Below are 68440 nucleotides of genomic sequence, written 5' to 3'. Positions count from 1 at the left end.
CTAACCAAAGAAAGGAAGCTTCCTGAATAAGGCTATGTGTACTTTATACACAGCCCACTGTCCCTTGCTGTTTCAGTACATACTATGTATGGTGTCCAGCTATTTTAGAGATAAAATCAAATTAGTAATTTAGATCAGAATGTCCCTCCCGGATGTGAACTTCGTAAGCATTACTGAGAGACAATGGAAAACTATGGTCTGCTTGGATATAACAAACCAACTCAAAATGCTCTCAAATGTAGAAATTCAGTTTTCTAAATGAAACAAGTTCCATTTAGAGACCCTGCTGGGCCAGCTGCTTACAACACAGCAGCCCTATGAAAGTACAGGTAAGTGTGTCATGACTACCAAGCTGTGCTGCTGTGCTTTCTAACACAGTACCTGGCTTATGGTCTCTCTTGCCCTTCCCATTTGTGGTTCTTCTTCATCAGTGACAAGTGCAGACTCTCTTGGAAGACCCAATGCATGGCTTAGATGCATCAGGCCAGAGAGGAAGTGAAGAGACCTGACCACCAGATGTCTGGGAAACAGAGTTAACATTAGCTTATTCACAGCAATTACAGGTTCCCAGGTGCTGACAGAAAGGTGTGGCTATTTGATGGGTGGCTGTTGGGACATTCTGTGGTTTTTTTGCTAAGTTTAGAGTTTTGGGGTATTTTGGTCAGAGGATAGGAAAGAAAAAAACAACACCCCTGTCCCGGTTGTACTCTCCAGGTGTCTGCTGGTACTTCTCTTTCTTGTGGATGAAATCTGTACTGTATGCCTGGGATTTTATTTTACTTCACTTTTTGCTGACCATGTGTCCACAAGTGCAGCGAGAGGCAGGCAGAATCTGCAGTCTGCTGTGGTGACATTGCCAGAGGGGTAGCAGAGGAAATGTCAGGATAGACTGTAGCCATGGCATTAAACACCTGTCTTTCACCTTTATTTGAGCCTAATAAGGAGCTTTTTTACTTGTGCAATATCTGTTTACCTTGCCTCTTAGTGAGTTTGTGTTCACCTGGTGGCTCTTACTGTAAAGCCTCACGATGCTTTTCCAGGGAATGCAGGTGCTTAAGGCTCAAAGCTGGATTACCCAAGCCTCTGGAGGCTGTGTCTAAACTGCAGCATCTGCCCATGTCAATGTGCCATTAAATGACATTAGCAGCTGCAGCTGAAGGGCAGTGCAGGTGGAGGGAGGAAACTGGATCCCAGGAAGCTCAGTTGGCGGTGCAGTCAGCTCAGCTCTGTTCTGTGGGGTGTCAGCATCAGTGCACAAGGTAATTCCTGTATTGAATAGGTCTCCACAGTGAGTGTTTAAATAGTCCTGCACTTCCTATGCCTGCCGAACCTAGAGCACTAGATATCAGGTAATTGAGCTTTGATTCCACAAACTTTTGTAAAGTCTTGTAATTTTAACTTTTCTTTTCAAATATATAAAACTACCAACCAGGCACAGAGAAACTGTGCCTCTTACCACAGTTGTGAGTGTGCCCAGCTGCCAGCTGTGAGGCCTGGGAAGATGATCTGAGGGTGAACTGAGTGGAGACAGAGTCAGATACAAGCAACACGTTTTAACTTTGATTAGCACTTTATCTTGTCAGTGTGATTTTTCTTAGCACCTTTACTATTTCTACGAATTAGAAGTAACGTAGAGGGAAAATGGGACATTAACGCCCAATTAACCTTGCTGCTCCTCTGAAACTATTCTGTGCTTAGAAGAGCTTGGCATTTCTGACTCTTGTGGGGAAAAAAATACTTTTTTTTGACGGAAAACTTTTGGAAATCTCAAACGGGAAGTGCAGTGGAGTCTCGGGTGGGTGAACTCCAGCCGGTCTCGGGGGAGCGCGGCCCGCAGGGGGCAGCAGAGCGAGGCGGCTCCGGCCCCTTGGCTCGGTGCATCTCCGGCGCCTCCGCCATGGAAATCAGTTCCCTATCGACATAGAAGACAGAAGTGCCAGGTTTACCTTCGGGAAGTAGTCTGTTCAGAAAGTGACATGCTGGTCCACAAAAATCCTTTTCAGTGTAGAACCACAGTCAAAGTAGCATTCAAGGTGTTAAAGTGCAGAAAGTGACTGATGTGAGAAGGAGGATGCTGCTTTCCTGTAAAAATGTTGGTACTGTAAGTACTCAGATACTATTGTATAACTATGTAAGAAGACACAAAATTGAGTGGTTCTGAGTCCGAGGAAATTAATTTATGAAGGACAGAAAAAGCTTAGAATATCTTGTCTTGAGTGTTCAGTGACACTGTAACAAGGTGACAGTCTCCAGAATAGAGCAAGGATAATAACAATTGGTGTTTTTAAAAAAATAGACAACATGATTAGACACACTGGTATTGATGGTGATAATTTATCAAAAACCAGAAGTTCACAGCTGGTAAGAACACCCATTATTCATGAAAATGTGATGGCTGGAGTTATGCCTGACAAAGATCAATCTAACCATACCATCTGTGCATGTGCTTGTGTGCCTTTCCTGCACTGCAGACGTCCAGCCTAGAGATGAGGAAGTTTATGTGAGGTTCCCATTAGGGTCAAAACTTCAGCCAAATATGTTTCAAGTAATTGTTTTTCTAGATGCTTCCTTTGTTGTCAGAAAATCACCTTCAAACTGAAATTATTCTAAATGATGATGAAATTCTGCTTATGGTTACAGCAGATTTATGTGGAAAAGGCACCTTATTAAACAGGAAGATTTGTTTGTATAGGTAGGATGCATAAAGTGTTGTAGTTATAGTCATCTTCCTTTGTAATTTACGCCCACGTTGGGCACTGTCCTTTGCATAAGCCAAGGAGAGGAAAACAATATTCTATTGAGAAATCTACAGAAGTGTTCAGCAGGAATACAATTATGGAGGGCACTTTAACATTTTTTGTCCACTGTTAAATTATATAGGATCTTTTTGTCTGTGTTCTCCTCTCTTGTTAATCCATCAAAATACTAAATTTGTGTGTTAACAGAGGAAAGCCCTATAATTCATAGACACTCTGTAACTCCAGTTATATGAGAAGTGGGAAATGTACCAAAATGTCTTAAGACCTTGCTAACCTATCTGCTGTCAGAATATTTTTGTATACTTTTCATTCTAATACTTTAGCAAAAGTTCACTGTCATAGGACAGTGGATTAAGATTTTGATAGTGAACCTCCTCCAAAAGGTTTACTAAAAGCAAGCTAGAAAATGAACAATCATCAGGTTTTCAAAGTATCCAATGCATGCTATTAATATATTATAACCTCTGTTCTACAGAAGTAGAAATTACTGGGAATTTGGCTATGGATTATAGAAGGAGAAGGATTGGATCTTGTGTTACTATATTAATCATTGGATAAATGTTTCTCTAAAAGGTAGGATTATAGAAATTTCCAGGGGCAGACTGATGGTCTAACATCCTGTTTTCAACAGCTCCAATTCTCAGGGTCCCATGGGAAGGCAGATTCCCTCCTTTCCTTCCCCCCATGTCAATTGTGTCAGAGACTACTGTCAGTCCCTCTCAGGTAAATCTGGCTGATAACTCTGGCTCATTTAATGTCAACCAGCTCACCATTCTGCCTGACCTAAACCTGAGCCTCTAAACCCACCCACAATCACGTGTTTATCAACCTCTTCCTTCAGGGCTTCTTTACTCTGTGACCTGTGGCAGCAATAGATCTCCAGGTTAATTATAATAGGCAATAAGATATTTCCTTTGTGCTACTTTAATCCTATTAACCCACATTAATATCCAGAGCATCTCCATTTACTTCTCAGGTATTATCAAGCAGATGCTAGCAAAAAATGAGAGCACAAGTAGGGCAATTTTCTTGTCATGATTTTTGGTGTCTTTCTGTTCTTATTCTGTACCAGGGAGAATTGGTGTTTCAGACAGGGCTCTTTGAAGAACTTACTGCTATCCATGCCCCTCTTATATCTGTTTTCTCTGCTTACATGCCAACTGTCATGCGTGTGACTGTGCATATGTGAATTTTATAAAGTTTTGCAAGTTCTTCTTATGCAAAGCTGATGGGAAAAGAATATACCTTGCAGAAGCTGCATTTTGAAATAAATACAGCAGCCCTATACTATTTGTTTTCCATGAAAGTTGCAACAGAGAATTCAAACACACTTCTGATATGCCATTTCTGTTTACCCCTGCAAGGTGATACAATTCTGCCCCAGCAAGACATATAGGAAAATGTGCCCTATTAGGCTAACTCAAGGAGGCTTAATAGAATTCCTTGTGTTAGTCAGTCCAGCCACACAGGAAGCTTTTCAGTCCTTCAGTAACTCCTCTAAAAGATTTCCTGAGGTGGGAATGGTGCTCTATTATCCTGTAATAAGTTTCTTAAAGTAGTAACCTGGGTAGGCCAGACCTGCACCAAAATACCTAAGCATAGTGAGGTTATGAGAAAAAGAATAGTGGCTAATTGTTCAGGGAAATGCAATTTTCAAGTTAATGCTAATGACAGAAGTTTTTATCTCTTTCTGGGCTGCAGCATCCTGAAGGATGACACATGGGAAATCTGAGGAGTGGCCATGCAGATTCACAGATACAGTGTATGACCAAATATATAAGTGGTGAGGTGTGTAAATCCATTTCCTTCCTAGGACCAATGTTAGAGGGGAAGTCCCCCAAGTAATATTTAGTCATGCTGGCTCAGCTATTATTAAGTACCTTAACTATTTAGTCCTTCCTATGTTCCTCCTAATAACTTTAGTCCAGTTAGACCCAACCATTATCTTCTGTATTGATTATTACTTTACTTTTTCCTATTATTATGATGACTTACAGTCAGAGGAAATGAAACAGTTCATGGTGACAGGATTAGAAAATTTCACCATGCTGTAGATACAGCGATGTCTGTTAGAATACTTTTAGAGCTGGAGGGACCCAAGTTTCCTGATGAAGGTCCCCTGATTTCACAAGTCAGTATGACCTGATATTTTACGATTAAAATACCTCCTCTTCCTCCTCTTCCACCTTATTTTCTTTTTATATGACTTCTAATAAACTTCTTTTTAGTATGTAGAAAGGAAATAAATAATAGAACAAACAGAAGATCTTTCACTTACACTAAACAACTTTTATGGACAGCTCCCTGTCCCAGCTGTGTGTGTGAACAGGCAATGGGCTGTGAGAGTCCATTAAGGACTGCTAAATTCCCATGTACATCATTCTGACATATGAGAACATGGAGGTCTTAAACCAGATCTGAAACAAGGGAGAAGCCAAACAGCTGAGAACTTCTGTAGCATCTATACAGATGTTCTAGACAAATGCCTGGTTTTCATCATCCTCTGCCCTGAAGCAGGACTGAAGTCAACCACTTGCTATTCTGGTCTTCTATCAGAAGATAGCACTGAAGCAGAATATTCATTTTGCCCTCTTACTCTTCTATGTTTTCTTTCCTGTGGAGAAACAAAATGAAATATCTCATCTTCCCCTTTTAAACTAAAAGAAGTCACTTGTGACTTCTTTTACACATATAGTGATTTCCTGTCTTAATGCTCCCACTCCCTGAAATATGTACATTCCTCACACTTACGGAAGAACTTGCATTCCACAATTTATTTCTGCCTCTAAAATTTCCTTATTTCCTGCCACACTGACAATGCTGGGATCAGAAGAGAGCTATCATTTGCTATTATCTCTAGGGAGTGGAACATGATTTTAAATAAAATGGTACTATAACAGTGGTGCCTGGCAATATAACAGTGGGTGTGCCTGTTTTCTACTCTCCAACCCACCTTAACAGGTTCCATTCCATGGCTGGCCAAGCCACACCCCTGTATGAACTGCTGCTGCTCCTGTGCTGCATTATTTTTATATGACATCTGTGCTGAACTGTCCTGCTTGCATGACTGACTAAACCAAACCTGCTGCTGGAGAATGAGTGACAGGCTTCCAGCATTCCATGTGTACCTCAAGCCACATTGCCATGGGCTGTGACCCAGTTGGGAACTGAATAGGAGACCTACATGGAAAAGGAAATGGTGAAGATGAATCAGGGGGTAGTACTTTTTCTGCTGAATCAGAACTGTATTGATGCCCTATACAGTTCAGCAACATCTCAAGTGATGCTATCTAAATCCCTAAGAATTTGTGACTGAAAAATTAGAGTGCTATCTTTTCATTCAGATACAGACACACATGATAAATGAAACTGTTCTATATTTGCCTCAATACATTTCATATTTCTTAGTTCATTTTAAATTCCAGTATTTTTAAAAATTTAATAAATCAAAAGTCATGACTGTAGAAGTGTACAATTACAAAAAGCCCTCCCAAATAAAGGTAAAAATACCTTTTAATTGAAAAACCTGCCCTTCTAGGGCTTTCCAGACTTCTTTAAAATCTTAATAGTGGTAAATTTTTTTTCTCTATAAACTGCTTTTAACAGTTTGGCTCTACAGATCACAGGTGTAATCTATCAGGTGTAATTTTCATTTTTCCACTGTTCAGGGTACGAACTGTGTGAAATGCACTGACATGGATGCATAAAGGTACACTGCAGAATCCTGCTACTATTGTCAATACCTGATTGGCTTCAATGGACTTGCTCTGTGATCATGCCCAGATACAGCTTTTCCTGTCTAACCCATTCCCTTTTGTCCTTTCTATCTGTTCCTGGGGAAATTACTGTCCATGTGACATTGTATTACTTATTCACCTATCTAGCATTTTTTTTACTTTGTTGCTATATAGTTAAAAAGAATTTTGAGAACTCAACAGGAAGATGGACTTTGAGTAGAAAGCAGGACAACAATTAAAAGCAGAAGATATTAAAAGAGACTCTGAGGCTCTGAGTTTTGCAGTAATCTTCTATTAACCATGTACCAAGTGTGAGAGCAGTTATATCAATAGGTCTGAGAAGTGATTTGATTCTTGTGGCTAAGCCAAGTTGAACATTCAGTTAGCTGTATGTGTTACATCAAATCAAAAGGGTAATAGTAGCTGCAAATGCAGCAAAGATATATTTGCCAGTAAAAGACAAAATACTACTCAAGAGAAAAACTGAACTGTATTATATATCAGTTTGTATACTGCATATAAGAGCACCTGACTTTGGCTACTGACTTTGGAGGCTCAGTTTCTGATATGTGTCAGGCTGTTTTATGACCATTAGCAGGCTAAAATTTTCACGTGAGCTGTAATACTCAAAAAAAGAGGGCCTGATAGTTACATGGTGCTGAGTTAAATGTGTGTTTGTAGAATACAACAGTGAGAGATGGCAGAAAAAAAGAGCGAGCTTTCAAGAAACATCATTGATCAAGCCTCCAGTTCTTACTAAGCCTGGTTCTGAAATGTTTTACATGCATCGGTCCATTTGGTAATCTCTGCTATAATGGGTTTCATGCCTTAGGGATGATGAAGGCAGAATAGATCTTAATCCCCCTGGAAAGTGAAGGCTATTAGAAGTTAATTATAACCTCATTTTTGTAGCAATACAAATGGGACTTCATAACCGTAATGATCACAGGTGTGAGTTCTTATACAATTTGTGACTACAATGTCATAGGATTAATATTCTGCTTGCTAATATGTTACAGGAACAGTTAGCCTGAAGATGGACAGGAAATTTTGATGGGGAAAAAAAAAATCAGCCTTTTAGCATGTCTACATTTAGGCAATTTGTTGTGGGAAGACCAGGCTACCCACTCCTGCTGTTCTAGGAGGGCAGACCTTCTTCCTCCTCCGTGAACTGCATGCTCTAGGTCCATCTTGAAGTCAAGGGCTTTTCATAGAAAGGCCTGTTGATTCTGTACCATCCCATTTAATTTTTCCTGCAGCAAAATGGTCTTTGGGCTCCTGGGAGTAATGCTGGTGATGGGAAATAGGGTAGTTACAAAAAATCAAGGAAGGTGGATACACTTTAAATTTCTTGCTATTTCTATATAATGATATTATTTTTTTCACAATAACTATTGCTTCAGATATTCATACTGTAGTGTAATCATGTAATTAACCTGCTGTGCCTTTGGACCACTGAAGTCAGAAAACACTGGCAGATTTTGAACTGAAAGCTCAGCATCCTGGTTGGATTATTGTCATATTGTATATTGTCTATGAACAGTCCATATAATTATGTGTACCTTTTGAGAAGCCTGTCCTGCTGTAAAAAACAGAAGAATAGGGTTATTTTAGTCAAACTAATTCCCAGGTAGTGATTTACTTTCTATTCCTCCATCTTGTTTTTGTAAACTAGTGCCATGTCCCAAGCAGAGTATGAAGTACTCACCGCAGTGTACAATGACTCTTGCAGGAAAAAAGATCTGTAAACTGTGGCAAACCAACTTCAGATTATCAGAACCAAGGAGGTAAAGTCATGGGGCTTGGCAAACAGGGATAAGCTGAAAAAGCAGAGACTTCTCCCTGACGTGTCAGGGACCGAAAGAGACTGTGGAGAAAGAGGGAGTGACTGTGTTAAACCTCCACAGGGGGTGAGAGAGACTGGCAAGCCTGGAATAATGAGCTGCAGCCATGAATATGTGCAGAGTGTTCCCAAGGCACGCAACAGCTGGGCATGGGAGCATCTTTACAGAGCAGAGGAGACCTGTTGCTTGCTAGAAGTCTGTCACCTCTAGTACTGTTGGTGGGGAGTCAATCCTGCCCAGGAGAAGGGGCAGAGGTCCTTTGACTGTGGACCTATCAACAAAGCAAATCCACATTCCAGAGACCTTCTGAGTTGTAGGCCTGTCTTCATGTTTCATAGCCCTAGTAGCTTGTTTTCCATGAGCTTACCCAGCTAATTTTTGGGAGCATTTAAACTCTTCATGATCAGTGATTCTTCTGACATAATTTCACACAGAAATGTGGTGCCTGGTTTTCTTCAAATCCACTGTTCTCAAGGGTAGGAAATAATGAACAGCTATTCCCTGTTCACTTTTGCATACCAGTCATGATCTCCTATGCCTCTGTCACCCATTCCCTGCCACTGTCTTTTGTCCAAGCCGAAGATCACAAATTTGCTTCTTCTTTCTTTATCCAAAAATAATTCTAGAGTTCTTTTTTTCAGCTCTGCTGTGTATGTCTCATTTTGCTTCAAAAGCTTCTCTTGAGCTTGCTTTCTGCTGCCTGGGGAGTACCAGATGTTCACTCCATACAAGTGGTTGGCTCCATAATCCCTGTAGTGTAGGCAGAGCTGTGGGAATGAAGTTGTTCCAAATGTTGCTTTCATGCAAAGAGGGATCACGCAGGCTACACAAGGGGTGAAAAGACTGAAAATGGTTGCATGGTCAAGTAGCAAGGCAGCAAACAAATTACTCTCATTACTACACTTGTGCATCTTGTTGGCAGGGGAAGGGAAGGTGATTCTGAGAGTATCCAAAACAGGGAGACTACTCACCATGCATGTTGGTTATTTTTTCTTAGAGGATATTAATCTGAGGATTAAATAGGAGATGCTCCTTTTCAAACTTATATTGGTAAATCAAATAAACATGTCTTTCTGCTATTTTCCAAAATATGGGGAGAGCTGCAACTAAAATAGACATAACTGAGAAAATAATATTTTATTGTCTGTCTATTATCCATGGACAAGTCTTTTCCTTATCTGCACTTATAAGATTTCCATCAAAATTATCAATATTCTTAAAGTTGATGCAGACCTTGACAATTTTTCCAGAGATCTGATTATTGTGCCTTAATCTCTTATGTCAATGATTATTGTGCCATACTCTTATCATATAGGAAGGGAGGTCCTTTTCCATAGTGTAGCACAAGTTTAGTCTCTGTGCCTGTTCTTAGAAAAGCAGTTGTGTTTGTGCCTTACAGCGACTGAGCAGCCCCACATACACACCTTCTTCCAAAGGAAAATATAGTCCAGAAAATACAACTTGTAACTAACCAGAGCAATCTCACAGGTCTGTGAATTCCTTCTCAGCTGAAACCACCGAGGTCACTAGCTGTCTGCATACCAGAATTTAAACAGACACACCAGAATGACCAGGAACATGTGCTAAGGGATAACCCCAGGAGCAGACAACATACTCGTGAAGGAACATGTTTCTCTTGATGATGACAAACCTATTATCCACCTGCAAACCTACAAAAGCAGCGTTACAAGCAGGACTTAAGACGAGGTGATTCATAGGGAAATGCAATTGTTTGTAGGAGCAAGACACCCTGCCACAAAAAGAATCGTGTAACACTCAATCTTGCCTTGAGAGAAATACAAATACAAGTGGATGTTCTAATTCATTTGCCTTGGGCTTTATTACCTTCCCTGGGAGGAGAAGAGAATAGTAATTGGGAAAACAACAAAAAAGATGCTGAATACTAAATGCAGAACCTTTATTCATTCCTCTGTGCTGGGCAATGATTTCTTCCTCTCTTGCTCAGATCCTTATCATGTCGATAGCTCAATATCCTGCCCTGGGGACAGAGAGCTGTGAGGCAGAAGTGAACAGAGGTATTGTACACAGAGAGGGTGAGGCACCCATAGTTCAGTGCAGTTTCCATTTTTCCATGCAGACTTCCTCTCTTCAGCTCTCTGGTCGTTAACATCTTAATGGGTAAGGACATTGCATGGCCATAACTGTTTTCTTGTGGTCTTAATTTAATTACGTGGAGACAGGAGATATTTTTTTTTTTTTTTAAATACTGTTTAAGTTTTTTTTTTCTGTCATTTCTTTCAAACGAAAGCATCTCCTTTGCTTGTAACTCCCTTGATTACTCAGGAATGCAGTACTCGACAGATGCCCAAGGCTGTAGATAGAAGATTGTGTGCCTAGGCCGTATAGGGTAGAACAGAGTTATGGCGTTCCCTCAGCCCAGATCCGGAAGAACTGAGCATCTGAAATGCTGAAGTCCACACCTGCAACCTGGCTCGGGGCCAGCCGGCTCGGGCAGACCATACTCACCTTGTTGGACCTTTGGCACTGAGGCCGATGCTGTCATTCATACACTGAGCTGCACCGGCTATGTGCCTGTCAGCCCCGAGGCTGGCTGGCTTCTGCGTGCTTCTGATGAGCCTGGTACCCATTCCTGGAGCACGGACAGACCTGACAGACCTGGGTGGCTCACGAATTACTGTGGGAAGAAGGGGAGGACAGTGTTCAGCTTTCACATAACACTTACAGTGCTCTGAGGTGGGTGCCGGAGAACGGGACTGAGTGGCAGCCAGTGGCTGGTGCGAGCGAGCCCTAACCCCCGTTTCGCAGTGCCGGGAGGTGGCTGTGTGACAGATGGACCTTCCTGGGTCTCCCCTCGAAACTCCTCTCCCCAGGCTGCAGCCCGACCCTCAATATTCCCGTGAGCAGAGGGAATGCCACCCTGAACTGGCACCTCAGCGTCCCGCAGCGACTTTGCCCAGTGTCACGCCACGGGAGGAATGGGGCACTTCGGTGGCCCGAGAGCCGGCGCGGGGCCGCGAGTTCCGCGGGGCGGAGGGGGAAGCGGAGCCCCGCGCAGCCCCGGCCCGCCCCCGCCCGGCCCCTGCGGCCGCCCGCGGCCAAGTGCGCGGGGGCGGAGCGGCGGCGCCGGCCCGAGGAGCCGCAGAGAGCGCTGGCCCGGCGGCTCGCGGGGATGCTGCGCTACAGCTCGGGGCTCACGGTCACCACCACCACCCCCCGGAGGCCGCCCGGCGACGGCGGCCGCTCCCGGCGGAAGGTGCGCGGGGCAGCGCGGGGGGGCGGCGGGGAGCTCCTGCGGGCGGCTGCGCGGGGCGAAGCGGAGGTTCGACATCCCCCCTCGTGTAGTTACCTGCGGAGCGTCTTTCTCTTCCCCCACCCACCTTCCTTCCTTATTTTCGTTGTTTTCAGGTGAATCTTGGGGTGTGAGAGAGCATCTTTTTGTGCGTTGTTTGTAGGTGTGGGAAGAGTTTTTGGAGAGTCCTGCAGGGCTTTTGTAGTTCTAGACCCTGGCCTGTTCTGTAAACCTGCGAGGAAGGTGTACTTGTGTTGGAGACTTCCCTCGCATCATTGAAATGTGCCTGGATATTTACAATGCAAACTCGCCTATCCTATCCTGGGAAAGCTCACTGTAATGGTTTAGACGGCAAAAGTAATTTAACTGTTTAATCAGTTCCTAAAATGCAGATATATAATTTGCTGATTTTAAAAAAATTCATAAATGCACTAAATAATAACCATCTCTTAATTTGTTTGGCTTGTAAAAAGTTGTTAAAACTCAGGCAGATATGATAGGAATGTTTCTACAGCCACTCAGCTTTAAATAGCCCTTTTCTTGCTTCTGCAACTATATGCTATCATTGTAAATGTTGATTCCACATAAGAAGAAAGAAATCAAAGAAAGTGATAATCGTATCTTTACTAAAAATACATTCATGTGACACATTCATGATGTTTCTTGAATTATGCAGTTATTGTTTTGATGCTTCAAAAATATGAATTCATAATCTAAAAAATGAAGAATGTTGTGTTGTTCTGGTTTTACGTGATAGCAAGAAGGCCAGAGGGCTCTTCCTGACAATAAGATCTTAATAAAAAAGGTCTTCATGTAAAGTTAAATTGCTCATGCATAGGAAAAATGACGGTGACTTGAAAATCATAGTTAACTTCTCTATACATCTTCTGTGTGAGTTTCCCTGTTCTAGTATTTCTTAAAGAAGTTACAGTAAGGGAACTTCAGGTGATAAGCTTCTTATTTTAACCCCTTGATAGATTTCTTGGCAATGTTGAACTGCATTTGATACATTCTTTTAAGAAAACTGGTAAGAATTTAATTTGCAACTACAACCCACTGGGAAGCTGTTGTCCCTTTTTTAGTGAAGTGTGGCTCTGTTACCATGAGCTGTTAGAAAAGGGGAGAGAGACAATTAGAATAACTGCTGAATAAAAGGAAGATGTGTGTCACATTCCTGTGTGCCTCTGGCCACAGGAAGGTACCCTTTAATTGTGTGTGGAATCTCACGGGAGAGATTTCATAAATGGAGTAGGCTAATCAACAGATAAATGACCAAAGAAAGTACTTTCTTCTTTGCCTTTTAGGACTGAAATTAAACATGCACTGTTTCTCTGCTTTCACCTTCAAACGTCTAAAGCCAACACTTGACCTTCGGCAAAGGGAAGGATTTTTAGCCTTTGAGATGATAAGGTAGTAGGTAGTTACTCTACAAGCATGTTATCCCCATTTCTTTTGTCAGTATCATCAGTGTTAAATTCTGGTGATGTAGAACTCCAGGGCTGGTTTGAAACTAGATCAATATTGAACCACATATTTTTTCTGTGGAGGTCCTGTAAAATCCTTAGAGACTGATTGCCAGTAGAATAGCCTGTATTTTTCTGTTGCTGTACTAGTAACTTTGGTTATTCTGTAACAACATTCCTCATTAATTTAACAATTTTAATGAAAAAAATCTGTAATTATTTCAGCCCATAGTTAATTCTGATTAATGCCTTTCTGGGTGCTTTGTTTTTTGGCAAATGGGGAGAAGAGGCTGAAGCACATTATTTAAACTGAATCTGTCATCTGTATTTGTTTTAAGTTGCACCCTAGTGATTTGAGTAGGATGGTAAACATACATGTGGATTGTGGATCTGGGCAATGGATTGTCAACATTTTAAACTAAACAAGAAACTAGATTGGTTTTTTTTTCTTTAACTGCCATATTGCAGTAGCTTTCCTCTATGCTGTCCCACTAGCCTCTTAGAAATTCAGTAAAAAAATGTTTTCACCTGCTACTTTTCATTGCACTCAGGAAACTTCTGCAGTCTGGTGTTGCTGTCCAGTCCTTGTTTTCCTGTCTGTATCTTTGTTTCACAAAGGGTGTCAGATGAGCCTTGGAAATGCCACTCATGGGTTGTTGGTGTCAAAAAGCCAGGAGTGAGCATAAAATCTTGGCACAATAAAGATTGTTTATAATGTTGACTTGCCAAAGCTGCAGATGCTGCAAATTAAACAAAAGTCAGACAGTCTTGTAGGGTTATTAGAAAGAAACCTTGTTTTCCTTCTACCCAGTATTTATTTTTAAAACTTATGCTCACAAAGTTGCAATGTTAATGACATGAAGATTAAGGTGGAAGTCGTGTCTGTCCCTGTTTTCTCTCACTCGTTCTTAATGTCAGTAAGCAGATGAGGGAAATTGAATTGCAGATCTTTCCATGTTCTCATTCTCCTCTCCATTTTCTTTTTGCATTACCCAGTTTGTTTCTGGAAATTACTTTTTCATCATCAGTTGCACGTTATCCTGCCACTGTTTGGCACTGAGTTGAGGCTCTTCCTGTTAGGATATCATTTCCATTTTAAGGTATCACTACAGCAGTGTTTGCTGTGGAAGAAGGGCTTGCTGTGATTTCCATGTGAGCCTGCTCATTGATTTGGTCAAGTAAACTCACCGACAAATGGCACAGTGTGTTGTTCCTTCAGGAAGGCCTGCAGAGCAAGAACAGTGAATGTACAGTGTTCAGAACTGTTCTGGGGGCTGGAGGAAGAAGCAGTGCCTGTTTTTTTTTTCCTTTCCAATCTCTGTAGTGTTTCTGAATTTTAGCAGATGGGTCTGTAGTGCTGTCCTTAGGTAGAATGCATAATCTGATGCTCAGGAGAAGCTGGACTGCATAGTTGCTTTATACATTTGCTGCTGTTTCCCCAGGGATGCTGAGGAAGTCCCATTGTTGTAAACAATGGCAGAGTACAGCCTGTGTAACTTTGTTCTAGCAAGGAACTGGGTGGTACTGTGCCACTGCTGTACAAACCTTGCTAGGCACAATTTCAAGGCTGGAATCCTTATGACTGCCAGTTGAGGTGGGGTGGGGTAAGTGATTTGGGGATAATAGATAAGGCAAGGTGAAAAGGGCAAGAAAATACAGCTTAAATGATTACAGCCTTTTGTTGTACAGTGGTTTTAGTCTCAACAAATGGCTGTTAATTTAGATTTCCAGTGCAGTTGTGATGACTTGACTGCTGTCTGTACTGGACTTCTGTGATTTCGTTCACAGTAGCCCTGTGACACCTGTGATGTGAAGGGCAGTCGTGGTTCACTCACTGGTGTACAGGTACAGGGATAATTACTTATTTACAATCACCACACCGTGAATGTGTGTTGGATATAATTAGCCTAGTACTGATTAATAGGCAAGTTATTTGCTTCACAGAATCATACACAACCTCATTCTCCTAACTTTGAATTGCCAGTCATTATCTATTTATAGTTATTTCAGGCATTTTTAATGTTTTATCCTAGCAATATGTTAGTCCTTTTTGTCCAGTTTTCCTTTGTTTGAAATCACTGTAAGAAAAAGGTGGCCTCATCTATCATTTCCTGCACAGCACAAATTCACTTCTATTTCCTATTTATGGCTCTGGGCTTTGTTTGCCTACATGGAGGAATGCCAGTCTACATTTCCCTTCTTGTTGTAAACAGGAATGTTTTAAGAGGAAAGAGCCTTAATAAGTTAATGGGAGGAAAGGGCATGAAGAAATAGATGAGGAAAGGTGAAGTTAATTACCTTATAAATCAATGAGTTCTAAAGATGAGGAATTTATTATTATTATTTGCATAACTAATCTGTAAATAGGAAGTACCATCAGCTTTGGTAGCATCTGGAGACAGTCTGGTGTCTTAGAACAAACATAGCAGCCAATCAGCATCAAAAGCCAATGTACCAAGTTTCATAATTTTTAAATGCATTTCATTGTTTCCATACTCTTTAGCAAATATGAAAGCATAAACTGCTTTTATGTTTTGGGGGCTTTATGTCACTTTGTGGCTTCTTGTTCTAGATTTTCTTGTATATGGATGAATGATGAATTAACAGGGAGGAGGCCACTTCACAAAACACTGCTTTCACAGATATGTCTACAGAAAAGGTTCTATTTCACCATGATCTTCTTACAGACTTCTTCCCCTTCTTATTCTTTATAATACATACACATCTCACATATTTTATAAGAACTTTATCTCAGGACACTGTTTCTTACTGGCCTTGCAGACTTGAAAGACCAAATTGAGAGGAAGATGGAAGGCAGTACCTAATATTTCTAAAATATAGTTGACAACATACCAGTAGTCTAAATGATATTGATTTGTCCTCTCAACAGATTTAAAGAAATGCCAGAAAAATATAGTGATGTTGCAGATAGTTCTTCTAATTGTTTTTACTTGGGAAGAAGAAAATGTTAAAGCCTGTTTGAAAACTTGAAAAAGGTTTTTTGTTTGGAAACAGAAAACAGAGATGTGGTGATGTGATGCTGAATAGTTGTGATGCTGCATGGTGGTCTCTGAGGAAGTTATATTGCAAAGACGCTTGAAAATGCAGTCAGGGCAGCTTAAATTATTTGAAAGACAGTTGGAAGAAATGAACTGTAAAATGATAACATTTGGAGTGTATGGGAAGGGCTTTGCTGCAGTGCTCTGAATGCAATGAGCAGAACGTTATTGCCATTTTCAAGGCAAAAGGAGGTGCTGTAATGACCAAGATGTGAGCTGTTAGCTGGGACAAGTGCAGTGGGAGGGTGGGTGTGAAAGAGAGACACATGTTCAGCATGTCTCCAGGAGAAACTGGAGAGATCCAGATCAATGAGATGCTGGACTGTAGAAGAACAGTGATGTTGGCTCACAGTAATCATGAAAGAGATATTTAAGAGGTTTGGAGGAAGAGCTTTAAGAGCTCTCTTTGTTGCCAGCAGACATCTGGGATTTTACAGGAAGGTATAGTGCAGCTTTGAATTTGGACAGCCAAATTTCTCATTTCATTATTTGCTATGCTCTGCTTAGGATTTAAGAGTTGTTTTCCACAAAAATATCTCACGAATAGGACTAAGACCAAAAGTTTTAACCAAGTTTCTTGTATGAAATCTATTGCTTGAAAAACATCATTAAACCAAAGATGTCTCAGCTGAAAGCAAGGCAAACTGCAGCTGGGTACAGAAAGGTACTATGCCTGCTGGCAAGAGAATGGCTGTTCTAAAATCAGATAGGAAACAACACCTCAACTTTTTTTTTGAAGTGTTTTGAAGCTTTACAAACAATTTGTATGTATGAGATTTCAAGAATGCTCCTATTTCCTAGTTTCTAATTTAATGGAGTTGCAGTACTGAGGTATCCTTGGAACAAATGCTTGGCTATATGCTGACAGAAAAGAAGCATTTACTCTAAAATACACTCTATGTTTCTAAATAATCCCTTTTGAAGAATAAAAGTATGCCAAATCAGCAAACAAAATGCAGAAAGTAGAAAATTATGTTCATTGTTCTGTTATCTCAGCTCTCAGTGTCATTTATGAGTACCTAAGAACAATTTGTTGATTGAAATGGATTTTTTGCTATTTCAGGTATATAATTATGGGAATGCCCTTGAATTATGTTTTGTCAGCTGAATATCCCTATAACTTTTAAAAATAATATTTTGTCAGCTGTGTGGTAGAAAACATAAGATAGTAAGTTCAAAGTTGAATCTCAGTACAGTTCATTCTATAAAGCAAATTGTTAAAATAATTTTTGTAACACCTAAATCTTCTTCTTTCAGATGAATGTGTGTAGGCTACGCTTAACAGTGCCACCTGATGAAGTGTCACAGCCTGAACAGGGACCAAAGGAAACTGAGAGAAAGAAAAGTGTAAGTTTTAAAAATCAAAGTGAAATTCTCTATAAATAAGAAGTAAACATTGCCCTCCATAGATGTTGATATTTGTTGCTTTGGCAGCCCGAAGCTGATTTAAGAGCATGTGGAAGATCATCAAGTTGGGTGAGAGCTTTGAGCCTAAGCCTTGGAGTTAGGGATGGCAAAACTGCACACAAAATAGAACAGTGGTAGAGGAACAACAGAGATTGTAGGTGATTTGTGAGTGAGGTACCTTTAAAACTTGATTATTTCATATTTATGTATCAAAGAGCAGGAAACAGCTACTAGGAATAAAGTCCTGTATTAAACAGGATCTTTGATCAAGATCCTCTTAATCCTAAAAGAGCATTTTCTGTTTCATGTAGGCTCAGATTTCATGTGCAAGATTTGGGCATTAATGTAGTTGGTGTGCTGGGGACCTTGATGTTTGTGTGTGCCAGCTAATTTTGGTTAAGTGTGATGTAAAAATAAGAAATTAAAGAATTCAAGATTGTTCTGATAGGAAAGGGATTTTGAAGGTCATGTGCTTAGAAGGGTTCAGAAGGCCATTTGTTTTGCAGAAGTGAGTAGTGTGCACACAGAAAAAAATTTACAATCTGCCTTGGTGCAGAACTTGCTCTATAAGAGCTGTTCACTGCAAGAGATTATATTTAATTAGTCTTAATTATGAAGATTAAAAAGGGAAGCTGGATGGGCTCTACAACTTCATCACATTTATACTTTGATAAACCAATTGAACAAGTTGATGCAGTTTGCCAGACTCAATGTCTGACAATAGGAAGCATGACAATAGAAAGAAAAACAACAATAGGGTTTACTAGAAATAATTTCTTAGAGATACTTAAAGGCAAAAATAACTACAATTACTGCAAAAGGCACTCTAAGCAATAAAAGTAAATGCAAAGTAAAATTTTCAAGATATCTTTTTTTGTCCTGGAATCTTTTATACACTCAGGTTTTCATACACTGGTCTAGTAGAGTAATTGCTTCTTCAGGATCTAGAAATGTTACTTACAAAATAGTTTAAGTAGACCTTAATGCAAACTAATTTTGGGCCACCATTAAATAATAACAATTCATTTTGTACAGAGGTGTTTGTTTGTAGCACTTGGAGTAGCTTCTCTGTCAGTCTCGTCAGCTTGTATCTGATTGCAGCAACCCACAGACTGACCTAAGAGGAATCTGAGTTTGCTTTTGGGGAGGATAGATATTTACTCATGCCTTACTCACTTTATGGTTCTGAGTAATGTGATAATGAGAAAGAATTTTTAAGGATTAGTGCTGGACAATTTGTAGTGACTTTCTTACGTGACCAGTGTTTTTCTCTGTGGGACCTTGTATTTAATGAGCTGTTACTTCCCCCAAAATACAAGTAAAGGCAAGTGGGCTTTATAGCAGAGAATGTTAAGGAGAGGATGTGAAGATAATAAATACATTATTTGATTCTATGTGCAAAACAGCAATATTTAAGAGATGAGTCCTTATAAGCTGAGACCAGAAAAAACCATATACAGTTTAAGTATTGTATGTTCTGAGTAGTTTCTAAACTTCAGTACTTTTAGACAATTGAAAGACGTATGAAGTCAGGCTTCAGAGATAGATGGGATCTACTCAGACAATTTCATAGCAATTAAAAAACAGAGGAATGGTTCCAACTACTTGTGTTTTATAATTTCTGTATGATAAAGGAAAATACCCCACAGATAGTGTAGCCATGTGTATGGAAGCAGCTACAAAAAAATCACTGCTCATGAACTGGTTTTTCCTCATGTCCATAAAGTCACACAGCAGTGTGTTACCTGTAGATTTTTGTCTGTGTAATTGATTGCTTTATGTATTCGAATTAGTTATACCGTAACTTACAGTGCACACATGCCTCATGATTAGTCATGCTGTGATGCTTTTACTGCACAGTTTAATTTGAAAAAATCTCCTAAAACCAGTAATTAGGTATCTGCTGATCACCAATGTTCAGCTAACTTCATGTTAATGAAATCCTTAAAGCACTTTGAGAACAAAAGTTTTACGAATGTTAGATAATCCTTACACAGTCCTATGAGAACTTTTGGAAATTGGCTGGGACAATAGAAATTAGGGAACTCTCAGTTTTTTACCTTGCACTTTACAATTTAAGGTCAAAAATCCAGCTTCAGCAAGAATCAAATTTAACATCAGATCCCTTGATGGAATCTAGAATTCTGTGATGATTTTAATTGCTGACTCCTAAGAAAATGGGAACATGAAAAATGCTTTTGGTATTTACAATACATTAATGTGACTTACAGAAATGAACTGCAAGATGTGGGATTGCACAGTTTTTGCTGGAGTGTTCAGCCAAGTCAGGTGGTCAGAGCCTGGCTGCAGGTGCTCTCCTGTTTGGGCAGGACAAGTTTCTGCCTCTGCTGCTGAGGGAGGAGAGAAAAGACCTTGCAGTGTCGGAGGGAATGCCAGAAAACTATAAATACACCATGGCATGACATTTGGTTGTAATCTTCTCTTTCAAGTCTTTCATTAGAAGGAGGTGATTTTGAGCTGCCCTAATGTGACACGGTGATGGCTCAATGTGCTTGTTACTTTTCTGCATCTCTCAGGCCAGTACCATTAAGAGGTGTTTCAGTTCAGAATCAGTTAATGAACTGCACAGCAGTTTTTGCTAGTGCTGATCCTCCCAATAACTTGTTTTGCTGCTTGATGTCAGACCAGAAGTGAATCTTTATCAGTTATGTTGGTAACTCTTGCCTTAGCCTTTTTCATTGGAGTCCAAACTTGGCAGGAAATTTATACTGTATTTAATTCAATTTGTATCAGTGCAGTAAGTTTCTAGATCAACTTTTTTACTGCTATGCATCCATTGAATAAAAACGAACTAGTGTAAGAGATTAAAAATTAAATGATAGATTTGTTGCAAGAAAATTGCTGCAGGCAATACTGTATTAGGGTGGCCTGCCCTGCCTTTTGTGAAAGGCTGGCAGATGGTAGTTAGAAACTGATCTCAAAAACTGAAGGGGAAGTGAGTTTGTGTCAGGTTGGATTTTTTATACTCATATTTAGGATATGAGACCCTGAAAGAAGCATATAAAAACTTAACCCACAGGTAGAGGCTGGTTGGTTGGGTTGTTTGAATTGTTAGGACTTTAGGTAGAGAGAATCACAAACCATTCTGATTCTGTTCCATTATTTCTGTCCATGATAGACAATGGGTGACAGTAGTGTGAGGCTGTTTACTTCACCATGAATTACAAAGGAATATTGTGCTTGGCAGATTGTATGCAAAATCTGCATATCCTGAAGCCTCTCTTGTCTTGCATAATAAAGGGCTACCAGACAATTGTATTGTCCCTGTTTGCAATTGGGCTTGTTTTTATCCATCAGTCTCTTTCTTCACTGTCAGGAGTAAGTTTGGAAGTGTCATTGGAAGCTGCAGCTAAGCTTTTGAGGGCAGAATGTGAAGATATGTATAGACAGATGTTTCTTTTTCATTTGGATACTTGGACAAGAGAATGAAAATGAGATAACACTCTGGAAATGTTTGTACTTTACTGTCTGTGGCTTTCAGCCAAGTTTGAGCAGTGTTTAGTCTTAAACTCAGGTTGGTACTTTGGCTGCATATAGCCTCAAAAACTTTAATTTTCTTGTTTTTTAAAGCATCACAACTAAGAAGTGAAAGTCTTTTTACTTCCTAAGGAAGAATGCAGAAATATAGCAAACATTTTTTTTTTTTCCCCAGCAAAAAAAGTAGGCTGTAAAAAAGCCAGAAGAGTAACTTGCTTTTGTACATCATGGTGAGAATCAAGCAGAAACTTTTGTCAGGCATGGTTCAAGAATATGAATGCAGTGAATATGGGGCTGTGATGCACATGGAATCTAGGGCAGTGCTATTTTCTCTGCTGCTGCCAGCCCACTCCTGTTAGCAGAGCACAACTTGTGCCTGAAAAAATGTGGTTCATCTGCTACAGGTGATGTTACTGTTTCTCAGCCTCTCCAGCACTGGTCGCTTCATTTTTGACTTGGACTAATTAAGCAACACCTTTGTTAAAACCAGCACTACATAAAAAAATACAGAAAGAATTCCACTGACTTCTGAGGTTACTGCTGTACTTGTTGTATCTTAGTTTCCCAGTGGCATTCTGTGTACAGATTTCAAGGGTTAGATATCACTTTGCATAATGTCTGGCACTTCTCTTTTGAGATGGACACCTAAATTCAACACCCAAGGAGCTTCAACTATGCTTCTTGCATTCTTCATGAATTTAAGAACACTTATGTCTGTTGTGGCATGTTTTCCCTATTGTAATACTAGTTTAATGTAAAACATTCCTAAATGTAACATGATTTTTACAGGCTTGTAGAGGAATATGAAAAGATATAAAACCAGAGCTACCTTTTGACAGAGTACAGTAACTTTTCTTGGTGAGCTCAATATTATAAATGTGTCATTTTTATGAATAGAAAATCTGTAACCTCAGTAACAGCATGAATATTCTTGTTCCTTGTGTAACTAGTGAACAGGTAAAAGGTAACTGGATGTTTTAGAAACACCTGGAATGTGGCTGTTAAGGGACAGATAAAGCCTTGTTGACTGATATAATTATTGTTTAAAGCTTTTTGGTGGTGTAGGTAAACAGAAGATCATGAGTCAGGACAATTTTAAGGGATAGTTAACACAGACTTGTGTTAAGCATTATATTAGATGTCCTTTTTTCTCAAAAAATATGTATCTCCTGTCTTTTTGCTTTCATTTTTTGGGCAGGGAGAAGTATAATACATGAGCCTATCTGACTTTCATTTATAAAACTGGTAGATTAGGGAGCAGATCATCCCTCAGTGTTATTTATGTAATGCAAATTAAACCATGGGCCATAGAAAAAACAGCTAAAAAATTTAGGGTTTAGTTTTGTAATGTCTTCACCTTTTTCATGATACTTGTGCTGCCTCCTTGGACAGAGACATAAACAGGATGCATGGTAATTATCAAGACTTTTGCAACCTTGGGGTGTAGGCTTCTGGTTTAAATATTAATTAGTTAGGTAAAGACAGCCTGTGTTTCTTCGGTGCATTCTGTGTGATCACACCAAGTGCAGCTGTCTGCTGCTGCAACACAGACAGGATATATTTGTACAGGCTGATCCAGGTCATGTCAACATCCACACCATGTGTCCTTGCTGTCACCTTGGGCTGTTGTAGAACTGACTATAGGTGCAAAGAAATATTCACAAACTGGTTAAGCTGACTCTGCCTTTCCAGATCATTAGCTCACATTAGAAGGGATTTGGCTGATATTTTGACCTTAAACGGCAATGGTTGATTAATCTAATGAACCCTTCCATCTTAAAGCATTATTCTGGTTAGCTTTACAGTATTTACTTGCTCCTAAATTCTTGCATGTATTTGCTTACGCTGTTATCTTCACTGAGATAGTTCACTGCATATAAGAGTGGAGACCATTGACGACCTACCTGAGTTCTGAGAGTGGGTATGTATGGGACACAGAGGAAAATAATGGGAAGTATTTGACTTTAAAATACTGTTATGTAGTTCTTGAGCATGTGGAAAATCCAGGATTTGTGAAAGAGGAAGCATGGGAGAGAGGATGTATCAGAGGAAGAACAGAGTACAAGACAGAAATGGAAAAAACAGTGAAGGGAGAATAATAGACAAAGGTGGATAAAGAAGCTTGAGGGGAGGGAAACTGGCAGAAGTATACTCAGTGTATGCTTACTGCTGCAGTTCTGTGGAGATATTTGAGAACTGAGCTACTCAGCAAGGCCCCTTTTAGAGGCAAACTGTATTGAAAAAGTAGTCAACAAACAAAGCAACCATCTCAACCCTCCATTCAGAGGACTTAGATTGTAACCTTTCTCCGAAGAGGAGACTGCATCAGGTGAGCCCTTTTTTGGCTATTTATACAAAACCCCGAAACTAGTGGTCACTGAGAAGAAATTCAGAGTTACTAAACAGAAAAGGGTGAGTAGAAGATAAGCATGGCTGGAATAGAACAGCAATGAAAAAGGTTAAGGAAACATGAGCACAGTTACTTGTGTAGCAGTTGGCTCACACATCTTTAAAACAAGCAAGAACTGAAATTTTAACAGGCACTTGTCTGGGAATTGTGATACGAAGGAAGAATAAGGAGAGGGTAAAAACAATATCCTGTATTTTAAGTAGAGCGTAGAACTGGAACAGGCAACAGATGATGAGAGTCCTTTAATCTTTTGAAAGAGAAGTAACAAAGGCATCTTAGGAGGCTTGTGCACATACAGATAACAGGCAAGTTTAGCATTGTTGCAAGAGACATGTAACCAGTCTGCCTTTGTGCGTACCTAATCCTGCATGTACTGTCCATTATAATGTAAATTTAAGTGTCTGTTCATCTCTGAAATACATATGTAAGTGCCATGGGTGATTCTTCAGCTGCAAACCCATTGGTCTGAATTTGTAAGTCTTTCTTGGGGGTAGGGGGGTAGGGAGAGGGGGCATCCTTCAAAGCATTCCTTAGAAATGTGTTCATAATATTCTAAAAATAAGGAACTTGATCAGAATTTTTATGCCAGAGCTCTGCAAACAGCACTTTAGACAATTCTGCTAATGTTTCAGAAGTACAAAGGACCTTGGTATTGCTGGAATTCAACTGTTCACCTCATTGAAAATGAGTGATCATGGGCAAAGGGTATGGATTTATGAATTCAGTGTCTGGTGCCTTGGCAACCTCTAAACAATCAAAGTGATTATTCATTCTGTTATCAGGAAGATGGAAACTTGTGTGTAATCCCTTTTTCCAGATGCAGGGGAGGAGCTGCAATGAACTATGAAAGAAACTGTACAACCCTGGAAGCAAACAAACACAAAATAATTTTGAGTCATGTCCCCATCTGGTTTCTGTATTTCTCTATTTCTAATTATGAGGTGTAGGGCTTTTGCTGTGTACATCCAAACAGCAAAACAAAATCCCCAATAATACATAATTATGAAACATCTAATTTTGAGGATATTAAGCTTTGCATATAATGTTTTCAAAGTGCAAAACTACAGCATGTATAGGTAGGGCTGGTTGCCCAATGTTTTCTTTATTAAGTGGTTTTACAGCTTTCTTTTCAAATGAAGGCTTACAGCTTTCTTGTTTTATGCCTGAAATGTTCTTTATCAGGTGTCTGCTCTGTGATTGTTCCCCTCCCAGGCCTGCACACACACACTTAAACTATAAATGATGTGATAAAGAAGAATGTGTAGGATTTACAGTGTTGAGGAAAATCAGTCAGTGCCATGTGGGAAGGACACAATATAAAACAAATGTCTATCTCTGTCAATTTTTCTTAAGACAAGTATGTTTTCCTGCTAATTTTCCCCCTACCTAAAGAAGTATTTATTCTTATATTGCCAGTATAGTTGTGTTGGTTTGGCTCCTAAAAACTGAGTGTTGCTGCTTTAGGCTGCAGATGGTGTTCTCTCTTCACTGTCATGGTAAGGATTGGAGATCTCTAGGATGAAACTGCAGATGGATATAAGATGCTGAGCTTCGTCTCTTTAAGCCTCTGTTTGGTGTCAAAGAGAGTATTTAGAGAATGCTTAGAACAAAATAAAGCAAACAAAAACATATTCTAAAGTCAATATAGTAAATATCCTCAGGTGGACCTGTATCTGGTACATCCAGCATAAAAAATAAGTTCAGTAAAACAATCTGTGCCTGATTTTTCTCTAGAACTGACCTGTCAAACACAATGTGCAAAGCTTATCAGTAACAGCTGTGTTTCCAAATTCCATTTTATACTCAAGAGAAACAGATATTTTATCTTTTAAAGAACACTGCCTAAATGTGTTCATTTCAGTTTCTTAGAACTTTTTATGTTTTTTTTTGAGAAAACTTGTGAATTTTTGTTTCCTGCAGCAGGGAGTTTGGGAAATGAGGGATAATTCTATAGTTGCAAGAGTTTAGAGGGAACTGGAGACCTGACAGCATTCTGCAAGAATGCAGAAAAGTGGCATCTGGTGGTGCAGAAAAATAAGCCAGTTTAACCTTTTCTTACATGCCTCTACCTCTCCTTGTATAAATCAGCGTGTTGTCTCTACATGTGCCTACATGGCTTCCATTGAAGGCAGTGGTAATTAGACATCTCTGTATTCTTCATCAGTTATAAGTTGGTCATTGTTCTTTCCCAAAACATGAAGGCTGACAGGTTGATTCCAAAAGGTTTGGCAGTTAGTGTTTATATGTATTGTTGTGCTTTCACTATAACTGGTGTCTCTCCTGGCTGTAAGTTACTGTTATTTTTTTTTTTTTTTTTTATTGTAGTACTGATTTTTTATAATTTTTTTTTTTTAATTTTTAGGAGCTCTACCATGTACCAAATGGGATGTCTCCAGGGAAGTTCTCTCATGGGATGGTATATGGTGTTGTGCACCGAACTGACAACAACCATAAGAGAGAAATGGTGGTTTATGGCTGGTCAGCTGATCAGCTGAAAGAGGAGATGAATTACATTAAAGAAGTGAGTTACATTTTCACCTCAAAATTTGTTAAATACGCTTTCCATATATCCATATATTTCCATATATGTAGAGCTGTGAGAGTATAATGGGATGACTGATGTCTAGCCCAACATTTCAGTTTGAACTGGGAACCTACTCTGAAGCTCGTGGCTGACCTTGATAGTATTTGAGTTGGGAAAAAAGCATGCTCTATACCTGGGAACTGCTTGCTGATGGAAGAAACTATGTAAGGAGACACCTGAAAGGATACAGTCTCTCTCTTCCTCTGCTTCTCCTGAACCCAAAACACCCAACTTTGAAAAGGGCTTCTAAATTAGGTGACATAGTAAAGTCATTTGGGTATATTTTGGGGCAACCTTAAAATAGCCTAATAAGGATGTCTTTGTACTACTTTCTCTGTGCCTGCTTATTTGTCACAGTTGGCAGAAGATCTGAAAAACAACAAATGCATTTCTGATCCTGCTTGATATTTTTCTGTTCTTGAAATTCAGCATCTTTTTGCCCACCAGTCTTTGGCGCTCAGGCTGTGGCAGTAACACCCTAATTAGCTCAGGGCAAATAATCTGACCTCTTTCCATCCACCTTCACCACCCAGGAGGCTGTTGGCCAGTGCTTATCGTGTTACACTGATTCAAGTGCAAACTGAGTTGATAGAAAAGGGAGGAACCCTGAGTCAAGCGGCTATCAGCACTTGCTTCTCTCCCTCGGTACTCCCAGTTCGCCGGCTCCCGGTGCTCGCCGCTCTCAAGCTGAGGTTAGGGACTGGCAGGATCTCAGTGCCGCGGTGCTGCGAGGCACACGGGCTGCCTCGGCTGCTGTTTTCCTGCCTGGGTAGCTTCTCTGCCCTGCTGGGGTGGTGTCAAGGGACAGGTGAATTGGCACACAGCAGGGCCAGCTCCCCAGACTGCACTGTCTGTGGTACCTGGGATTGCTTGGGCTGGGACCATCTCCCTGCCCTTGTCTGTCCCTCATGAAGGGACATATCGGACCAAGTGGAACTCCATGTCTTGCTTGTGCATTCAAGGTACGATGGTTCCAGGAAAAAGGCGGAAAGACAGGGAAGGAGACATGCTGGCTCTTTTGCTCTCTGTCTTCGGGAAGCCGTGTTCAGCTCTGCTACTTTGTGACCTTTGGTCTGCTAGAGTAGTGTCGTCTTTAAAAGCGGAGTCTTTAACGAGAGTCTTGTGCCGTGTGTATGCTGACTCAAATAGACCAAAAATGATGGGCCATGTCAGAGCTGCTGACAGCTTCCTCTGCCTGAGCCAAATTTGCATCTTGCAAGAGGGTGTGTGCCTGTGCTTGTGCGTGGGGAGGCACAGGGCAAGGTGCTTTCCTGAGCGGCTGGGCAGGAGTCAGCTCCCTTCTCTCTTCCTCATCCCAAAGGGAGCCCGTGGGTAGGGAGCACTCCTTGCATAGGTGTGGTGGCCAGTGCCCTCTTTCTGGGAGGCAGTGGGGGCATTCTATGCGGAGCTGCTAAAAACATCCCCTCCTGAAGTTTTGCCCTCACCCCACTGTGCAGGCGCAGTAAACTCACTGACCTAAATGATCTGCAATCAGCCTGTGCTTGGTGGAGGTGAGGAAGGGAAAAAATGAGGTTGAATTATATAGGCTGTAGGCAAACATAACTGCAGTGGCATGTGAAGCTAAACTGGAAGCCAACTTGGGGTTTTTGTGAGTGATTTTTTTTTTCCTAGAATGGCAAAGAGTAGTTCTTGAAATCAGATTGAGTTCGCCATTCTTCAAATTTGAAATTGCATGGGTAAATGTAAGCTAGTTTCTTGTTTATTTAGATACAAGTCTAAAATACTGAAATTAAAAGTATTTATCTCCAAAGGATACCCACAGGAAACCAACCACTTTTTGAAGTATGGAGGTACACTAAGTCCATGCCTTTTTTTCAGAAATAAAACAATATATGATCAAATTACTTTTAATTCATTTAGTAATCATGTTAAAATTACTTATGAATATTTTATTGAAATTAATTTATCTAAATTAATTTAAAAGTGCTTAAGTATGTACAGAGAGGTTTGGAATTACTCATAGTGACAGTTACTTGTATCATCCCTGTGTTGACAAGTCTTGAGACTTAACTTTTTGTCTTTTTCTTGAGAATAAATTGCTGTTATGCAGTGGTAGATTAACAGTGGAAATTATAGAAAATAACAATGAAGAACATAGAGAAGAAAAATCATGTCCTACTATATAAACAATATAATCCAAAATTTTGATAAAGGTGTTTGATTTTTCTGACACCAGGTGAGAGCAACTCTGGAAAAAGTAAGAAAGAAAATGTATGGTGAATATGATGAAATGAAACGAAAAATACAGCAGCTTACAAATGAACTGAAAGTAAGTACCCATTCATTTGCAGGGAAAGCATATGGGAATAACTGTCCCAGTGTTATCTAGAAACTTATTTTTTGCTTTAGCAGAACAGAACTAATCTCCAAAACCACTCCAGTTCCCTGTTTTATGTGACATCTGTAGTTTTCTTCTGCTATTTATTTTCCCTTTCAGGAAAGGAAAGCAGGACAGGGATACTTTTGCATGTGAAATTACTAACTGACTGGAACTTCTTGGAAATAAAAGAATGATCTTGATACCATTGCTAGTGTGTGTTGGTAATTAATGGAGATGGATGTAACAGCTTGCAGGTGAAACAAATAAATAACATTGAGCATTAGGAGAAACTGATAATTTGGAGTTATTTCAACACTTTGCTCTGTTTTACTGACACTTGTTTAAGTAAACTAAGTAGCAATATTCGTTAGCATTAAAGTGCTAAAAATTACTTACCTTTTGGTTTTTAATGGAACATTTCAATGGTCATTCAATGACCTGTCTTTCTTCTGATGTGCTGCTTTAGCAATAAAAGCTGTTGCACTCTGTAAATAGCCTTCATATTAAACTGCTGAGTTGTTTGATCCACCCCCCCGCCATCCCCCCGAAAACTTGCTCTGAATTTATGTTCAGCATTGATTTTCACAGCCCTGGTTCATAGGAAGCTTTGGCAACTAAAAGGATTCTGACTTCAGGGGGCTGGGACCTTGACTTGTGTCCTTCTGCCATCCTCATTTGGAGGCTGTCAGTTCCCTGCATGCTGTATTAGGCACAAAAATCAGAACTTGCTGTAAACTGGTACTTTAATTCTGTGCAACTGGTCTCAAAAAATAGAAAAAAATCACCCTGACTTGAGAGGAAGAGAGAGAAAAAACTCAATTTCTGCAAATTGTGTTAAATAGTCATAATGTTGCCAACAAGACTCACTCTTCCCCCAGCATGTATGTGGTAAATGCTGATTCAAATGCTTTGTTGTCTTTGCTGCTGATCTTTACTGAATAGCAGTGATGATATCCTGCACTTTCAGAACTTCAGTCAGACCAGTAGAAATTCTGCATGAGTCAGAAATTCTTCTTTAATTAAGGGTTTCTGACCAGCTCTGACAGAATATCTAGTTCTCCAGCAAATTAGCAGTTCATGAAGCTTCCTTTTGACATAAATGCCATATTAGGAGACATCCTTCCCTTTTTTTCAGTACTCAGACCATCTGAAAGGAAACACAAGTGTTCTTCCTAATAATGTGGGCTTTTTGTTTGGGTAGTTATTTGGGAGCTCATTTTGGTTTTATGTGACTGTTGTCTTTTGTGCTATTTCCGAATCCTGTTTTAAATCCTTTTTATACTCTTTGCTTCAGCTTTCAATCACTGTGCTTTTATCTTTCCAATTTCCAGGACAACCTTTTGTTTGTAAAGTTTGTTTGAAATTTGCTCTTCCAGTATCCTGCCCTGGGCTTCTTCTCTCAGATTCTTACTTTGTAACTTTCTTAATCCATCCAAAGCATTTCTGCTTTCATGTGTTTTACATGAGCATACATTTATGGAAGGTTAACCATGACTATTTGGCCTCTACTCCTTATGCTGACCTAATCTGTGTATGGCTTGGTTACTACACACTTGTCCCCTGTATCAGTCCCTGGTGTTCTCTTTTTATCAAGAAGCAAATCTGGTCAATCTAAGGATGTGAGCTGGCTGGCTTTCATTTGTAACACTCTTTGCCTCTTTATTATCAGATCATTCACAATTATTTACACTGTTTGAGTTTTGGTCTCTTCTTGAATGATGTCATTTTGTGTCTTTCCCTTCCCCCCTTCAGTTTTTAAGCATGTATGTGTGGACATATCATAAAATGACTAATTTTCACACAACAAAGCCCTCTGGCTTCCCCTTCCTGCTTTGTACTGTTTCTTCCTTACGTCTTCTTGATGTTGCTTCTTTATGTACCTTATTAGTCAGTTCCTTCTTAATTAAGGCTTTTCTACATACAATTCACAGTTGTAGATTTCCTTATTTCTTGCATTCTTCTGCTTTTCATTCTGAATTTTTACAATCTGCCTACTCTATGTATATAATCTGTCTGAATAGACAGCTGCCAATTGTTCTCTTGTCCTTTCAAAAAGAACAACTTATACAGTGATTGCAGACTAACAATAAACTTAGATACTCATGCCTTATTTCTGTTAGATTATTTGGATTTTAAGTTTTGTTTGTTTGTAAGACTATACTTTGAGGCCTGTATATTTTAAGCATCCTAGTACTGTGAAAATTACCTTGGCATCTTTTTCTTCTGTAGCTCTCTTGGAAAGAGTAGGTAAACTTGATCATTATTCTATATAAAACTTTTTTTTTTTTTTTTCCCTGCTCAGGTGACAAATGCTCATCAAGAGTCCTTAGAGAATCATGTGCGAGTGCAGGCTGCAGCCTTAGATAGCTTTAGCGAAATGAACAGCTCCTTGACATCAGCATCAATAGACTTGCAGGTACATCTTCATAGCTGCTTCCCAGCTCACAGCTGCCTTTTCTAACATGGATTTCAAAGCATACAGAAAACATGGATGACAGATACAGATTCTAGCACTAAGCAACATCATAAAGTACTGTCTTGGATATCTAAAGCACCTAATTTAGGAAACAAAGAAAAATGTTCAAAAGTTCCTGTGTTTAAAAAAATTAATGTACAATATAGAAATATAAAGACATAACTGATAAGCAGCAGACTAAAAAGACTAAAACGACAAGTCATGTCTCTATGAAGGATCTAAAATGAAAATGTGATTTGGTCTGTATGTTGCAAAATGGTGCATCTCCTGACCTAGTTCTGCCTTCAGTTGGTGACAGAAATGAAGTGGCATGTTTGGATGCCAGACACTTGTGAGATTTTACATACCTGGGAAATACAGGGGGAGGGACGAGGTGAGAAAGAATTTTAATTTTTAAAGACTTCTAAATTCCCATGTATCTGAGCTGAATAACTTAATGTCCCTGCTTTTTTGTATGTAACAAGAATGTTACGTTCTTGTACATCACTTTCTTGTTTTCAGTTCACTGCATTTTGTATGTATGGCATGACCCTCAGGGAAAAGGGAAGCTTATTCATGGTGAAATGTATCCATGTTCCTTTTTTTTTTTTAATAGTGTTCCAGGACTTGATTTCACTGAGTATACTCCTCACGGAAACACCTTCTAGCAACAACAAAAGCCATAATTTTAAATGTTAAAGCTTGCAAAACTGTTCACACTGCATTAATATGTCAGGAAGCTCTTTTAATGTGCTGCCTGTTTCATAATCTTTTGCCTATATTAATTAATCAAATAGTTTCTGATTTTTAATATGTGCTTTGTCTCTTTCTTCTAGAAAACTCTAGTGGATGTTACATTGGAGAACACAGACATAAGGGAACAAATAAGGAATTTAAAACATACACACGAGCAATCGATGGAAAAGCTGAGAGAGAAACAAAAGCAACTGGAAACGGCGCAAATTGAAAATCAGTTACTGAAGTTAAAGGTGTGGTATATAAACTCCCCTAAAAATACTGCACAGTAAGGGCATTAGGTGGATGTTAAATTAATTCCTTGGCCTTTTCTGTAAAGGATTCTTCATTCTTCACGCCATTGTCATACCCTCAAACTCCTTTATTTCTATAAATCAATACTGCTTTAATAACAAAGAATCTCAGCTGGCGACAGGCAGTCTTCCCATGACATGGGATGTAACATAAGAGAGAGAGATGTTGGCAGGTGAAAATTCAAACCATTAAATGGTTATTAGTGTCCATTCCTATTAAGTGAAAGAATATTACAACTCTACACATTGCTACCTGAATTTCTTGGTGTTGAGTTTCTTTTGTATTGCATCATTTTTAATAGGTAGCCTGTTAAGTCTTATGAGCATGTGGTCAGCAGGTAACAGCAAGCATCTTCAAAAGAGAATTAAGCTACTTCTTTCAGAGAAATGTAAGGGAACAAAACACAAACTGCAAGGTTTAATATGACAGAAAGCTTGATCATGTTCTCCCCTCATGAGAAATGTATTCCTTTAATCTCAAAAAAACCAAGCTCACAAAAAATCCAAATAAAAGAAAAAATACCCTCTCCGCCTCAAAAATCTTTGTTAAAATTGGTCAAAGTAGACCAATTGGAAGATCGTACTACATCAGAATTCATCAAATTTTGAAAAATTCATTTCTATTTTTGATAAAGTTTCTGAAATTAAGGTGACTGCAGCTATATTCATGTTTAATTTTGTGAGAGAAGGGGTTTCTTTCTGGCTGTTTTGCTAGTGACTAGCAATCAGGCTTAATGATGAATGGTTAAGCAAGAAAATGTTAGTGCATTTCATGTTCTGCTTTCCGCTCACAGTGAAACTCTACAGGGTATAAAAGTATTTTGCACCTGTTGTTGTCAGCAGGAAATAAAAAGAGTGAAAAACCAAGTAACAAAAATTATGCAATTAAGATTTTAAAACAGAAATTTGGGCTTCACATAATATTGAGGACATGCCTCAGCAAGTCAGGGAAAGGTATGTCTGCTTCTAAGAGCAAGGAACTGCAGCTTAAGTCTCAGTTCAACTGAATGCATAAGGATTTGTTTATCTTAAGCATGTCAAGCTCTGCAGAATATATGCCCTGCATTTACACAGCAGAAGTGTAAATTTTGCCCTCATACTTTCAGTTTTAGTATCAAGTTAGTAAATAATAAAATAAATAAAATTACTATCTTTGACAGTTAAATATAAAATTGTGTCTCAGAAGGTGCCAAGACTTCTGGGAATTCATTCTAGGAGTGAATGTAAGGGGATGGTGTGGGATCTGGGAGGTTAGTTTTGAAAGGCAGTAACTCCTGTGTACCATGATTACATTCTGGGTGGAGAACACACTTGTGGGGCTTATTAAGGTTTGGTTTATTCATAAATCTGTAATAACTTAAAGTGGAGATGTTGCTTAAGTGTATTATAACAGATGCCCTAATACATCCACTCTTTTTAATGCTTGTTTTCACTGTTCTCATTGCACAAGGTGTAAGGGAAAGAATGATGGAGATAAAGGGCCAGAGATCCTGTTCCAGTTCAGTGTATCTTAAGGAATTTGGGGTTTAATGATTGGCTTTCTCTAAATGATACGATTCTTTCAGGCTTCCTGAAATGTGGAAGGTTCATTTAACTCCACATCCTCATAAATTGCAGGTCTGTGCCCCAGGGTTGGCCTGGGCGAGATGACAAAGGGGATAATTGCAGTACAAGTGGAGTCCTTCAGAGCTCATCCCTTTTCAAAGAATGAAACACCCTTTTGTTTTTCTACAGGGTACTAAACAAACTTGTTTCTGCCATGCAAGATGAGCCCAAGGGTTTACTAAACCTTTTGGTCCTTGAAATAGAAAAAAATACAACCCAAAACCTTAATCATCAGAACTCTGTATTTTGTAGCTGTGTTAAGCGTGGTGATCAGCAGGGAGCACTTAATTCCTCCTCTTCCTGTCACTTTTGTAGCAACGACCGCATTTCACGAACGTTGGCTGATTCACAACATCTCTAGGAGAAGAACGAAGTTCTGTACTAGCTGTTTTACTTCAGTTTTGCTGTGGTTTACATAGTAGATGGATCTAAGCTGTGAATATCCTATCTGGTGTTTAATTACTGCAGGTGTGGTTCAGTTAGTGTTTTCAGCCAACAGCAGGAAATCCTGTCTCTGAATTACCATTCTGCCCTCTTCCCTGTAGCTCTAGTAAAGTTTCTGGTTCTGTTGTTAAAAATTAACCCTTGCATACACCTGAGAATTTTAATTTTCAGTTTGATTGCAGGGAGGGTACTACAATAAAGTATTGCTTTGGGTGTTCATAGTAATTTAGAAAAAGGAGTTGAGTCTAGTCCATCTCTAATTCATGCTTCAGTAGAGCCGGGGAGACGATATCGTTTCAATGGGGAAACAAACCAAGTGACTTGGAGGCTGTTGTGGAATGTTCAGCAAAGAGGCATGGCCTGATCTTGGATCAGCAATGACTAAATGAGCTCGGTTCAGAGAATATGGAACTTGATGGAACAGTAACTTCTACAGATTCAGATTTTGTGGATCCAGATTTTGTGGCAGAATGCTGAATGGTCTTAATGCAAATGGAAATCTATTTTTGCAATGTCAGATTTATAACAAGGGGGAGCTTAACATCATACTCTTATTTTCTCACCATGTGAACTCTCCTTCTGCTGCCAGCAATACTGTGCTTTCTGATGGGGCAACCTTCCTGTCTCATAGGTGGAATCATCACAGGAAGCCAATGCTGAAGTCATGAGAGAGATGACCAGAAAGCTGTATAGTCAGTATGAGGAAAAAATGCGAGAAGAGGAACAGAAACACAAGGCTGAGAAAGATATGCTCCTGGTATGTACAGCCAGTCTGTAAGAGCAGTGCTTAGCTTGGATGTCATTTCTCAATCGCTTCATATTCCGGAGTTGATGCAAATTCCTTCTCTTCTGTCTCTGTGATTAGTCATGCCATAGTTACTAAGATTTCCAAACATTCGGGGTTGTAGGACTAAGAAAAATATGTGTTCAAACATAGTAATATCAATGATAATCTATATTTCAAAATCAGCAATAAGTAGGTTTTTCTAGCTTCTGATTCTCTAAGAAAGGAAAATATAATGTCCAATTTTAAGTGACAGTTTAAGAAGGAGAAAGGGAACAACTTCACTGGATGCTACTGGATCAAGAACTTTCCTGTCCCCCAATTTCCCTCCACTCCCAAGTTAAACCTTTCTATGAACAGTCAGCTGTTGCATTTTTCTAAATTACAGAGTCAGATAATGATGGAGATTGAGGAGAGATGCTCCTTTTTATTCATATTGCTTTGCATGTAAGGAAAGTACAAAACTGAATGTGGCCAACTATGGTGTTTAGAAAGCTGTCTTTTGCAGCAGTAAATTTTTCTCGTGCTGTTATTTAACAGCATCTTCAGGGAAAGGGAAGAGAAATCAGCTGTCTAAGAAATGGGTAAAAGTTTCTTTTGGATTGTCATAATGATGCCTTACTAATACCTGACTATTTCAAATCTTAATCTTTTGCTCTATATAATATACTCTCAGGGTCATAACTCTTCCAGATTTCTGAGCAGGTGTAGTGAAAAGCTTTGAGCTCTTCAGAGATATTAGCCTGGCCCGATAGCCAAAAAGAAGACAAAATATTCCTCATTAATATATGAGATGCTAATGTGACTGTAAATGTTCTTGTTTGTAGGAGGAAACAAATCGGCTTCTGAAGGCTATTGAAGAGGCAAATAAGAAGATGCAGATTACAGAAACAAGCATACAGGAGAAAGACCAGAGAATTGGTGAGCTGGACCGGCTGATTGAACGCATGGAAGAGGTATGAGAGCTGAGTGCTGCCTTGAGAGGAAGTACACCAAGTGCATGGAGGAAATTTCAGTGGTTACTGTTCTCAGCTCCCTGCTCAGTGCCATACCATTGCTGTTTGCATCTTACTTACTGTATTTATATCAGTAAATGCACCTGGACTGCCATAGAGACCCTGTGATGAGGAGGTGATTCTCTCTTCCTGGTGGTCCTTACAGGGCATCATTTATTTAGGAAATGAGCCATTATTTTAAAGAGAAAATTTGAAAACCATTCAGTATCTCTTCAGTGTGCAAGGTGTCTTAAGCCTAATCAAGAAATAATCATAAATTACTCAGTCTCTTCTAAATGTTGCTGTGGTAGATCCATGTAGTGGAGTGCACAGAGCTCTTTCTGGGGATGGGTAAGAAGCTGATGGAGAACCTACAGGATCAGGATTAAACGGAGGGCAGGGACAGGTGACATCAGACTGGGGGGTTACCCAGCCAGGAAGACTGAAAGGATGAGGCCCTTCACAGACAATGGGAGCAGCCTCTAGTTCACAAGCCCTGGTCCTCATGGGGATTTTCAACCACCCTGACATCATTTGGAGGGACAACACAGCAGAACATAAGCATTCCAAGTTCCTGGAATCTGCATCTTCTTATTTGCTGTGTTGATGATAACTTTCTTCTCCAGTTGATAGAGGAGACAGTGAGGAGAGGTGCTGTTCTGGAACTTGCTCTCATCAACAAGGAGGAGCTGCTGGGGAATGTGAAACTCAAGGGCAGCCTTGGCTGCAGTGACTATGAAATGGTCTTGGATATACTTTGGCATTTCTCATTTCATTCAATAGCAAGCATCTCATTTTTAAAGATCCATGCCTCGTTATCTCAGATAAAGGAACAGAGAGTGTTTTAGTCAGTGGAGGGAGTACAATCTTCTGCTCTTTCAAATGAAGTGTTTTTTTCACCAATTTTGCTTTATTGTAGTACATATTAAATATCATTATCTACTGAGAAATAAATGTTTATAAGCCAGTCTTGTTGGCTTGACTGCTTAGTCTAATGTGCATTGAGTCCCTTTTGTCTAATGCTTGCAAATCCATTAGTAGAATTAATGATTACACTGAGAAATTACTTAATATGCCCCTGTAGTGGCTCCATTAACTTCATCTGGGCTTCAGCTTACAGCTTTTAAGTATTATGCAGTGAATGTAGGATTGCAGTACAGTTCACAAGAACAGAGGAGTTCCTTCACATTAGTTCTCCAGTCTGCTCTTATCTGGCTGATACTCACCCAGTGAGACTGAATGCCTCTTGAATTCCCATCAAGGTGGATAACACACTTACACTTCTCTGTAAACCTGCTTCACTCAAAACCTGAGTCCTCACAGATCTTCACAAGCACTGTGCTGGTGAGCACTTAAAAATAAACAGGAATATTCTGGGGGAAGAAAATAGAGCAGTACCTTTTAGCTCAGACTTGGATTGGGAGATCTTTTTGGAGCAATAATATGGACAATTTGACTTCATGTCATTAAAGATTTTGATGACTCATCTTTCTATTGAAAAAAATCAGTTTCAAGTACAGCCATACATCTTCAGATAGGAAATTGAGAACTGATCTTGTTTCCATGCATAGCTGGGGAATTTATTTTATTATTATGTATTCTGTGCTCCTTGGCTATAGGAAGTGCATGAATTTTGTTTAATCAGTTTCTATTTTAATTTCACAAGTGATGTTTTGAATTGCAGTGAAATATGCTTTGTGAAGTCTTTACATTTTTATACATGGAGAACTGAATGATAACTTTTCTTGTTTAGGAACGTCACCAGCTGCAAAAACAACTTGAATTAAATGAACTACAAATATCTGGAGCAAAATCTGAAAACAGCTCTGACAGTGAAAGGTGAAATATGACTTGTCTGTGAAACTTCTACTATTACTAGGAAACTTCAGGGCTTTTTTTTTTGTTTTGTAGACATCTGAATTTTGCCTTTTCTAACTTTAAAACTGCAGTCTGGTAGAGATTGTCCATCTGAATGTAGGTTATTGACATGTAAAATATCAAGACAATTATTTTTTGCAACAATGACCACCTTCATGCATCTTTTCTGTTTGCAAATGTGCAGAGTCCACTGTAGATTGAACTAGCTGTGATATATCTGTGGCTTGCAGTTTTCTTAAACCTGCATTTCTAAATTCAGAGGAGTCTGATCCTGACTATGAATATTTTCACTATCTAAACTCAAAGGTTTATATGACACTGCTTGAGCGGGTAAAGATGAATTATAACCAGAGATTGAATAATAGTATTTGATTACTAATTATGGTTCTGTGGCACCCAGAAATTAAGTTTTAATGTTTTGGGCTGCCTGTTGTTCTTTGGGAAGCATACACATGAAAGGAGGTCCCTGCTGAGAGTTTCTCAGTGCCTTGTATTGATCTGTGACCAGCTTCTCTGGTTTCAGAGTAAGAATGGCTTTTCACAGCAGCCTGTTGATAACTTCAAGTGAACAGATGTCGTTCACATACAACATAGAATATGGAGATGAAAGATAATTGCTGTTTTCCTTTACCTCTGAATAACACAGACACTACTTGCTTCAGTGAATCCTTTCAGTGTGAAAAGTTACACAGCAGTAAAAGGGTAAAGGCAGTGTTCAGGCAGGAATTAGTGCAATGCAAGCAAGCTCATGGTTGCAATCTGTGCCATGCAAGCAATGAATCTGTGTTCACATGATGCTGGTTTATTCTTAAGTTGTCTTTACCTGTCCCTACCTTATCAGACACTCAAGCTCCACCTTAGGAAGGATGTCTGTTCCATTCCTCCATTGCTATCAATGCTTAAGATGCTGAATCTTCAATGAGATACAAAATATGTGCTGCAATTGCAATTAAAATATAAATTAAAGTTGTATGAGATGTTAATACACAAACCTGAAAATCCTGCAGCAATGCTTTGTATTTTTTGAGTCCTTGTCAAAGTGCTGCAGTTACATTCTGCAGAGTACTTCACTGTTAATAGAGACTTTTTTTGGGGGAAACAGCATACAATTCAGTCATTCACTAGAATCATGTCTTACAGTTTGCCATCTGCTGCTTTGTCTTAGTATGGTTTTTCTATTTGCAGCTTTAACAGTTTTTTTTTTTTCTGCTGTGCACAGACCAAGATGAAAAAAGCCTTTTTGTTTTTGATTCCCTTCCTCCCATTCTCAAATTCTGTCCAGTCCTGAACCTAGGAGTACAGCAGTTTATTTTGTAAGCAAGAAGTTGCTTTCTTTGACAAATTTTAAGAATTGGACATTCAGATAAAAATGGAGACTCTCATGGCTAAACAGACAAAAACTTATGGAAAAGCTTCACTCCTGTTTCCTTGCATATTCTACAGCTACTTTTCTGACAGGCTGCCAAACCAGCTAGTGGCAGTAGTTTGGTGGGAGTTCACTTTCTGTATTAAACAGATTTGAAGAAATGCAAAATCTATCTGAAGAGTTGTATGCATAAATTTAAACCATTCATAGCATTCTTGCTGACTGTTGAGGAGTTAATAGTATTCCAGTTAGCATTCTGCTGCTGTTGGCAGCTCTGCCAAATTCTTGACTCAAGGCTCCCCTGCAGTAAGACAGCTTTGAAAGCAGACCTGCTTCCTGGCTTTTGTTTAGCATACATTTCCAAAATATTTCCAGGTAGTAGTCAGGCTAAATGTGTCTCTCTGAAGCTGAAGATCTAGTTGTCTAGATGCCTTCCACTAAAGGAAAACACATTTTGAGATTAGCTTTGTCACATTGTTTAATTGTCAGCACTTCAGGCTCTGAGTAAGCATGTCAGTATGCAAGACAAAGGTGAGATAACTTGGGTGGAGATGGCTGCTTGGACTAAGATCACATTAAAATGTACTTTGAACAATTTGATATCTGTCAGTGCAATTTGACTTGCCTGATTTATGGTGGATTATGGGGGTTGTTCTTGTTCTGCCTATACTCCCCACTGTATAGCTCCCCACTTACAGGCTTGATCCGTGCATGTTTTGCCAGGTCGCAGCATTTGGAGGAGGTAGCAGCCAGCTTGAGAGAGCGGATCAAGCATCTGGATGACATGGTCCACTGCCAGCAGAAGAAAGTCAAGCATATGGTTGAGGAGGTGAGATGTAGTAAAACAACTCAGAGTCTTTGGGGAGCACAGGTTCTTTTACTACATAACCCAAAGAGAACTGTGTTCTTTGTGTAGTTGCCTTATGACACCTTTGTTACAGTGGAAGTTGAGCTTCTGGAGCTAGTGAAGCAGGAAGAGTAGATGCAAGCAGTTGAATGCAGTGGCTGTGGGTTATATACTGTGATCTTTAAGCTGACACTAGTTCTGTGTCATGAGTATTCAGGAAATGCAACACAACTTCCACCTCAATTTGAACCGTTCAGAGGGTACCTCTGATACAATGCAGTCTAGTCATTAACAGTCTTCTTCCTGAGCAGAAGTGGAAGGCAAAAGCTGACCTTTATTGCTTTGTTCTTCTGGGTTTGGGAGATTTTGTTTGGGGTTGGTGTTTTTTGTTTGTTTGGGTTTTTTTTTGGTGGGTTTTTTTTGTTTGTTTGGTTTTTTTTTTTTTTTTTTTTTTGTTTGTTTTTTTTTTTTTTATGGTTCCTCACAGAAATACATGAGCAAGCACAGGTTTTCACTGCTTATCTCTTCGTACCCTGATCTTGGGACATTGTCTTAGCTGCTGTCATTTCCTGTAAAATTTTAAGTGGAATGTTGCTGGATAGATGCTTTAGGTTACAGGCTACCTATGTGTGTCAGGAAACTGTTCTGCAGTCAGAAGGCTGTAATTGCAAACATTTCTGTTTCTCCAAGTAGGAAGAATGACATGAGAAATTGCTAAGTTTAAATTGGAGCTTTACAAAGCTGAGTGGCAGCTCTATTAGATGAGCCTCCTACTGCAGAGACAATGGGTGTTCATGAGATACCTTTGATTGGTATCTGGACATCATACATCACACATTCAAGGTATCAAATGTTTAAAAGCCACTCAAATCTAATGTATTTTTTCTGCATTCACAATGTGCTGTTACAGGATTTCTGATTAGACATGGAGATGTTCCATTTTTGTCAAGTTTGTATTTGTATGTTTTTTCATATGCTTTGTTTTATAAGATTCTGATGCAGTCCTGTATGATGAGGTGTGTGATATTAGTGTCTTTTACGAAGAGGGATTAAAGTTCTTCTGTTGCATGAGAGATACCAAGTCTTGAGGTTTTGGTTTTAGTTTAGTTCACCATTATCACTGTTTTTAAGCATTCTAGCTGGTCTAAAACGAAACTTACAGTCTTCATACCATGGTATTTTAATAAGGAAAATTTCTTGAGTCCAATAATCTAATCCATCTAATTAATGGATTGTGGGAACAATTATTTAATCTGTTTTTTATCTTTGTATGTCAGACATTGTATTAAAAGTGTTTTTCTGCAGGATTTGTGATATATGTGGCACCCTGAATGAACCTAGTAATACATGAGGATGGTGGCCTAAATTTTGCCCTTTATTACTAAATATATTTTAAACTTCTGGTTATAACTTGACCTCTAGTGGACTGCATAGGTATAACAAGTCCTTTCAGCTCTGTGTTTTGTTTTGGAGTAAAACCACATATAAAGCTTGAGCCAATTATTATGATTTCATTAATATTAGATTTGATGGGTGAGTTGAGCTTACTTGTAATGTATTTCTGTTGGTGCCTTCTTATACACAGAAAAACCCTTCTAGACCATCTGGTTATCCTATTTAACAAGTGTTAGGTGACAAGTCACTACTTAATTGTCAAACAGGTCTGCTTCTAACTGCTGTCTGACTGCCTGCTTTTCAGATTCAGTTAAACCTCTATCAGTCTTGACTGCAACATGGCCGTAGGGTAGATATTTTTGCTCTTTCTTTTAGTCCCTCTGTGTTTAAATTTTTATTTTAATTCAGCTTCCTCCTGCATGAACACATGTGTAGCTACATTTATATTTTCACTAGTGAGCTAGCTAAAGACTACTGTACCAGAGGTTTGATCAGGTCAGGTGATACCAAATACACCAGGCATTTAATGTTTGGGGCTTTTTTTCTTAATTTTGTGCTATTTGTTGCCTGTGTTTGTACTGTGTTTGAGAAAATATCCATAATAGAGTTGGCATGCCCTGTTTTAAACTAGACTCTTAATTAAAGGCCTAAAAATAGCAGTTTTATTAGTGTAGAGAAGAGTAGCTGTTCTCCATGGGGCAAGAGAAAAAACATTGCAGATATGTATGTCCTCAACTGTCTAAGTTGTCCAAGTTGTTTGTCCATGTGGTTCTGTTCATGACTTTGTGCTTTTCTCTGCATAATATTAGATGAGTATTTCTTGGCTCATTTTAAGCAAACACTTGCTAACTATGCCATAGAAACTGAAAAATTTGCAACAAAAATATTGAAAAGGAATGCTATCTGCAGAGTCTGTTCTGAAGTTAGGTTAAAAACTAGTGAGCAGCAGCACTAAAAATATCTGCTAGAGCAAATAGGGAAAATTGCACTACTATTTAAGTCCCGGAAGACATGTTCATCAGGGTATATTTAAACACACATCCTCTCTACACTAAATTTAACTGATTGCAGAATATAATGGCAAGGAATACTAAGAAAAGTGTAATGAAAACCTATCCTGTTACTCATTATTGCAGTATTTTCATGGCTGGTATCTGTAAAATAATATGCCATCTAAGGATTTATGAGGGTATTATAATTATATTGATAACTTGAGAAAGAATAACAAAATTTTTCAAAAACTAAAAATCTTGCTTTCTGAAACACTTTGCTTCTCTGTGGCAGTCACTAGAGTGAGAACAGGCCAACCTGGGAAACTCAGGAGAGAAATGGAAGGAAAGTAAGTAGTTAAAATTATCAGCAGTGCTTATGTTTGAAGCTGAAACAGGGCTTCTGTATGTGCTGCTAGGTGAGAAAGCCTAAGCTTGCTTGACTAAGGATGAGCTTTATTTATTATTAATCTTCATTTACTGGACACAGATCTGAAGTATAAATAAGGGCTTTACTCTTCCAGTGTAAATCACAATGAGTTTATGCTGGTACCACCTCCAATTCAGAGAAATTGGAGTAGTGAACATCACCTCAAAGGGACGCTGAACAAACAAGATATACTACTTCTAACTTATATGGAGAACTGTCAAAATTGGGCAAGTACTGAGATGAATCTCCTGGCTGAAAAAAATCACGGAATAGATTGCTCTTAAGCTGGAAAGATGACTGATCATTTGCAAATCACAGATGCAGGGCATTCTGTAAAAGAACAGCAAGCAGCCAGAAGGAAGTGAAAGAGAAGCTTTTTAATGGAATTCTGTGATGCAGCAGGCAGCTCTAGCACCTCTGGTGCTATTTTGAAGGCATTTAAAATGTGTTAGGAGGTGGTGGTCAGTCCTAATTTAGGCATGAAAGGGGACACTGCCAGAGAAGCATCAAATGTAGGAGGCCATGGAGGTCAAGAGTATTAACACCTTCCTCTTCATAGATTTCATAATGCTGGTACTGAATGCAGTAATTATGTGATCTAAGGAATTGAGCCCGGGCAGAGGAGGACACTCAGAATTCAGTGTCCTTAGCCATAAAAAAAAAAAAATTACTTCTATTTTTTTTCCTCTGAAAAGAAATCTTTCCATCTCAGGCATTAATAGAAGCTTTTTCTACTTGATCTAGTCAAACCAGTCGTAAATTAAATAGAAGAATGGAAAATAACTTTCAGAAGAAAAATAAATGGAAGAAATAAAATGGAATTTTTCTCAAGTTGGTGACCTTCAACACCTCTGTGTGTTAGCTCTGATGCACATACATTTTTCATTCTCATAGGGATTCTTTTCTGTGAGAGCAAAAATTGCTGCTCATTAGTGCACCAGCTGAGCAGAAAGTTATCCTGCATAGTCTTAAAGCCTCATGCTCTCATTAGAGAGAGATTGCAGATGATTTATGGCTGACAGATTTATCCCTGTGTTGAACTTGTTTGTTAAACAAATCTATTTGCTCACAGCTTAGTATAGTATGTTTAAATGCAGTGCTGGCAGCTAAAAGTGCAGGACTTGCATTTGGTAGGTGTTTAGAAGCCCAGCCCTTTTCTCATACTGTTTGTACATCACAGGCTTTCAAAAAACGAGTGAGGAGAGACAGATGGCCAGAGTGGGTCACCCAAGGCTCAGATTTTTTAGCCCTTGCCTTTGTAGCTGTCTTAAAGTATGGCTGGGTAGAGGAAAGGCAATCCAGGAAAAAAGACAGTTTGATGAGAGGAAGAATTTGCAGGGAAACTCACAGGTGAAAGGCAGAGGCACACAAACTTCAGGCCCTTCCACTAAGGAATTTCCCCTGAAGAGATGGAACTGGGCAGGCAGATGCAGGCACAGAGGCACCACAGGGAGGGCATGGGAAGCTTGTACCACACTGTTCCCTTCAGGGCTGAAATTGTTCTTGTTCTGTGAGAGGGGTAAAAGCTTCTCTTCTAAGTATCCATCTGATAGGTCAACCAGTTCATCCTGTCTGTGTCACTGTAGGAAATGAGACTTTCATGTAAGATAAAGGAAACACAAAACATAGATTTTAATTTAGCAAATTAATTATTCTGTGGCTTGATCTCAATTTCAAACCTGGAGAGAATTAAGAAAGGTTTAGTTTTGAGATTTATGCAATTCACTTTGAAATGGATTGCAATTTCATTGTACAGCAAGCTTATTTTATATGTAATGTTGTTTCATTGTTGAGAAGCAGGAGAGGGAAGGAAATTAGCATTTACATTTTGTAAGCAAGGCAAGGGGGTTGATGCACATAGAGGAAGCTGTTCTGAGGGGGTCTGAAGAAAAAAGAATATTTGATTTCATGCCAAGAAATTATCTACAGAATTCAGATTTCACGTGAAATTCCCCTAACTACTGAATTGAACTGTCTCTAGGTCATGGCCCATGAGCTGTTCTCCAGCTTTAGTCTCAGATTCGTTGGATAATAAATGGTGACCAGACACCAGGGAAAAGCTGTCTCCTGTTCTATCGGGGAAGATGCATGAAAGGACAAAGTGCTAATGAGCAAATGGTATCCCAAATACAGAAGATACTTTGTATTGCACAAATGGGGTATAAAAAGAAGACATTTTTCCAGAAAAGACTTAAACATCTGAAAACATCTGTATCAAGACACTCCAACCTCAGATATATAGCGAAATTTCCCTCTTTTAATATGGAAGAACAGTTTCAAGGTCAAATAAAAGAAGCCACACAGAATCACAGAGGAAGAGAAGATGGAATTGCCAGCAACAGATGCCAAACTTTTATTAAGCAAAACCTGTATTGCATAGTACCTACCATAAAAACGAAACAACAACAAAAATGCGGAACAAGAAACGTAGAAAGAGAAACTCACCTTGGGAGCTTGGAGGAAGAAGATAAAGGACAAAACATGAATAACTTGCCACACCCTCCTCCCCTCCTCCCCAGTACAAGTGTTTGGCATTCCTCAGTGGACTTGAGCAAGCAGTACATTGCTTATCTGTTGGCAGAAGTAGAACCACTGCTGGTGTTTGGTGAGAGGGTTTATAGATGCACAACATCAGCACTTTCAGCTGGGAATTTCCAGGCCAATACATAAATTAGAAACTTGCCCATTACTAAGGTAGTGCTTAACGAGGTGGGTTGATGTGCAGACAATGAGCCAATGTCTGTAACTCATTAGGACATGTCAGCCTCTGCTTTAGCAATACATGGACATCAACTACTGGATAATTTGTTCATAGAGCTCATTCATTTAGGAAGGTTTCTACATTGGTGCATTAACCTAAATCAGTCAGTTGTTAATTTTTCTGTAAATTCAATGTGAGTTTTAAAATACAAAAAGTGTAAGTTTAAGTATAAATGGATAAGTTGCTCACATGATTTAAGGAGGATTAAAAGGCAAAGGTACTCATTCCTATTCACTGCATTATGCTCCCTGAAAAAGTGTCAACTCTTGTGTAGCCTCTCATAAATACCAGTTAAGGTCCAGTGAAATACAGGACTGAGGAAAATCCTGTTCTCCTTGTACAGCAATTACCTCTGAGAGCTCAGGCTGATGTTGCAATGTCTTGTCTGTCTTGTTTTGTGCATGCTGTGTAGCCTCTGTTTGTCCTATGTAGTCATATTTCTGAGTAATCTGTTCATTTCTCTGTATTGGTGTTACTGATGCCCAGTACATTAATGGTAGATGAATAAGGAAAATATAGATATAGTTGAAAAATATGATACTTATATATATTAAAACTGTTCTGGTAAATATTTTAAACTAGTGGATAGTACTGTTAAGTGATAAATGGTGATTGAGTTTACTTAATAGCTGGATCTGTTCCAATCCAGGATATCACTGTATATAGTTTAATGCCTCCAAATCTGTATCTGAGTTACACAGAATAAAATAGTTTCCTATTTCAGGTTTTCTTTATAAAGGCTCTACATTTAAATACAATTCTAGTTTTCTCTCAAGATGCTTTTTCCTTCTGCTTTAATAACTTTGTAATTCTGTTGACTTTTCATTCTAATACCATTAGTCACATATCCAGCTTTTCTTTATAGACTCTTCCTTTTAGGTCTTGGAGTTCTCCACTGCTCTTGTTAGGTATTCTGTCCATGAGATCAGTTTCATGCTGTTGACTCTTTCATCTCACTTTCCATCTTAGGGAAGCAAAGTTTAGTATTTACACAGTCCATTCAAGTGCCATGACAATTGTTTGGTATTTGGAGAATCTATAAGTTGCAGAAGTGAGAAAGAAAGAGATCTTATGGGATGGACAAGAAGAACAGAATTTTCTGGGAGATGCAGCAAGATAAAGTGACAATCTGAAGATTGAGGCAGTTTGAGAAATTACCTCAAGTTTTCTGAAGGAGGCGAAAGCATAGAGATGGTGACAGCAGCAGGGCAGAAACAAGAATGAGAGATCTTGAAAATAAGTCCATGACCATATTAATCCTGAGTCAGTGGATAAATTCAGGATGATTCACATTTCATGTTGGACCTTAGGTGCTGATTCAGCTCATTAAAAATTGCAGTGGGTATGTGAAATGCAAACTGCATGCCCTGCACCCCTGGTAGGGAACTTTGTGGATGGTGCCTGGATGGGGAGAGATTCGGGGCCCTTTCTCTGCCCAGCAGGGAAGTGCCAGGGATTGAGGTGGGGTGGCTGAAGGGCTGAGAGCACATCATGCCCCTCAGCTGCTGGCACACCAGATAAATTCAAAACTGGAGCTTGGGCCTTGTAGCTTTTCTCTTCCCAGTTTTGGAATAGTCAGATGTCTCCCAGCTGGAGAAGGGAAAGCAGGAATGATGGATACAGTGGGTTTGGGGAGTTAAGAGAGAATGAAGTGGTAGGAAGAAGGGTGACTGTGGCCCAGGGTTGCTAAAGTCATATTATTACTGTTAGCAGAACTGTTTTGAAAGGAATGAGCAGGTCATTAATGTAACTGATATTTCTAAGTAGGTTGCCAGTTTTGTTTGAGTGCTAAATGTAGCCGGGAAGGTTATAGAAATACAGGGAGAAATGTGGAGTCTTAACAATGTCAGGTCAAGAATTAAGTTCTAGGAGAAGTCTGTCTGGACATTTCTGGAATAGGCTGGCAGAGAGGGCCTGAAGGATGTACTTGAATAGTGCTTGTAGAACTTTATGAAGAAATCTAAGAGGGTAGTTCTGCAAAAGCCAGGTTTGGAAGCAAGTTGCTGAGTTCTGTGAGCAGAAACTCTTGAAGTCTGCAGACACAGAAAGGATGAGGTGGATTATAGACCATGAGCGTTGACCAAAGAAAACATAGGAACATTAGGATAATTTTATCCTGGAGTCAGTACAGAAATTACTTGGACACAAGAATCAATCCATGGAATTTGAGAGTCTTTGGCTTGCACTGATTTGTTTCTGACCAGACTGTTCTGGCCACGAATCAGGCCTAGAGTCGAGTATTGTGTTTGACCCATCTTGCTTCTCCTCTTCTCCTCCTTACCTTGTATTCAACCCAAAGTCAAGATCTATTGCTCTGACACCTGCTAGATGTTCTCTTGCTTTATGCAGCTTCTAGAAACAAAGAAACTCTCAAGATGTGAATTTGTGGGTTTTTAAAATTTAATATAGTAATATATTAATATAATCTCTTAGAGTTATTCCTCTTTTTCCTGGTTTCCTGTGACATACCCTCTCAAGGATTAATCAAATCAGGTTGTTCATTCCTGGTGTTAATGGTAAATGATGATGTGTACACAAGCCCTTATTCAGTAAATAAACTTATTTTTATAGTAAATTACTGTGCTGGGATGTGTCATTTTTGTCAGGACACTTGTTTCAGCCCTTGGCCTGCAGTAGCTGCTGAGGCAGCTGTTTGGCTGTGTCTGGGGCTGCAGAATTCCTGCTCCATTCTGAGTCTGCTTTCCTTCTGCAGTGGCCTCACAGGGTGTTCTGCTGTGTCCAGGGAGCAGGACTTCAGGACATTTTTCCTGGTGCTAAAACAGCCTCTCATTTTAGCACCTCAAATGCAGCCTCACTGCTGCATTTATTTCTCCTGAAATGTATTTGAGATATGTGGCTATGTCTGAGTTCTTGATGTTTAAATACCTACCAAAAGGTTCTGTATAGGTTACACAATTCACAGCCTGATCATTCTGTAACCTGCATGGTCTAACCACACCATTCTGTTTGACTGAGACATGGAGCTTGTCATGATACTGTATAGTCATGATATGGTGCAATATTCATGAGATAGTACAATATTCTCTGCAGGGAAAAAAAAAAAAAAAAAAAAGACCAAACAGATTTTAAAAATCTGGTGTCATTCTGGGGCAAGGGCATGGTTTTAATGGGTTCTGACTGGTACTATGTAAACATGTTACAGGGAGGCTGGAGGTACTTTGTGTATGCTTCAGTCTGCTGTTCCCTAGAGTATCCTCGTCAAAATACAGAATATCTCTTTGGAGTTCAGTTCTGTGTTTGGGAAGGGGAAAAAGCTGTTTCTCAAAGTCTTCCTTTTTGCATTCTCTGTTAGATTTTAAGGTGTCTATGCTCATTTTTGCCTTCAGACTATTCTAATTAAAATAACTCAAAAAACATCTGTAGGGAGCTGTCTTTCTGTAGCCAGTGGGAAAAATAAGCAGAACTTTAACTTACACAAAGTCTATTTGTACATGATTCTGATGAACATAATGGTTACTGTCAGTTTATTTCACATCTTAGGATCTTTCTATCTATATCTATCTATAGAATGAATAGGAGTTAAGGTAAATGCCTGTGAAACACAAGACTTGACTTACTTTTGGATCACAGATAGTTTGATCACTTATTTGGAAACAGAAAAATTTTGTGTTTGATGTAAAAACCAGCCTAGGCAGCTGATGGAATTGATTATTTTCAATAACAAGCAAGAATAGCTGTGTCAGTGTGATCACACAGCTGTGCTTGGCTTTGGGCTTCTTTGTGTGGCACTGATTATTTGTGTTGGTAATATTTCCTTATATGCATAGTAGGAGATTATTAATAGAAAAGATCCACTTGAAAGTCCTAAGAGAACAGTTTATCTTTTCTAAAGTGGAGTTTATTGGCAGGACTGAGGCTCTTGAACCAGGGAAGACATAACTGACTTAATTCAGTCATACTATTAAACAAAGTTGTGATTAAATATGGCTATTGAGGTATGTTCCAAGATTTTTCTGAAAATGCTACGAGCTTTGTGTTTCTGTGAGTTGAAAAATGAAATGATAATAGCTTTAGATGACATGGGTAGTTTCTATATGGACTTTAAAAGAGGAAAAAAATGAAAGACCTGATTTTGAGAAAGATGGATGATGAAAGCACTCCTGTATTCTGTAACTGTTCAGCTAAAACACTATATGGTGTTCATGTTCTAGCTTTTCCAACTGACAGCTGATCACTGTCTCAGTGATATGTGATACCTGAAAGTTGTGGAGACTAAATTAAAATTCTGTTGGTGTTATAGCTTTTCATTTTTTGGTTCAATATGTGCATTTGTTTTGCTTCTTTTTTTTTTTTTTTTTTCCCCCTACAGTTCTGTATGTTTTTGTTTAAATATTTTATAATTTCTAGCAGTAAATTTTTGGGAGGGTGTTGTTTTCATTATTGTGCCTTAAGTATTTTATCTTTCTCCTTTAGCAGGATGGGAATATTTATAGTAATCATTGTTTCCAGATATGCTGAAAAATTTTCCATTGATGAAGGGGATGCTAGTGTTTGTTCACAGGATTGATTTTAACATACAGAGTTAAAAAGTGACTGGTGAGAATGCTTGGAAATTTTGACCAAAGTATTCAGAAATGGTCATTCTTGCAATGACTGCCAGAAAAAAATCAATGTGTTCTGAGTGTTCCTTGACTTCAGTTTAGCTGTTCAGCAAAATTAATTCACTTTCCACTAAATTTGATAGCTAATCCAGGGATTAAAGCCGTTTGTGAATACTTACAGGTACTCAGTTGTTTCGGAACAATAATATTAAATACATTTTCTTCCTGTGATACCTCGATTGTTTTCTTGCTTTCCCCATCCCCATCAGACTAAATGTCTTTGTTTTTCTTCATAGATTGAAATGCTAAGGAAGAAAGTAAAAGAAAAGGAATTATTTATAATACAGCTTTTAGACAAAATCTCTTTCTTAGAATGTGAGGTAAGGCATTACATTTTAAGTTTACATTATTGTGATTATTTTATGAAACCAAATTAAATTTGAACCAATGTGCTAACTGGATGTATAATTACTATATGTATTTGCTGTTCTTCAAATGGATGTTAAGCATATGACACCAGTCATACAGTCAGAAGTGTGTGTAATAAAGTCTCAATATTCAGTCTAAATTTCTTAACTTACAATTTTCTAATACTTTCATAATGACTTAGACCAGAAGCTTTTGAATAAAACTGATCGTTTAATTTATAACCTTTCCAGGATTAAGGATTCCTTTATTATATCAATAAATACTTTTACACTGTTTCTTGTAGGAAGAGGGCAATGTACAATTTTATTTCCTTTTTTAATTACCATAAATAAAATAAACTTGTGATGAAAATTACTGTTTCCCAGAATAAAGAATTACAAGATAAACTGGACTACTTAATGGAAAACCAACAAAAGACCAATATAGAAACCAGAGATACTGGTGTAGAATGTGATCTTCCGTACAGGTATTTACTTTTTCTGCTTGTTTGTAGCAAAATTCTTCATAATGTGCCTTATCAGTGCTGTATTAGTAAACCATTTTGCTGATGAACTGTTTTGAATGGACTGTGGAGTTTAAAAGAGCACTTCACTCCTAGGTGCAGTTTATGTCAGTGATTTCTGGTTTAGCATTTATTTTTTTCTTAAAGATGCAAACATACTGCAAACTCCTGGGGAGTAGTTATTGCCAATAATGCAATTTAAGTGGAGAAGTGAGAGAGGGGACTGTGAGATGTGGCAAGTTCTGGTGCAGAGTGGCTGCTGGCAGTGCTGCAGACAGGACAGCTCTGCCCAAGGCTGCTCAGCAGTGGCTTTGGGCACACTTCACCCTCTGTGCCTGGAGGTGTGACCAGGACCACTGGGAGAGCAGGGAACACTGACAGGGGAGGGCTGCAGCAGTTCTGGAGATCTGGCCCAGGGGGAGGATTGCCACATGAACAGTGCCATGCTATTGCCATGTCTGCACTGGAATGCTGTTGCTGCTCTGTGGTGGCAATGGCTCTGCAGCCTGGCTTTGGGAAGCTCAGGTGTGGTACCAGTGGCTCTGCAGCCTGGCTTTGGGAAGCTCAGGTGTGGTACCAGTGGCTCTGCAGCCTGGCTTTGGGAAGTTCAGGTGTGGTACCAGTGGTTCTGCAGCCTGGCTTTGGGAAGTTCAGGTGTGGTACCAGTGGCTCTGCAGCCTGGCTTTGGGAAGTTCAGGTGTGGTACCAGTGGCTCTGCAGCCTGGCTTTGGGAAGCTCAGGTGTGGTACCAGTGGCTCTGCAGCCTGGCTTTGGGAAGTTCAGGTGTGGTGGCAGTGGCTCTGCAGCCTGGCTTTGGGAAGCTCAGGTGTGGTACCAGTGGCTCTGCAGCCTGGCTTTGGGAAGCTCAGGTGTGGTACCAGTGGCTCTGCAGCCTGGCTTTGGGAAGTTCAGGTGTGGTGGCAGTGGCTCTGCAGCCTGGCTTTGGGAAGTTCAGGTGTGGTGGCAGTGTTTCTGCAGCCTGGCTTTGGGAAGCTCAGGTGTGGTACCAGTGGCTCTGCAGCCTGGCTTTGGGAAGTTCAGGTGTGGTACCAGTGGCTCTGCAGCCTGGCTTTGGGAAGTTCAGGTGTGGTACCAGTGGCTCTGCAGCCTGGCTTTGGGAAGTTCAGGTGTGGTACCAGTGGCTCTGCAGCCTGGCTTTGGGAAGCTCGGGTGTAGTGCCTCCCCTTCTCCCCTGCATTGCCCTGAGCCTGCAGCAGGGCACTGAGCCCTGGGGGAAGGGCTCTGCACTTGCACTTCAGTATTCCCCACAAGGCCCCAAAGGGAAGGGCAAAACAGGAAACAAACCAGTAAAGTAAGGAGGACCACTTCACATAACTTTTATTACCAACAAGTAAACTTGCTCATTGTAACCGCTCTGCAAATTGAATTGTTCAGTTTGAGGAATGTAAATTAGCGTATGAAATCAGCAAGCAAACAAAAATTTCCTTAATAACTTAAAAATATACTAATTTTGGAGTTCAGCCTAGAGCATATTTTAATGGCATGTGTTTTGGAACCTTAAATACACTGTTTTTTCACTCAGGTTGTCAACAGAAACCTATCTTTATTGCCCTGTCTCAGGCCCCTCCATATGTAAGCACAGCCCCTACTTATCTGATATTTTTCCTCTTTTTGAGATTTATCTCTATGAAGTAAAGCACCTCTGTGCCATTTAGATTTCATGAAATTATTATTCTTAAATGCAATATCACTATTTTTATTTGTTGCAGGACTCTTAATCATAATAACTTTGTTGCTGGGCTTAATTGCTGCTAGAACTGTGAGCACCTGCAAATGCTGGCCTGTAAACTTGTCAGTATTTGCCATGGTTTTTAGCAAATGCTCTTTGTGAAAAGCAATATAGAACATACCAAATGCACTGATAAGTTGAATTTTAGCCAGTCAATGTCAATGCCATGGCATTACGAGCCCAGCTGTGTGATACTCTGACCTTTACACTGTAAGCTTTCTCTTGTCTCCTGAACAGCACGAGCTCTGAGAGCAGAGCTCCTGAGAGCCCGAGGCTGGTGAGGACGTACACCCCGTTCAAGAGAGTGCTGGAATTCAGCACAAGGAGCAGCACGTCCTGAGAACTCGTCGAGCTTTCTGAACACAAGCAGATAGCTTGCGCCTTTGCAGCTTGGTTAGATAAGTTTTTAATCAGTTTAGAGGAGAGCAGCAGCATGGAGTCTTGCTAAATTTATCCTGAAAGCAGCTCTTTAGTAACTTAATACCTGAAGTTACTACTGATGTTAACTGTGGGGGAATGGGGAAGCAGCAAGCTGAGTGAAGCAGCAGTCAGGCAATATTGCTTCTTTAGAAGCTGTCTAGTGCAATGTGTCATTTCAAATGCCTGTAAGGACTTGTATAGCTGTACAGTTGTGGGTTTTTCTTCAATTGTGTTGTAATTCTGTTTGAGTAATGAAGCTCTAATATATTCTGTTGTCAGTACTACTGGAGCAGTACCTGAAGCTGTGCTGGCAGAGGGAATTTGTGTGGAAACTCTGAATCTGCCCAAACTGAGGGTGGCTCACACCTGTCCCAGAGACCTGCTGCAGCTGAGGGCTCTCTTCACCTGGGAGCCGCTCTTTTGTACCCAGCACTCTTTGTCTGGGAGGGAGACATGAACTGAGCTCTTTAAAACAATTCTCTCAACACATGGCAGGTGAATGTTGTGTTTGCTGCTCAAGACAGTAAGGGATAGAGCAGATTATAATGGAATTTGCTTTGTTGGACTGAAGCACTGGTTTGCACTTCCTCAGTCATGGGACAGAGTGACCATGAGTGACACATTCAGTAGCAATTGTGTAGGAAAATCCCTGATGCTTTATTTATTTACCTTTACATTGGAGGAAGGAGTTTTCATTAAACAAGTTTGCCTACAGCAGTCCTTGGAATTCCAACAGCAATAGCAATCCTGAATCAGGATTTGGGGTTTTTGAGTACTATTTTTTTTTTGTCCAGATCACTTAAAATCTTATCTTTGGCTTCAAAGTAGCAGCAGGAATGACTGTACTGAACTAATTTAAATATATATAGTGTATATTTACATCTTTTTTTGATCTTCCACTCTTAGTGAGTTTAAAATGAAGTAGAAATATATTACTTTAATTCTGTTAACATGAATGAAGGACTTTTTTTTTTTTTCTAATTTCAGTACCTGCAACAGAAAACAAACAACTTAGGTTCCATATGATTAATATTGTTCTTGCATGCAGTGTCAATCCCAGGAGGTGCTCACCTTGCCACAGAGCTTCACAAAGGGATTGCTTTTATCTCCAGCCTAATGCAATTCAGTCCTGTCTATTCAAATCAAGTACACTTACTAAAGTTGTATTTAAAATAATAATGTTGAACGCACAAGAAGATAAGTAGTAACTCTGTTTCAGGGATAAGCTTTGTACCTGTGAAATCTTATCTCCATCTAGTGGATGATAACAGCAAATATTTGGACAGTATCTGTTTCTGAAGAGGAAGACACTAAGAACTAATCCCAACAGGTATATTAATGTCCATTAGGGATACAAATTTAGGTCTTATAGAATATATTTTAGCATTTCTGTGCCCAAACAGTCCCTCTGTAATTCAGGACTTGAATTTTGAACCATGGTTTGTGAAAATTACTTTCAAAATTAAGATGAATGGATGAAGGTGGTAGTTTTAGATAAAAGGAGATGCATCTTGTTGTAAAAGACATTAACTGACCAGTTTAAAAAAGTGAAAATCCTTTACCCCTCTGATTTTGGCCAGAAGTCAGAAAACAACCTGATGACTGTGAGGTGCTCAAGGAATAGTGGTAGAGGGCAGGGTAAGTGTCAAAATGCTGTTTTGACACAGACTCAAAGGAAGTTCATTCTACTTTTAATGCACTCCTGAAGATCTCCTGAAAATGCTGCAAGCTGAACTCTGAGACTTGCAACATTATGATAATCTGCTCAAGACTTTTAGAGGAATGCAGCAAGGCCTTAAGTTTTCACTGTTAAGGTGTTCTGTGTAAACTTTGTCTTGACTATTTGCTGAAATACAGTATTTTTTTCTAAACCAAGTAAGAACTGATATCAAAGTTGTATTTTAAGAGCATTTTGACATGTAGTGAGCTGGATGACTGTCACTTGATTGGACTACTGGTCTAAACTTGGTAAATGTGAAGAACAGGAGAGGAACTGTAGATACATCGTGTTACATGAAAATGTAGAGCTTTCCAGTCAAATGAGCAGTAATGTAAATTAGCATAGATAATAACAAGCCTGACTGAAAAGACTGTAATACTTCTGTATAAATTTTCTCAATTTGAGACCAGCTTAATTAGTACTAAAACATTAGAAACTAGTAAAATTTCTGTAAACAGCAATAAAAGCCATATAGGAAGGTCCCAGAAAGTACACTAAATGTAAGTCAATTGTATGACTACATTTGTACCATGATAAGTATTCTTTTGTGATTTATTCCAGATACTCTGGAAAGTATTTTGGGATCCACTTTTCATATATGCTGTACAAATAATGTATTACATTGTATGCTTTTAATACATCCGGTATGTAGGACATGAAGAGGATAAATTGCAATAAACACTGTATTTAAACTTGTTCTGTTGTGTCAACGGTCTTTTAGAAATAAACCTACCTTAAAATGTTGCAGACTCTTACTGTTCACAACCTTGTTTGTTCCAAACACGTGGGAATGGAAAGCGGCTCCTGCGGAGCCTCGATGTTCTCCTCGGTGTTTCCTTTGGCACGCGGGCTCCTGAGAACAGGAAGGCACTCCCTGGCTAAAGACTCTCAAAGCCAAGTCACAAAAGTAGATGAACTCTTTCATGAAATAAAAAACTATTGACTTGCACAGGATAAACAAAAACTGGGCAGCACAGCTCTTGGAAAAAAAACCCAACAGCTTCAGATCCTCCAGATAAGATCTGAATCCATCTGGGATGATGCTCTCCAGGCTTCAGCAGGATGAGACTGGAATGCTTGTGGCCCATCTTTATTTACAGTTTGTATCCACTTACTACTAATAGAGATTTATTTTTAAGACTATAAAACTAAAGCAATCTACATGTCAACTAAAGAAGAGGTTGTGCAAACAATCACAATCCCAGTGTCAATCACAGTGACAATCACAGTGCCACAGGTTTGTAATGCTCAGAGGAAGAATGTCAAGTTTTTAACTCAAATAATGCTTCCCTATTTATCTGTATTCAGCTCAGACTGCCAGCAAACCCTGATAAAATCTTGTTGAGATTTGCAGTGCTTGGTGCTGAACCTACAGCGTGGGATTCTGGGAGTTGGATACGGATGTTTTTCAGAGAGCTTTAAATATTTGGCATTTGAAAACTTCTGCATATGGACCGATGAGAAGTAAGTTCTCTGTGCATGAAGTCTAATTCTGCACAGGAAATCCCTGCTCCACAGAATGGAGAGGTACATGCTGAGAGTTTCATTCCATTCACATTTTACTTCATTCTTGTTCAGCCCCTGGGGCTATTTGCATGTGTAAAAGAAGAAAAGTGCATGAGAGACCTCAGTTAAGGCCCTTCCAGCCCTGCCTCGAGCACAACATGGAAAGAACACAAGAAAAGAAGGACACAGGAGCCATTTACAACTCAAGGTATGTGAATATTTTCAAAAGAAAAAGGTACTTGTTGATTTAAAGAGAAAATACATAGAAGTGAACGTCTGTGAGGTTACAATATTCTGTAAAGGCATGTAGGCAGTGCAATGATCAGATGGTTGCTTCCCAGTACATTGATAGGTATAAATACATATAGATTTGCTTTTAAAGTGGGACTTTTTTTTAAAGGAAAATAAAATTAATTATTACAAAGGTGCATCATGCTGATAATAAATGAGTTTTTTCCTAAATTAAATAAAAATTTTTCAATTCCAAATACTCATAACATTATTCTTGTTATTTTGGGGGTGATTGTGTGTGTAGCTTTTTTCCTCTCCTCCTCAAAATTCCTGAGCAGAGAAATGGTAAAGGTAGTTCCTGCACCTCACCCCCCCCAAAAAAAAAACCCCTACAATTTAAATTTTCTTTTGCTCCTCTTCCTAATAAAAGAAATAACATTTTATAAAGTTGAAGAAATCAGAAAACAACTTTTCTTGTAGAAATAATACTAAATTATTAAATCTGTATTTCCTCCTTCAAGTTTGTACTGAAGTTGATGTTGTCTCAGTTGCATGGTATCTAGATACTGCCTACCTGTTCATAACCAAGAATATTTGTTCCAGCACCTTCCAAATTTTAGCTCCTTGTTCATCATTCTGGAGCTGTGGGTTACCTGTAAACAGACAATTTTATTCCAAAATGTAACACTCCCAAACTGTAAAGATGAACAATATTCCTTCCCAGTGAACTTGGACAAATATAGACTTAGTGAACAATATTCCAAATGAGGTATGGAATGAGCAGATGCGATTCCTAGAAGCCATGTTATTAATGCTTTATTATCTTCACTTTTTGCTCTACTTTTTTCAGTGTTTATGTAGTTTAGCACGTAAATTGAATTCTCTGTAAATACTGGCATTGCTTTTCTGTACGTGTCATCAAGTAGCTGAACATTTTGTGAGAGCAGAGATCTGATGAGATTGTTCCTTCTGGATTCTCGTTCCCTGCTGGCAGCAGGTTCCGTGCCTGTTCCTCACCCTCGCCTGTCTGCAGCACCAAGTGCTGCTTCCTGCACCATGCAGAAATGTCCAGAGGCACAATGCGAAGAGCCTCCTGGAACTGCGGGGCATCTCCCGCCGGGAAAAACTCCGTGGTTTCCTGAACTCTTAGGCAAAAGTCCCCCAGGGGATTTTCCACAGATGATTCGCGTAGTGTTATAGATAAAATATGTCGAAAAATTTAGATAGAATACCACATTGGTCTCTGGGGAGGGGGAAAAGTCGGGGTCTGCTGCAGCGCTGACCCAAAAAACTGCTACAAGGTGTCAAACTGCTGTCAAATTCAAACGCACAGCCTGCCAGCGGCGCTCCGCGCAGGGCGCGCACCGCGGCGCTCCCGGCGGCCGCCGCAGCTCCCGTCGGAGGAGGGCTGCCGTCCTTCGCCTCCCGAGCAAGTCGGGCCCTGCCGCCGCGCCGTCCCTTCCGGCAAGATGGCGGCCCGCGGCGCTGCGCCGGCGGCCCATGGCGGCGGCTCCGGCGCTGCGCGGGCGGGCGCTGCCCGAGCTCCGCGAGATGCTGCGGCGGCAGCAGCGGCTCCTGGCCGACCGGTGAGGGCAGCCGGGCCGCGGGCGCCGAGCGGCGGGCCGCGCTTCCCGCCGGCTTCGCCCGTGCCCTTGCAGGCGGCAGAGGGCGAAGCGCTCGCTCCCGTTCAGCGCCGGCGAGGGCGCGGGTCCCCCCGGCGGCAGCGCTGGGGATGCGGGCGGAGCTCAGGCTGTACATGTCCGTGCGAGCACAGGCATGGACACCTGTCCCTGAGGAAGGGCTGAGCGAACCGCGGTTGCTCTGCCTGGAAAAGAGAAGGCTTTGGCCTAACCTAATTGTGGCCTTCCAGAACCTGAGGGAGGCTTCCAGGAACCGTGGTGCAGGAGTTTGTCGTGACGGACAAGGAGGGGACGGGTTCAAAGTGAAAGAGAGTAGTTTATGTTAGATACGGAAGGAAGAAATGAAGCCCCGTGAGGGTGGCGAGGCACTGGAGCAGAAGCTGTGGCTGCCCCGTCCCTGCAATTGTTCAGGGTTGGGTGGGGGTCTGAGCAACCGGGCCTGGTGGAAGGTGTCTGTGGCAGGGCGTGGAACGAGATGATTTCTAAAGTCCCTTCCCGCCCAAACCATTTCTTGGCTCGTATGTTCCACTGACAGCACGTAGTTAGTGCTGTGCTGCAAGTGCTTTGCATCTTGCCGTGTTTCAGAAGTTTAGTATGTAAACAGGAAGCTGATAGTGCAATGTGAAACCTGCCCCATTAAAAACTTCTGTATCTCAGGTTGAAATAGGATTGATTATAATATTGTTTGTTTGTTTGTTTGTTTTAGGAAGTTCATTGCTCGGCTTCCAGATAAGGGTAAGAAGATCTCTGATTTTGCTGAAAAGCTGAAGCTTGCCATTTTGCAAGAGGAAGAAGTAGCCAGGACAGCTGAGCTGTTATCTGCTGTCAGATTGGAATTTCAGGCAAAACAGGAGGAGATTAATACAAGCAAACAGGAAGTTGTCCTAACTGAGCACACAGTGAACAGTGCAGATTCCTCAGTCTTTAATAAAAACTCTATTAAGGACATTTCTGACACTTCCACTGAAAGGCAGGAGGCAGAATGTATTGAAGAAGATGCCACAAATACAGCTTTGGAAAATCAAAGGACTCAGTGGAAAAATAATGAAGTAAAAACTGTTACAGAGGATCAGAATCGTTTTTGTGAAGATGTCTCCAAGTCAGCCACAAGCAATCACCTGAACAATGACCAGCAAGCCTCCCAGAGCAATAGTGAGGATGGGACAGAAAGTCCAGCGGCTTTGGACAATTGTAAAGAAGCCTTGGTTGATGCCTTTCAAAGAGTAACAATTGCAGATGAGGAAAACAGTGAAAAAATATTGGGAAAAGAACAGGATGTGGCAAAACATAAGGGCAATGTATTTGGAAGCCAGCATCCCAAAACCCCACATTATATTGAAGTTCTAGAGGCCAGAGCCAAGAATCCAGTCATAAAAAAACCCAAATTTAAAACAAATGCGTAAGTATTGTGAGATAGAAAAACCTTTTGTATGTGCATGAGATTGGAAATGGTACAGAACAAGCATGAGGGCTTAATGATGATTAAAGGGATTTAAAGTCTCATGACACACAAGGGTCATATGTTGGTTCTGTATCTTTAAATGCCACAGAACCTCACTACTGAGCAGTGGTTTCATTCTACCCATCTGAAACAATTGTCATGAATCTTCATAGAATTTTATAGCTTAAGGTGCAAAACTACTAAACACTTGGTAAAACTTTTGGATCAGTTCTAGAAAATGTAGAACTTTAATAGCTGGAAGTGTTTTGCCTTTTCTGCACTTTTAGGAAAATTACAGTCTGTGTTGTCTGTTCTGACAGTTTGTACCTTGTGTGACTCCCACAGCATTGCTACTTCAGTTTGCTAATAAATCAGCAAACCAGTTTGGTTCATTGTCAGGAGTTACTTTTGATACTGTCTCTCTGTGGAGTAGTTCCGTTTTCCCCGAGTGCTGTTTACTTTTTATTTCTCTGTGTTTTCATAGCACTTCAGATTTATTTTCAACTCTTACGTGTTAAAAGTAAGTTTTGAAACTGGAGTTGTTCAACCTTGTGATGCAAATTTGGGTCACAACATAGGTGTTTTATGTCTTCCAGACTATCAGGAGAGCAAAGTGGATCATCTCATGGTTCCTCATCCAGTCGATCACCCAGGGGATTTGGCTCTCCAGTTCCTCCAGAAGAGAGAAGACTCAGAGATAAGAAACATTTGGATGACATCACAGCAGCTCGACTGCCACCACTTCACCACTCCCCTGCCAAACTCTTATCCATAGAGGAATCCATAGCAATTCAGATACAGCAAAAAGAAGCTTATGAGGTATGAATTTACAATTTGGTCTGAAAATTATATAACCAGGATCACTCCCAAAAAAGAAAAGATAAAGGTATCTTTTCATAAAGGTGAATTGAGATGGGCAGACTTTGAGGAAAGGCATTTTATCATGTATTTAATTCTGTTAATTACATAATTAAAGAATGTATTAATGCTCTCTGAAAGTGTTAGTCCTACATTAAACAAAATCTGTGTGTTAATATGCTGACCTTATTGCACTCACTTCACCTCTGACTAGAAATTTAAATGTCACCTTCCCTATTAGTGATTATAGTTTTTGTTCCTTGCATAAATGAAGGCCTAGCAGTATTTGTTATTCTTAAAATAACGAGTATCTACAAGTATCTACATTTGTGCTGTATCTGAAGAATCCAAGTTCTGAGTTTCTTCAAATTCTGTTGTGATGGATTTTGATTTTCCAAGTAGTGTCAGGCAAATGTTTAAATTAGACATTATTGTAGAAATGTTCTGTTAAAACTGACATTGCTGTATCACTGGTGGGGGGCTGCCACATGGAGAATTTCAACTCTTATTACAAAGACTCAAATATTAATAGCATAGTTATGTATAAGTGTGAAAAGAAACCTGAAATGTCTTTGCTATTTGCTAAAACTTTTAATTAAGGCCACTTTGGAATTACTATTATTATTATTTTTATGTTTGTGTTTATGTTTGTTATGTTTGTTATGTTTATATTTTAGTATATTAGTTTATTCATGAGAATGACAAATTAATACTTTTTCTAACCTGTGTCCTTTTTTTTCTGACATAGGAAATGCAAGCCAAGCTTGCAGCACAGAAGCTTGCAGAGAGACTGAATATAAAAATGCTCAGGTTTGAACCAGAGGGGGAGGCCTCAATGCAGTACAGAGAAGTGAGAGATGAAGATTATTTTTCAGCAGAAGACTGAATACATGAAAGTGTGTCTGTGGATGAGCTGTGCAACTGATCTTTATGCAGTACTTCCTAAATCCCAAACCTGAATATTGAGAATACTTCATCTAGTCTATTTTTTCTTAAAATTTTCACATGGCAGCTCCATGAAGGATTCAGTGTAATCATCATAAATATAGATATCACAATTATTTATCAGTCTTCTTTGGGAACTGTTTTTTGAGCACTCGGGGCAGCTAATTATTGTGGAATGCCCCACAGTTCTCAGCTTTAGCAAAGTAATCTCTCTAATACAGTTTTGCAGGCTAGGATGGCTCAGCTATAAGAGGAGGTTTCTTCTGTGCAGAAATGTGATTGCAAAGCAAAGGGCTTTGGCATGAAACATGTCCATAAAGTAAGCTGAGGTGTCTGTGGACTGCTGACATGCATTAAAGCTCTTGTCTTGTATAAATGTGAGCTACTTCTTCTACCTATTTAATATTACCTTTTATGGTATGGTGAAAATACCTGCCCAGAGAGTTACAATAAATACCTGATCTTGGTGTAAGGTAACTTGTTACCACATGGGAACTTGTTTCTCTGCCTGCACCTTAAAATAACACTTGCTGCCCATATGTTGTAAATAGGTAAGAATTTAAAGCTACTTTGTAACTCAAATTCTGTTTGGGTTTTAAGGGACTCTGCTGTTTGGTTTTTGGTTATTATGGCAAAGCACATCAAGAGATCAAGTTCATCTGAAGACTTTACTACTTTTATTAAAGATTTTATGTTTTTCTGTATTTTTGTACACTGCTTTCATACTTTGGATGTACTATTTTTTCATAGTCAAATACTGTAAATTAGGAGATCCATCTTCTTGTTTTTTTGGAGGAAGTGTTGTGTATATTTTTAAGTTTTGGCTGTTACTTGAAGACCAAAACAACCTTCCTTACATGACCATGAATACGAAAATATTAATTTTGAAAGATAAGAAACACACCTGGCAAATATTTCACAATGGTATTTTCACTGTGGACTGGGATTTTCTGAGCCTAGTTTGAGTTCAGTTCTCAAAAACAAACCTCAGAGATTCCTTGTATAGCCTGGCAACACCTGTTTTCCAAGATGTTGCCGCAGCTGTGTGTGCAGGGCTGTCCCTGGATGTTCCTGCAGGAATGATGTCTTTGGAAACCAAGGCTGCTTCAGCTGCAAGTCATGTAAAAAGCTGCATGGGATGAAAATGTGGGAGCAAGGTCTCAGCCACTTCTTGAGTGCAGGCAGCACTTCCTTGACAGGCAGTAATTCTCTCCCAAGGGCTCCATAAGCCCTCCTGGGCAGTCCCTGTGGCACAGTCCATACCCTGGCACTGCAGGGTGTGTTTTGTGATGTTATGTGATGGTTTTGACTAGGTCATCTCTTGCAGCCTTCTTGTTCTCATTGTTCATTGGCTTCTCATCAGCTGCTCTTCCCTTTTTCTCATTAGGCTTACCTGCTGTCACTAAACCACATTGTGCCTCCCTGCACCACCCATTCCCTTTGCCATGACACACTGCTGTGTGTGTCTGTGTTTGACTCCTGCCATGTGTCATGCATCCTCCAGCCACTGCTCTCTTATCTTGCTTTCTGGAACTCCATCTAAATACCAGCTGTGCACCTGGCACACCCTACCTGCCTCAATCCCTTGAATACCTCATAAAGACCTCAATATCTTTGTAGTTTTGCCATGACTGCTCTCCTGAGGCTTTCCTAATTTCCTGTTTTGTTTTCAGATTCTGCAGGTGTTTGTCATTTCCAGATCTTCTTACCTTTCTACTTTCTTTTCATACTTGGGAGTTTTTCCCTCCTTTCTTTTCTATGCTCCTTCTTCATCCTCCCAGCTTCTCACCATCAATTGCCTTTGTCAGCACAATTCTTTGGCTTGTTTTCAGCCATTCACATTGATCCCTCAGCATCTCTGTTGATGACCAGTGGATCTCGGTTGTATCTATTTGTGTTCAGCACATGGCTCTGACTCACAGGCCAGAGGAGTGATCTCCTCTTGTGGGTGCAGCTCATCTCTCAGATCAGTGCTTTCCATGCTGCCACCTGCTTGTCCAGCTGCATCTTGTCATCAGCCCTCCCATTACTGCAGTCTGTACTGCTCAAGGACAAGCAGCCTCAGAATTGTATTTGCCTTCCCTTTGCAGTTTCATGAAACATAAATTACCACTTCCGTGCTGTTTGCATCTCTTTCCCTGGTTGGCATCCTTGCCCTTATCCTGAACTGACTGTGCTGTCACACCTCAGATGCTCTGTGTGTTTTTTCTCTCTGCTGGCTTTTCTGTGCTGAAGGAATTCACACAAAGCTATGCAATTAGGGACTTATTTTCTAAAGTAATGAAATTTATCCCTACCTGGGCTTCTGCTGACCACACACTTCTGCTAACTAAACCAACTATTTCCTTGTGCTATTAACACATACTTTTGCTCTCTAAACTTTGTAAACCAGAGGTAGTTTTCCTGATCTTTATTTTGATAGCATTCAACATGTTGGGCTTTTGCCAAACTGATCCCTGAATGGGCAAACTTCCCCCTAAGGGGAGGTAGGGTGGGGTGGAAATCACTGTGGTAACAGGTGAAGATCGTTATGTGGTCGTTAAACAATCAGCGGCTGTTCAGTGCAGTTTTGGGGAGCCCTTGTGGAGGAGAGTCTTGTGTGAATACAAAACCAAGCTAAAGGTATGAATTTTAATTTATTATTTTTAAAGTTTGCAAAACCTAGAAGCTTTCCTGGGGCTGTTGCTTCTGAGCAGAGGTATGCACTTTGAATTAAGATTCTGTGAATGACAGGAAAGCAAAATCAGGTTTAAAGAGTCCTATGTTGAGGATATGCAATCTTGAAGTCTTTGAAAGGTTAGAGCACGAGAGGATCGTGAAAGGATTTGCTGGATAATGAAAGGATGAATCATTAAGTGGTTTATTCACATTGAAAAATGTTTCTGATTGAGTATGGTATTGCTGTTTTGTATTTCATTGTTTCCCAGATCATTTCAAAATCGGTATTAAGAGTTGAGGAGCTTGTTCTTTGTTTTGAGAATGGACTTTTATCTTGGAATGAGATGTTAACACAGTAAAAATAAAGAATGGATAATATATTTTTGAAGTTGTCCATGTGAAGAATGTTTTGTTTTGACTATGTAAAATTTAGAAGAGAATTGGAAATCTTTTGCTTTAGTGCTTTACAAGGAAAATGTGGAGATGGAGCTAGGAAATGGTTGGTGTATAGGAGAAAGAACCTAGGGATGCAAATGGATGATGAAAGACATGAGAGACCTAAAGCTGGCCAATCTTGCAGGTCTGAGAGATGGCACAGAGACAGAGCTTAAATGTGGCCTGTGGGTCAGAGAGCTGTAGAACGTGAGGCAGGGATCTGTGCAGCACCAGCTGTAGTCCCTTGACTTCTGCATTGCTGGGATACCTGATTCCCAAACTGTTCAGAAGAAAAGCCCTGTAACAGATTTTCTGTGCAGTAGCTTTGACCTCTTCTGAGGGAGAAGACATGTAGTCTGGTTTGCCTGCTATGGTGGATAACACCATCTAGAGGATTTAGCCACCTAAAAATTTATGCTAAGTATTCAGAAAATAGCATTTGAAGAAAAACTAAATATTGCTGGACTTTAATTATTTTTGGCAGACTTTGAGAATAACTAAGAGTAGAAAAGACATGGTTGCTTTTCCTGTTTTCTAGAGTTCCCTTGATAGTGTTCTGGTTTGTGGACTACTAAAGGCCACGTGATCAAAAAAAGTCAGTGACAGTGAGTTCCTGTGTGGAGGAAATGGGGCCAGTAAATTGAGAGAACTGGGAAACTGTGGCTCTGTGCTGTGGAATTTCTGAACCTGCCACAGGGACGCAGTATCAGGAGTCGGGGAGAACAATACCCAGGCACTACTGACTGCTGCACCAAAAGGTGAGTGGAAGCTGCAGCAAAAGCTGGTCACGGTCCCCGAGCAGCCCCAGGCAGCAGTTTTGGGGTTTCTGTGTGAACTTGCAGCCACAGCACAAGCTGGCAGCCTTTAGCAGCTCCCAGCTGTGGGTGTGCATGGGGCTGCTGCTCCGTTCCTCTGTGCAGCTCCATTGCAGTGCCAGCTCCTGCATCCAGGAGCCTGGAACCTCAGTCATGTGCCACGTCAGGTTTTGCAGTGAAAATTATCTGTGGTAGGACCCAGTTCTGGCATGGTTTGGGTGGTGTCTGGCTTATCCTCTGCCTTTATCAAGTTAGTGCCTGCAAGGAGTGTACTTGGGCCAGGGGAATTGCAATTTGCCTCTTATTACAAATGAAAATGAACGGCTTAAAAAGGACAAGCAGAGGGAGTACTGTGTTGGAACACGCTGTGTCCTAGCCTGTGGACTACTTCAGGAAAAGGCAGCTTTCCTCAGCTTTCCCAGCCCTGCTTCTTTTTCAGAGCAGGATAAGAAAAAAGTGTAATTTCTCCAAAGAATTTTGTAAGGACAAATTTTTCAGGGTGTGGGTGTTGCATGTTGAGGCCTTGTTCCAGGGAGGTGCTAACTGACCTGTATTTTCCCTTAGTTTGTGGCTTACAGGTTTTTTTGCAAATTCACTGCTTTTAGGTGGTATGTGTGGAGATCACCACTGAGATTTCCTGGTCTGCTAATGTTTGGGTTTAGGTTGTGAACTCCCAGTTCTGGGAGGGAAAGGGAAGTAGAAAAGACAGCTGTGTGAATACATTTGTTTTGTTGTGGTATTGTTTGTTTTTCAGTCAGCTAATGATGGTGTTCTGTTCTCATTCTCTGCAGTGCTATGTCACTGCTGCCACTGTGGTGGGCAAATGTTAGCTGACTGCAGCCCAAACATTTTCCAATCACACTGACTTTTCATGGGATTTGGATGCACTGCTGCATTTGACTCCTTTGTAAATCCATACTGTAATTTATTATAATTATGTATGCAAAGCTTTAGAGGCATTTAGTAATCTTTTGTTTAAAGCAACTGTTCTGATCACTTGGTTATTAAGCTTTCACTAAATTGCCCTTTGATTTGGTGAAGTATGAAAGCTTCACTGTAACACTGAACTGAAGTCAAAGCTTGATTCTCCTAGGAACATTTATGTGCGAGTGCTCTGTTGAACAGGGATATTGGCTCTGTGTTTTGTTTAATCACTGTGTGCAAGGCAATTTGTGAATAAGAGTTGTGAACCAGTTACTGGATGTGAAGAGACATAAATAAGCCCAGTGAAATGTGTGTGGGAAGCAAATTGATTTTCAACTTGCTAGAATCATTGAACTAAGCATTTCACTTCTAGTCACCTAAATATGAGTGAATGTGTTGTGCAGCAGTAAGTTTAAGAGTGGTTTCTTGACAGGAGAATTTGTAGGTATTTGTATTGACACCCTCATTGCTTTTCTTTCAGGTTTATATTGGAGACCATAATTGTGTCATGCATGAATTGGCAGATCTCCACTGCTCAAATTACTTAGGAATGTTGAGGGATATAGAAATCTTGAGGGATATAAGTGCAGCCATAATGTTTAATGAACATATTCCTATTTCCTCCCTCTCTCCACACAGCTGGTATTAATGTACTTGCTTATTAGATCAAGACAGTGATATAATGTGGCAAGTGGTTGCAGTCCAAGGTTTGCCGAGTCTCTGAAGCCGAGTACTTGATAAGAGATAAATTTCTATTTAGAAGTGTGTAAAGACTGAGTTGTAAAATTTCTGAAATTCTTTTTTTCCCCTGAAAAAAAAGTTTTGTCAATTGTTACTTGATGACAGTAACATAGACATTAAATCTACTCAGAGAGTACTCAGTGGTGGGAGTACTGCAGCTCTGGCTTAACAGCACGAGATCTGCACCCATTTCTGAATTGAAGCTGTCTTCTGCCCTGCCTGACCTGTGCTGCACTGGGCCCAAAAGCTGTGCCAAACCAAACCTTGTACTGCAGAGTCACAACTGAACCTGGAGGTGCAATGACACCCTCTGTAGGACATCTCGGTGAGGGAGGCTCTGCAAGGCTGAATGCTCAGCTGTTAGGGCTTTGCCTAGTAGGTGGATACACCTTCCCAAACTGGCACTGCAAGGAGAATAAATTACACAGTCAATGAGATTTACATTCCTAAGTAATTTGAGCAGTTTTCCATGGAAGTTGCAAGGTGCCTGTCTCTTATAGATCACTGAGAACTAAAATTCCTCACCAAGAGAGGAACCTGGTATTAGTACCTGGGTACTAACTTGAAACATGAAATGGCATTGACACTCTTTTCTTAAGCCATATTATAGCTTTACTGCCACTTATATTAACATTGATTTTATTCTGTTTTCTCACATATCTAAAAATCAATCTTTCAGAATTTACCTACAATGAAATGACTTTGGGTAACAGGTAATGTATATACAAACATGAGTTGGGTTATCTGGCCATTATTTGTATTTGAATGTGTGAAACCTTCAGAGACTGTGTGATAAGCTCTTTCTGTTTAAGTCACTGTTAAGAGTTGTCTGTGTTGTCTCCTGGTTACTATAAAAGTCTTGATGTAATTCTGGTTCCAGAGTTACAGATCCATCAATTCCATTTGTAATTATGTATGAAATTATTTTTTCATTGGCTTTCTCCCTGCTTCTTCCTTATGGGAAAAAAAAAAAAAAAACCCAAGCCACACAAATTTATAAAACATTTCTTATATGTAATATTTTCTTTACTGACCCAGGTTATTTCATATTGATTAGAAGTTCCTAAGCCTTGGTTTCATGTGTCTTTCTCAGAACTGCTTTAAGTTGGCATTGTACTGATTATAGTACTGCTTAAATGATAGCTGATGATAAATATTATCCGTGCACAGACATTGGGCATCGTCATGTGTCATGTCTGCAGACCAGTTTTTTTTGCCTGCACGGCAGATTTTTGTGGCTGTGAGCCAGGAATTTTAATGAAAGAAAACATCAAAGATGCAGAAGAAATGAGAATATTAGTCAAGGAAGATACACAGTGATGCTCTCTGATAACCCCTGGTAATTGACATTAGAACTATGTGGGAGCAACTTAAATAAACATCTGGACACTGAGTTTAGACATTTCCAGTGACAAAACCCAGACAGATCTTCTGGACTTGCAATAATAAATATTTCAGCGCAGTCCACATGAATCAACTTAGAATTCTGTTT

At 39.8% G+C, this 68440-nt stretch overlaps 1 protein-coding gene across 3 annotated transcripts; it reads left to right on the top strand.

The window, feature by feature from the left end:
- The first annotated feature begins 10878 nt into the window (after positions 1–10878).
- On the top strand, positions 10879–64413 carry MYZAP (myocardial zonula adherens protein). Of its 3 annotated transcripts, XM_021532065.2 has the most exons (15): positions 11441–11575; positions 17391–17480; positions 25811–25969; positions 28230–28322; positions 30676–30789; positions 31665–31817; positions 34558–34683; positions 35538–35666; positions 37459–37544; positions 39673–39778; positions 50230–50313; positions 50728–50828; positions 58838–59530; positions 60169–60391; positions 61179–64413. In XM_021532065.2, exons 1-15 carry the CDS (start codon positions 11492–11494, stop codon positions 61314–61316), a joined length of 2379 nt encoding a protein of 792 aa, XP_021387740.2. In that variant the 5' UTR covers positions 11441–11491; the 3' UTR covers positions 61317–64413. The 3 variants fall into 3 exon arrangements, with proteins under 3 accessions (XP_021387738.1, XP_077642011.1, XP_021387740.2); XM_021532063.3 differs by lacking the exons at positions 11441–11575; positions 58838–59530; positions 60169–60391; positions 61179–64413 and adding exons at positions 10879–11055; positions 52852–55503; XM_077785885.1 differs by lacking the exons at positions 58838–59530; positions 60169–60391; positions 61179–64413 and adding an exon at positions 52852–55503 and having other exon boundaries at positions 11429–11575.
- The last annotated feature ends 4027 nt before the right edge of the window (positions 64414–68440 follow it).

The sequence above is a fragment of the Lonchura striata genome, chromosome 11, assembly GCF_046129695.1.
Source record: "Lonchura striata isolate bLonStr1 chromosome 11, bLonStr1.mat, whole genome shotgun sequence".
NCBI lineage: Eukaryota > Metazoa > Chordata > Aves > Passeriformes > Estrildidae > Lonchura > Lonchura striata.
Note: the sequence above shows the minus strand (reverse complement) of the source record. Positions and strands in the feature narration are given on the sequence as shown.

Excerpts from the sequence above, each read along its gene's own strand:
- MYZAP (XM_021532065.2), top strand. The coding sequence starts at position 11,492 with ATGCTGCGCTACAGCTCGGGGCTCACGGTCACCACCACCACCCCCCGG. Across the intron at positions 25,970-28,229 it reads AGATGAATTACATTAAAGAA|GTGAGAGCAACTCTGGAAAA; the intron begins GTGAGTTACATT and ends TTCTGACACCAG. Across the intron at positions 59,531-60,168 it reads CCCAAATTTAAAACAAATGC|ACTATCAGGAGAGCAAAGTG; the intron begins GTAAGTATTGTG and ends TATGTCTTCCAG.